At 32.0% G+C, this 72,089-nt stretch overlaps 1 protein-coding gene across 1 annotated transcript; it reads right to left on the reverse strand.

Moving 5' to 3' along the window:
• Positions 1–28,439: 28,439 nt before the first annotated feature.
• On the reverse strand, positions 28,440–49,869 carry LOC139489122 (uncharacterized). Its single transcript, XM_071275253.1, has 10 exons — positions 49,709–49,869; positions 47,069–47,332; positions 45,446–45,721; positions 42,060–42,329; positions 35,987–36,265; positions 32,380–32,451; positions 31,969–32,028; positions 30,847–30,918; positions 29,790–29,874; positions 28,440–29,145 (listed from the first exon to the last, which is right to left on the reverse strand). The coding sequence occupies exons 1-10, from the start codon at positions 49,773–49,775 to the stop codon at positions 28,500–28,502; spliced, it is 2,091 nt and encodes a 696-aa protein (XP_071131354.1). The 5' UTR covers positions 49,776–49,869; the 3' UTR covers positions 28,440–28,499.
• Positions 49,870–72,089: the final 22,220 nt, after the last annotated feature.

Here is a 72,089-nt window from a genome sequence, read left to right on the forward strand (position 1 = left end):
TACATCATGTGAATACTGGCATACTAATGAGTTACCTTTGTTACGTTTTAACTTTATACAATACAAGTGTGTTATGAGTGTCTGTGGATTCTTCTTTTCCGAACAAGTAACATGAGTTGCACGTGGTAGATTCTTCATGAAATGATATATAGAAACATTCAATGTCTACCAAACATGCATGAGCACACTGACTGATAGAACAGCGGGTGACTCCTTTCAGGAAAACTTGGGCCAACGTTGTTTTGTCCATCCGAGTCAAATATATACGATTGCTTCCTCTTTCCGCTGTAACAAACAACACTATTTTAGATATCGTATGCAAAAATTAAAAATAGTTTTGAAAACTTATACACTCAATGCATTTGGTTGAGTGTGAGCGAATATGCCTGAAAGCAAATCATCAAGAACATTATGCTTTAATACTACAAATTTAGAACTAGTATTTTCATTAAGAAGTAGAAGATTACCGTGAACAAGTTACATTTGTACAACGTTTTGTACTTTTGTAAAAAAAAATAAGGTCTTTGATGAAGGTACTTGTGCTTGTTTTTTATTTTTTATCTAAAAACAAAAGTATAATTTACCAGTATTTAGCTACTTTCTTTTTATGGAGCACTTGCCTTGGACGTAAATGACGACGAGACCAGATATCAGTGTGTGTTTCGTGATTAAAACGTTAACTTACGCATCCAAGCCGTTTCAGTGCACACATCTTTAACAACATTCTCAGAGGCATCCCTAGTATTCAAATGAAAGCCAACACACGTAATTCTTCCCTTAACGTTTGCATGTGCCTCCCCAAAATCTCCACCAATTCTCAATGTACCTGGCATTTCTTTGCTCTTACGGTTGCTAAGCATTCCATAGACATCTTTTACGCCATCAATACGTACGGATAGGAAACCTTCTATACCTACACCAAGTGCAATATAGTACCATCTATATTTCCAAATTTGCTGACTTCCTGTGAAAGATTTCACATCGGATTTTACTTTTCTGTAAAGTTTAAATTTCATATTATTAGTCCAAACGATTGTTTCCGAGATTCCCTTACTGTCTCTGTAATGAAACAAGGAAGAAGGAGTGTCAGAGGTAAAGAAGAACCATCCTTGAACACTGTAATGTTTTATGTTAGTAGTTGAAACATCCACATCGACATCAATAAAAGAAGAACCATCGAACACCATAGCATTAAAAGGGAAATCTTGTGGCTGATTTCCAAATGTGTTATTGCACTCGCCATATACGTAAGTCGTTGTTAATACTTCTGATGAACATGTTTGGCTCTCCAACGGCCATAGTCTCGTAAGTATTCCTGTATATGCCAGTGTTGCTACAAAACGAAATTAAGTAAATGATTTATGAACTGAAGGGGTTTTAATTAAAATCAATATTTTTTTGTAATAATATGTCAAAAAGACGTTTTTATCACGTAATTGAGGATTTCTGCCCTACTATCCTTATTTTGCAAAGTTAAAAAAAAACTTTACACATTTGTTTGTGTCTTTATAGCTGTAAATATGATAAAACACATTAAGTTGATATCTTACCATTTAAAGTATTGCAGATGAATAACATCACGTACGTACTATTCTTAAAATTTTAACATTTCAATAAAGATCTTGACCAATTGTTATCTGCTACTTCATGGAGGAAGACACCCAAACCACCTTAGTCGCATACACTGTACTACACAATAACAAAACAAACTCTGTGATAGAATGGCGATTTATAATACACAATCACAACAAATGATTGGTGAAGAAATCAATTGATATGTAATGTCTTGTTTTAATTCTTAATCGACCTGAATAAGCATAAAATATTTGCCATTGGGGTTACACAAACATCAATGAATCTGATTTCTTTTTTAAATTTGATGATTTGTTAAAATATTATTAATCTATTTAGCCATGGCGTTGTCAGTTTATTTTTTATCTATGTGTTTGACTGTCCCTCTAGTATCTTTAGCTCCTCTTTCGTAATCAAATGCATTTGGATCATATGTTCAAACGCGTACACCACAGTGCTGTGATTGGTTTAAAAAGTTTTTAACAATGATTTTTAAACCAATTACGTTACTTTTATTTGGTGTACAAATAGAGAGATTACCAAAGTTCTCCAGATTCTGAATAGGCGAATAACACAAAAAACTATTTTTTACAACACATAATTGAGTCATTCATATCAACACCTTATTCACTAGAAAAAAAAATTGAATCACTCTTTTCAACATAGCAAACTTTAGTTTTCATTTTTTAGTGTAATGTTCAAATGATGTAATAAAAATTTTCTTAATTATAATATATACTTACAACTGGGCATAAAATGCAGAAACACAATAATAACAGGTAGTAGATGCATTTTTTTTTTCTGTTGTTAATTTCTACCTTCCTTAGTCGAATCGAAATGTCCGAGTAAAAAAACATCAAACATTCTTATATTCATAAATCATTAAGTAATTATTATGGTTGACGAGTTGAACTGTTCCAGTTAATAAATTATCTAAATTTAAGTGTATAAATAGACAATAGACATAACTTTGACACCTTAATTGAACCATTACCCAAGAGGGCATTATTTAATAATTTAGACTCAGATCAGTGATTGTGTATCGAGTAATACTTTATAGGTTATTGTTTTGGTTGTTTTGAATACGTTTATAATTTTTCCTACGGATTTTCGCATTTTTACAATTTTCAGAGCAGTTTAATGCCTTTTTTTTATAATATAAATCTACAAAATATTAAAGGCGTTGATATATTACTATTAGAATAAAAGAGTTAAAAAATAAACTAAACAGGGGGGAAATATTGAGTATAATTATTCAATCGATGATTTAGAAAAAAAGTTATTATTGGCATCAATTTATTTGTGTTCTTACTATTTTGCTTGGAAATGTAATAGCTAAGTAAATGCATTTATCTATTCAATTTGAAAGAAAACTTTTCATTTGATTTTTCTGTTTTTGTTTAATTTTTAAACTTTTAAAAATATGTTCGTCTACTGATTGATAGGATGAAGTTAAAAATACCCTCACCTTTTTAAGACTATCACAACATAGGTATGGTAAAGTAAACATACCTAACATGATAACAGCTGCTTCGGAATGCAGATCAAGTTCCAAACGTAGCACCCTTCGTGTTGTTCGTGCATATTTGAATATGGCTATAAGTTAAAAGTGGTATTTCACTCTTAAGGAAAAATGAACGGGACTGTGATACAGTAACAACCAACGAAACATATACGTAGTCATCAGTGAAACAGACATCACTTCAAATTTTTTTAATACAAAGTTTTTTTTACCTCAGGAATTGGTTATACTAGCTGTGTTTGGCTTTTATGAATTTTTGGTCCTCAATGCTATTCAACTTCGTATTTTATTTGGTCTTTTTCACATGTTTTATTCGAGAGTCACTGATGAGGCTTTTGTAGACGACACACACGTCAGGCGCAAGTATGAAATGTCAATCCTTGTTTCTATGATGAGTTTATTTAATGCCAACCTGTGGTCGGTATAATTCGTTTCGGGAGAGATAAAATTACAAATTATAGAGACAATATTGTTCTTGGTAAGACACATTGCAGGACTGTTTTGTTCTAACTCTCCTGTACCATAAACGTGGAGTATATTTCCATTGTATTAAAGAGGGTTTAAGTTACAAAAGTACCGAACACCGAGGAAAATTCGAAACGAAAAGCCCCTAAGGAAATGGCAAAATAAAAAGCTCAAACAAATCAAACGAATGGAAACAAATGCATATTCCAGACTGGGCACATGTATTTTCTTATGTAGAAAATGATGTCGTTCTAACAAAAGATTCCTGCATGCTGATACAAAAATACAAGGGTCCGTCTCTTTTGTTAGAACGATATCATTGTTTTCAAAGATGAATATATCCCAACTGGAATGCATAAATATCTATAATACTAAAATAACGAGGTCCATTTTGTCAGCCGTCATGGGGTAAAACGACAAATCATAAAATTCAATTTTATATATAGCTAATATAGGATAATGGTGTAGATTAAAAGTTACACCACTTCAGACCCTTTTGTTTTCCACATAATTAAAATTGCCAATAATTAACAAGTTCCGGGTCGAATCCGATACCGATACCAATAGTATATTCACCTGTTACATATTACCTTCTATGTACGCTCCGCATCTGACAGGCGCACCACCAAAACGGTGTATTTAGAATTTTACTATATACACGGGTCATAATCACAGGGTTGACACTACTAAATTCAATCATGTTTTTCAAATTGTTCCCTATTGTAGTATTTTAATCAGTAAGACTTTTTAAGAGAACAATACGAATACAAAAAATTGGACTTAAATAAGGCGTATAGGTACAGTTTTCAATTTGTTAGCGGGCATGACATAAAGAGAGAATCAAAGAATTCAACTTTATTTATAACTAATATAGGACACTGATGTTGATTAAAACATACTCTATTCCAGGACCTTTTGTTTTCCAGATAATTAATATTACCAATAATTGATAAGTTCCAGGTCGACGGGTTCAAACAGAAAGATTTGAAAGCAGAGAAAACTGTGTATCTTATAATCGACATGACTTTATCAGATGACAATATCAATACTAAAATAAGGCTTACGCATAGTTATATACTTTATTTCAGTCACGGACCCGCGATATCACGGGTGTGTTCTTGTATTTTGTTAAATAGCCATTCATATCGACTTTGGGCATCAGATCAGTATATTTTATCAATCTATATTTTACATACGAAGCTCGTGTTTAATGAACAGACAAACAGTGATCAAAGCTTCTGTTATTCTTATTAAAACATCGATATAGCAAATCTGTTTACGAGAAGAAAAAAAAACATTATGAAAACAAAAAGAAACAACTTTTCAACGCTTTAATTCTGTTTCAATTTATGTTGAAAAACTATTTAGACGACTTATATCTTAGTTGATATGGCGTTTTTTGAATAGATTGTAAAAGCTGTATACTCGAGGGAAAGTTTGATTCAAACTCATCTTATCGAGCAAATATTCATCTTATCCTAGTTATACATTATATATATCATTAAAGATTGCATATTTTGGCGTTAATATTGATTCACTTGTAGGGTCTTTGTATCGGAACACATTTATTCAAAAACCAGTTGTTGGCATGACAGGGGTTATATTCTTCTCATATATGTTATGATGGTATAATACTACACCCCCAACGGGAAGGATTGTGTCTGATGTTCATATGATGAAATCATAATCTTTCAGTCAGTTTAATTGAAGTCTTGAGCTGGCATGTCAGTTAACTGCTAGCAGTCTGTTGTTATTTATGTATTAATGTCATTTTTTATTTTTTTTGGTTACATCTTCTGACATCAGACTCGGACTTCTCTTGAACTGAATTTTAATGTGCGTATTGTTATGCGTTTACTTTTCTACATTGGCTAGAGGTATAGGGGGAGGGTTGAGATCTAACAAACATGTTTAACCCCGCCGCATTTTTGCGCCTGTCCCAAGTCAGGAGCCTCTGGCCTTTGTTAGTCTTGTATTATTTTAATTTTAGTTTCTTCTGAACAATTTGGAAATTAGTATGGCGTTCATTATCACTGAACTAGTATATATTTGTTTAGAGGCCAGTTGAAGGACGCCTCCGGGTGCGGGAATTTCTCGCTACATTGAAGACCTGTTGGTGACCTTCTGCTGTTGTTTTTTTTCTATGGTCGGGTTGTTGTCTCTTTGGCACATTCCCCATTTCCATTCTCAATTTTATACTGTTTTTATTCCAACTTAATTTTCGTTGGCAACGTCGTGGAAAAACTGAAACATGTTAATTCTTTATGAAGCAGAAATCTTAAAATCAAATTGGATAATTACAAGGGTATAAATAACACTACACCCTCGTTCATACTGGGGGATACATTACAAATACATGATTTTTTTTACAAAAATATTTTTGCCAAAATTTAAAAAAAACACATTTTAATTACAAAAAAAGAGAAAAAAAAGAAAGATGTCTACGAAAATTAAAAGACCAGATTCCAAATTTGAATTGACTCTTCTCACATAAACCCCTCCAACACTGCACTGCAACATTATTTCATCGTTCAAGGAACCAATTAACATTGATTTCATTACATGTGCATTGTATGTGCTATGTTTTTTTTTGTCTTGGTTATAAGAGAGTCGAAAGACATTTAAGTGATATTCAAACTATTTTGTCGAGAAAAAAAACTGACAATGTCATCGCAAAACATAACAAAAGTAAAAACGACAAAACACAATATTCAAGACTAAAAACTGAGCCACACGAACATCAGCCAAAACTGGAGATGATCTCAGCTTTCATGATATGCAATTATGTACTGCTCCACATATTATACCTGTCATGACTAAGTGATATTACTATGAAAAAACAAAGACATATCTAAATCATTTGTGTATAAAACATATTACCTCTACTGAACCCTAACCCATTCATGTATTACTAACTCCTCTTTTTTTTTTCTTTCAATATTATCATGTGTATTCCAGAATTTATTATTGTTTCACTTTCAATTAGTACCTTGTTTAAAATATTCTTAAAAAGTTTTTCTTTTCTTTTATTTTTAGAAGAACACTATTGAAGACAAATACAAAGATTGCAGAAGCTGAAAAACTACCACCTAAAAGAAAAAGGGTAGGTATAACTGTATATAAAATAGTGTTATACAATTTATAAAATGTCTCATAAACTTGGCTTTTTAGCTCACCGGGCCCAAAGTGCCAAGTGAGGTTTTCTCATCACTTGGCGTCCGGAGTCCGTCGTCTTCGTAGTCTGTCGTCTTTAACTTTAACAAAAATCTTCTTTTCTGAAACTACTAGGCAAAATTTAACCAAACTTGACTACAATCATCATTGGAGTATCTAGTTAAAAAAATGTGTCCGGTGACCCGGCCAACCAACCAATATGGCCACCATGGCTAAAAATAGAACAAAGAGGTAAATTGCAAATTTTGTCTTGTATCTCTGAAATCAAAGCATTTAGAACAAATCTGACATCGGGGTAAAATTGTTTGTCAGGTCAAGATCTATCAGACAACCTGTTGTTCGGTTGCTGCCCCTGTATTGGCAATTTTAAGGAAATTTTGCCGTTTTTTGGTTATTATCTAGAAGATTATTATAGATAGAGATTATCTGTAAACAACTTTAATTTACAGCAAAGTAAGTCCTAAAAAAAGTTAACATGATGAGAATGGTCAATTGACCCCTAAAGGAGTTATTGTCATTTACAGTCAATTTTTAACAATTTTCATAAATTTGGTAAATTTTTACAAAATATTTTCAACTGTAACTACTGGGCCAAGTTCATTATAGATAGAGATCATAGTAAGCAGAAAGAATGTTCAGTAAATTAAGATCTACAAACACACATCACTATCACCAAAGAACAATTTGTCTGCATGCATCCATCCGTGTCCTTTGTCTAATATGCACATAGACCAATGTGAGCAACATAGGCCCTTTAGAGCCTCTAGTTAAGATATCTTGTATGACATATTTTATATTGTTCATAAACTTTATAAAGTACATGTATCTCATAAACTTCATAAGATAAAAGATTTTCAAGATATCCAATTAGGAGATAACTGTATTGAATTTTAAAGATTTGGAGCCATCAATCATGGATTTGATGGTTACAAATTGAGATAACTGGCAACAGGTTAGCAGAGCCAGTAAACAGATATTTGCGACTATCAAATCAAAAAGCAGGGATATCACTAGTGAGCGATGGCTCACACCACATCTTGTTTTATATTGTTTCTATCAGAACTCATTCAGTATCAAATCTTTTGTAGGCACTTGATAAAGTAGCAGGGAAACCTTACAGGGTGAAGGTTGTTGACAAAATCCTTGATTTAGATGTAACCAATAATAAAGATACAATCACAAATATTACAACTTTAGATTTGAGAGTAATCATTTGAGGATGTGGCAGGCATACAATATTGGTGAAGGTATTACATTTATATTCAACATAAAGAAAAAAACAGAAGTCAGATTACTAATAACATATAGTTTTATACATAACACAACCACTGAAAATACAGGGTATGGCTTATACATATTGAACACGGCTGGGTAAAAAAGTCAATAATACTCAACCCTCATCCTAAATCCTGGTCAGTGGTTAAAAATATATAAAGACAATTAAAAGTAATACCGTACTAAATTTAATAAGTCCAGCACGTCAACATAAAACATATAAAATTAAATTATCTTAATAAAATAGTGGCATAAAAACTAAGAATGGCCACCATTAACTGACAGCCAATTAATAAATAGAGCCTATTGATTAAAAGACAACAAACTCCTTTATAAGAATGTATGCTATACAAATTCACATAGTTTTATATCATAGCATTTTAAAAAATCAAGTTTAGGATCTTGAAGTTGGTTATTTTTTATTATTCTTTCATATTGATCAATTAAACAAACAGTAAAATGTATACAATAGATATAGGAAGATGTGGTATGAGTGTCAATGATTTTTTAATTTAAACAAGTTCTTTAATTTCAATTTTCGTTTCAGGAAAGCTTTTGACTTTCAAATCAACAAAAATTATGTGCAGTTAAAAGTACTCCATGACTGGAAAAAGATGTCTTTTAATGACCTCATTACTGGAGGTAATCTTATAATTATTTCATTTATCAACTGTCATGTACCAAACTTTTAAATTAAAATTGAGAATGGAAGCATACTTGCAAGACAATGACCATTATTTTATTATTAGAAATAATACAAAATTCAATAAACATTGTTATGCATCATTTAAATCCCTGCTTGTTGGTTATAGGATTATGGATATAGACAGAATCTTGTTATAGATAATCAGTTTGTCCAATGTTGACAGAGAAATTTTTACATGTAGTATTGTTGTCTTTTTTAAGTCAAAAATCTTCTGTTGCGACTGGGCCAATTGGAACAAAACTACATGTATATATAGTAAATTTGTATTTCACTGAACTTTTATTTTATTTATTTATTTTAAGGAACAGAACAGGCTCCGATATTTAAATGTAAACAACCTAACGCAACGAACACGTCGTATCTACCGTCTAAAATGTCAACAGTGAGTTTAGCGTCATTGTCACCTGAAAAACTGTACATGTACCTAATGATATGTCCCTGGATACAAAATGTCATATAGACAAACATACAATAAAAACATCCTCAGACACAATTTATAACATTAAATATTTAGACCTAAGAAAAGGACAAGGTTCACGAAGGGTTGAAAATGGCCCTGTCTCAGAAAACAAAAAATTCGACATGAAATTGAAGTTTAGGACCTACATCACACAAAAACACATTTAAAATGTATTTTATGCTGATATTTGATGTTTTGGGGTCAAAAAGAAAAAAAAATTATCCATTTTTTTTTTTAATTGAAACGATTGTTTTGGTTAAATAGTTCACTGTAAAGAAACTTAATAGAAAAATACTAAAACAGAATATACAATTAGGCTTGGAGTTAGACTTTGGTGTTAAAAAAAACGTAAAAAAACCCCAGAAATTCATAGAATTTTGGGAGTATTTTTGAAATATTTTGTTTGTTTTTAAAACACAAAAGAAAATGTTTTTTTGCATGTCAATATAAAGGCTATAATAGATTATTTGTATCATGTTCATGAAGGCTCATTTGTCATGTATATGTATTTATTTTATTTAAATAAAGGTACATGTATAAATAGAAATCAAGAATTTCTGTTTTGGAAAAAAATAAATATTTGTCCAATTTGAAAATAATTAAAATGATGATTTAACAAAGACTTAATTTGACTACTGTTACATTTGTTACATGAATATACAAAATCATTCTGGTGTATTACTTCTTTTAATTTAATCCAGTGAAATGATAGTATAGAGAACTAGTTGATACTTTCAAAGCATAATACAAATTGTAGCCTGCATTCATATTAAGTAGTATATGTTTCAGATGCATTTTTATAAGAAAATGACTTATTTGACACTGTTTGTCACTGTTCATTTTCTGCTATATCAGTGTTACAACATCTTATTCATCATCATCTATTGATTCGACAACAGCAGCATCATCACTAACTCTAGCACCCCAATTTCTGACTCCAAATTAACTGAGGTTTTGATGTTTGGCAAAACCTAAATACCACATATCTTCAAGACTATTACCTGGAAAGATATTCATAAATGAAGTAAAAGTGCATGTGTGGAAGAGGCTGTCCAATGCATAAAACACAATTTCCAGTTGGAAATGTTGCTAAAAAGGAAGAAAATGTTTCATTACTTTTTGTATTTCAACATTGTTTTGAATTATTTGAAGTTGCATTTTTTAATGCCAGGCATGAATTGTTTTACATTGTCTTATCGGAGACTTTTATAGCTGATTATGCGGTATGGGCTTTGCTCATTGTTGAAGGCCGTACGGTGACCTATAGTTGTTGATGTCTGTGTCATTTTGGTCTTTTGTGGATAGTTTTCTCATTGGCAATCATACCACATCTTCTTTTTTATATGGTTGTATTTGCTAAAAGTCAGAGGTGGTGTAATATTTGAGACTGGACAAACTTAGATATAGGAAGATGTGGTATGAGTGCCAATGAGACAACGCTCCATCCAAATTAAGATTGTTTCTGAATAATTACATTAGATGTATATTCATTATTATACTTTATTTTGTTTGACTAACATCAAACTCGCGTCATTCTGCATTTTAAAATGAATTGCATGAATTGTAAATACAGGATAAATATTGAATGCTACTTTCACTGATTTCATAGTAGAGTTAAAGCGTTGATCGTGTGTACATTTTTAGAATGATGCGCTTCCGCACTTCATACAAAAATGTACGGTCAACGCTTTTACTCTTCAATTCATTTACAAAAATGAGTATACAATTCTTAAATGAGCTGCAAACTTGTCAAATTATAGAAACATGCTATTTTGTTGAACGGAAGGATTGACCAGTCTGAGAAACAATTAAATTATGCCTTTGACATACAGGTTTTGTTTTTCTTGATCAGACGTAGGTGAAGAATAACGCCATGAATATTATCTAGATAGCCTTCCATTTCGTATTCTTACAAAGCTTGAGTGAAGTTGCATAAGTAGTTTGAGAGTAAATACAAAAATGCGCAATTTTAATTTTGAATGTATATGTCAAGCCTTGAACCAAGTATTGCTATATGAATGATATACCTGTTGACAATGGCGATGAAAACTTGTTTGAAATAGCACACACAATGCACACATATTCCCCAATATAGGGTAGTTGGTTGGTTGGTAGGACATTGTCTAAATCTCTCCACTGCTTTATCCTTGCGTTAGCTGATTCGACAACCCATCTTACCTAAAAGTAGAATACGTAATGTATTTATAAACAATCACCTTTAATGTTTATTTTATTAACTTAAAACAAATTATTTACTTGAGGGAAGAAACAAAATTTCCTTTTTTATCATACATCACACTTAGTTCCTAAATGATCAATCAACTTAGTGTTTCCTTATTGTTTGGTAAATAAAAATTGAAAGCAAAACTTTTAATAATGTCATACGTCCGAAGCGCTGGTCACCAACTTCACTAATCTAATGCATGATTCGTTAAAAATAAATATGTATAACAATGCATCAGGTTTCACACTTTATTTGGTTTTACTAAAATCTTATTTTTCTACAAATTTTATTTTAAGGATGCTACTATAAATACCTTGGTGACTAATCTACTGTCATTTGCATCCTCAGTTGCCATCTGTTTTTCGAATTTCTTCATGAAGTGGGACATTTCTGCTTGGATGCCAAGCTCTTCTAGGGCCTCAATTGAGTCACGAAACGTCTATCTATCACAAATACATCATCTTTTTCAACCCATGCTTTGATGTCCTCTATGTTTGATTTAAGCATATGTTTTAAAATCGAAGCATCGTTATTTTTGGCATCAGCAAAATAAGGTCCACAAATTGACAAGAAGTATCCATCTGTAGTGACAACCACCATCAGCTTCCTACACCAGCGGTCTTCCTTTATGCATGCTATACGACCTCCTTTGAAAGCTAAACTTATTACTCTTTTGGATGTATATATATGTACAATCGAGAACAAGAATAACTCGATGTCCAGTATTGTTCCCAAGCAATGATTGGACTACAGGCCTAGTGTGGTCTTTAATTACATCTTGACGTGATATATGTTTTGCTACCAATATATTCAGGTATAAAGTTTGTATACAGTGCCTTTCTTACCGATGCTATTGCTCTTCGAATACTGGATTTTGTAATGTTGAATACAGTTGACAAGATTTTATTCGGCAGGCTGGACTTCATTTTAATCAGAAAAATTCCTAATGACGTTCTTATTGTTCGAGCTGGTGTGTTGTGGACAGAATCATGTATATATTCAAACAAGGAATCAAATTCTGTACAATGTAAACCGGTTAGATTAATATAATTCTCATCTTGAAGAGTTTTACCATCAAAATCAATGCGTTTAGCATCGCTATTTAACGCATACTGCCGGACACGCGTGAGTAAGTCTAAGATATCACTTCTGTTCATGTAGGTGAGATCTGTTGTTTGTATTTTAGCGAAAGATTTTTCTGTTAAGTAACTTTTCCTTATATGTGCAGGGCAGCAGCGGTTACCTTCAGGAATTAGACATAAATGCAGAGAATCTGGCAGAAGGTGGGACAACTACTAATTTTGGTCCTGTTTTTTTACACAAGCAACAATAAGCATGACTCTTAGATGTACTTTTGATGTTTAACTACACTGATGCTGGACTCGATAATGTCTTAGATGTGTTTGTTACTGTCAGTGACTTTGGGCAAAACTGATATGTAGTGGCTTCAACATGTGTGGTAGATTTTGTTTTCTCTTTATCATCATAATGATGATGACGACACTTATTACACAAAATGTCACTCGGTGATGCGTCTAGCCTGAATTTCCTCTTATAATTTTCCTTACTTCTGATGATGTGCATTTTTTTCTGTCATTTGGTTTTGCTTTCTTTCGGCATAAACAACAATGATACGCTTTTGGTCCAATGCCCGGCATTCTAAAACAACAAAATAACCAACATGACTACAAGAAATTATATACAAGATCTAAAAACATTGGAAGGGAACAGAAGCAAAATAACTATATATAAATACACTGACAAACTGACAGACAGACGTGATTATATTTGATTAGGTTTCCACGATAAGTTTGCGTGCCGATTGAATATATTATATTGTCATCGGACATATTGATTTCGTTAAGTCTTTGTTTTTGGTCAGGAACCCCCCCCCCCCCCCCCCTAATCACTGTGATCAATAATGTAAAACAGGTTTACAACTGACATTTTACCCTATAAAATTTCTGTCAAGTTGTTCTGTTGATAAGTTAGAACTTAAATCATTTAAAATCAAAAAAATTATCTGATGAAAAACGCAAAAAAAAGGTTTGTGGTGGGATTCGAACCAGTCTGTCACAAATAGCTCACACGTAGAGCGAAGCTCTAACGGTTAAAGCTATGAAGACAACGTTGTTCGATGTGTTTTTTATATAAGAGATGTATTTAAAAAATCGATAATGCTGCAACGTAAGATGCGACGAGTGTATTTACTTATTTATGATGAATCGAAATTTTCTATTTTAATATTACACATCAAAGTTTGCTATTCCGGCATTTTCAACAGTACTCATGAGCTACATGACTGTACGGATATAATTTTTTCCTGTTTTTCTTTTCTCCGGACGTGGGAGACCACCCTCCTCCGGAGGGCTGCAATTTTAATGAAATGAATCTAAAATTGGTTTAAAGTACCACTTTGAAACTATACTCATATTTGTTCAATTTGAAATTTGAAAGTAACTCATTCCCGTTTAACGCTGTATTCCTTGGATGTTACAGCGTAAGCGATGTCTGCCAGGAGAGCTGGTGAAATCGGCCCGGTGGAGTTTACTTAGAGGCGACTGTCATATCTAGACATCTCTGATATAAACTGTAGTTATTCTTTTTATCATGATTATATTTCCAACATATTTACTTACTTCAGAATTCTTTTCCTTCTTTGTCTCTTGCAATAATATACATAATCACAGCGGCTGACTGTTGTATTTACATTCTGACTGGTCGTCTGCAACTTGATTTCATTTTGACTTTTTTGTACTAGCGTCAAAACATTTTTTTTCCAAACAGTTTTAAGGTTTTTTATTAACCTCTTTAATTTCAATTTCAATTTATAGATATACAGAATACTATACATGCGATCAAATTATTTATTTATTGCACTTTCCGGATTATGGATACATTTCCTGTGAACCCAATTTTCACTTTGGCAACCACGTACGATCTAAAATGTCTTTTTGTTTTTAATTAGACAAATAAATGAAGAGAAATAAAAATTTTTTAAAATGTGGATCCTGAGTGGCGGCCAAAGTGAAAATTACAGAGTTTTGCATGAAAATCCACAAAAAAACGGCGTTTTCCGTAACCGGACCCGATTTTAGACACTTATTTCGACATACAAGAATTGCAATAAAACGGAAAAAAATATCATATCGATAAAAGACATGTATCCAACTATCTTTCGGCGAGAAATGGAAACCCATCGTTGAATTTTAAAAATTGGCATATAACAGGGCCGTATTTGATGCTTCGTGAACCTTGTCCTTTTACAGAATTCCTTTTACACTTTCATTTCACAAGCTGGTAGCAGTCAGGGGCGTTACTTAAACAAGTTATTTTTTTTAATTACTTATGTAAGTAATTTTTTATTTTAAATACAATAAAATTACTTAATAGAGTTATTTTAATTTTCAATAGAAACATAGACTTAATGTAGTTTTCATGATTTTAAACTACATTTTATATCATAAAATAAAGAATTTATCAAATTTGAGAGGAGTATAGAGATGAAGGGTTACTTTGAAAATAATAACAAAAATATTACTTGAATCAGTTATTTTAAACATTTTTGTAAAAAATAGCAATAACACTTATCTAAGGCACATATGTAATTGATTTAGGTTACAAATTATAAATAACTTCAGGTCTTAATTAATTCACAAGTATCTATCTATTTATATCAGTCTACCTTCAAGATTTTAGAGGAAAATGATAATTTAATAGTCCCAAGAGACCAATCTTTGACCCAGAAGCGTCGGTATGAAAGATAAGTGCGTCGGAAAGTTAATTAGTGTTTCTGAATAATTAGTTTTTATATATCAAGGGAAAAATAACCAGATAACTGTGCAAATTATTTAAAGCTAGTAAAATCTGTATTCTTGGACACCTATAAAAATAATATTCAGAAAAATAACTTATATAAGTTATATTTAAATAATCCTCGTTTTCAACATTACTTGTATAGGTAATTTTAATTGTTACTTGTTTAAGTAATGCCCCTGACTGGGTAGTGTCTCAAACATGCTAAATCTAGATTTGAAAATATATCAGATTTAAAAGTTGACTTCTGTAAAACGTAATTTATGGCAACACTTTATTAATTTACACATTATTGTCTATCATATGAATACGTTTCTATATTTGAACTTAATTTTTGAGTAATTAAATATTCAATTTTAAAAGTAAATTTTATTTCAATCATATGATATAGATATTATCAAAATGTCTTATTGTATGTATTCATCCAAAGTTTTATGCAGTTTAAAGAATAATCTTAAATGGTAACTACCATAACATTTGAATTATGATAGAATTTAATATTATTCGTTAAACATGTTAAACACAATACATTACTGGTATATAAAACCATTCATGAAAATGTAGTTTATTGAGATCGAAAATCAACAAATTTAACATTGTTTTTTTATGACAATACTTTAAATCTTGGCATTCTGTCTTTATAGAGTTATTTCTAATTTGATTGCCCGTCTTTATCAATTTTTAAATGCGATAAACACGTAAATTAGAAAATAATATAAAATCGATGTACTGATCATGCTGATATCTCCATCAGACAAATATGAATATTGAAATCACTTAAAGCAACTCAAATTGTATTTGCAGATCCTTGAACCTAAACATTTAAAACCTTATAAGACGTAGAAAATAATGTACTTTATGTTTTGGTAAAAAATCTGACCTAATTATTGAAAAGATCAATATGTGAACCATCTACACTCATTCATCAATTCTAATCACACTGATAGTATTATTCAGACGCCTTTTAAATATCAACATGTCACTTTCAGACCGTTTTTTTCTTCTTCAATTCCCTGCTATATGCGACGACGTGTCCATACGGCTAAAATAATGTGAATTTGATTTTGAAACAGACAGGGAGAGAATTTTGACAGAGATTTTAAAATACAGTATATTGGTATCTAGATTATAATAATCAACACGGAATGATGATAATGGGAATATTTCAAGGGAATGAAAATAAATTCAAGATATTATACCCAATTATCTACCTGATTAAAACAACATTTTTATTTACCCCACTAACACATGACTAAGCCGGCAAAACAACCTGTATGATAGGAAATTCTAAAGGAGGACGAGCGTTTATATAAGCTCCTTGTATGAAGAACTTATCATAGTAATATTATCATAACGTTCAACGTTAGTATATCTTCACAAATGGTTGAACATTGGTCTGTCTTTGTGTGTCTTTATAACAAATGGTTAAACATTTATTAATAACGTTTTAAATTTTGACATTGATGACAAATACATTAAATTTGTTTTCATGAGACAAAGAATGTGAGATAAAGAAATGCACAGTCTCATCTAATGAAATAGGAACTGCACATGGAAGCTTAAACATTACGAAATGTGATGATGTGATGTAGTTACTCGTTGGTTCATATCTAATATTATGATAGTATAACTACTGTATATGGTCTTGCTTTACAAAGGTCTAACAAGTGGGAGATTAAGCTAGGCATTCCGTACACAATTTGCTGTATAAGGGAATGTGTGTTTCTCGTTTGTTATGTTTTGATTTGTAGGACTTCCGTATTTTTGTTATTTTAAAGTTTTCAATATACATGCCGAATGAAAGCAAATAATATTCAAATGATTCTATTGTGTAGATCACGATCTTTATCCGGGTACATGCATAACGGGAAATATAAAGTAACACTATACAAAAAGTGTTTACACAAATATCGAGCTCATTGCTAAATGAAACCAGTCCCTTATATAAAATTAAACGTTATGATATAGGGCAACATCCCTAATGCGCCTCAAAATGAGGAACTCAAAAGTCACGTGTAAAGAAAAAATCTCTGTGTAGTGATATTGGACAAGTTTCTATTTTTTACAAATGACTGAACTTAACCATTTGTGGTGATCCGGAAAGTAGAGGAACATAGAATAAGTATGTAAAAACTCTGGAGCTATTAAATGTGTTCAAGGTATTAAATTTTCAAAGAACTTATTGTGTTAAAAAGGGGATATTTTACCACAAGGAGCCGCATCACAAAAGGATGTTCGGGGTATGCTAATTTACGGGAAAAGTAATCTCACTTCGTACCCCGAGAATTTAACCACATATGTGAAAATGTCACAGCTTCGAAACGAGCTATCATACATATCCAAGTTTACGACATGAACTGAGCTACAGGAAAAAACGTTACCATTACCGCCTATGTAAAAACAATTAAAGATATTGGCCCATATAACAACAAACACATGAAACAGAACGAATTGGACAAATACTGTCGGAATCCTAATTTTGGTTCAGGAAAAATGGTTGTTTTAACCTTGCTTAAGAGATAGCTAAATCCCCTACATGAAATATTTGTCGACTTAAAATACGACCTATATTCACATAATACAGCATTTATAGCACAATAAGTGCCTGTCACTTTTCCATTAACATTTCAATATATATAATAACGGTAATTTCTATTTTTGTTTCATTTCAAATGATAAAATGAATCTAAATTAAAACAATGAGAGTGATGCCATCCGCCTATAAATCGGTCAGACGTTCTTAATCATACATATTGGTAATAGAAAAAATCGTATACAAAAAAAAACATATGATATATGTGCGTCATCAATTTTTGTTTATCTTGTACAATTATGAATACCGATCTTGTTATTTTCTACTGCAAAAAAGGATATTACAGTGGTAAAAAAACAATCGTGCAAAGAATTCACAAGACAATAAGTTTGATAAGTATACACTCAGGTCATTTAACATTTACCTAGTCTTGATCATTTGGAGGTAAATAGTTACAAAAATGGATTTATGAACTTTGGAAGTCCCTCTGGTATGTTTTGCCTATCTTTTGAGACATTAAAAGACTTAACCCTTCAGAAAAAAAATAATAACGATTGTTTAAAAAAATTAGGAAATAGAAACAATTTAATTTAGTACATTCAATAAATGATGTTAGTTGTTTAATAATTACTTTAAAACAAACCCTTTCAAAATTGCACGAAAGAGGGACGAAAATACCATTGGGACAATCAAACTCATAGATTGAATATTAACTGACAACGCCATGGCTTAAAATAAAAAGACAAACGGACAAATAATAGTACAGAAGACACAACATAGAAAACTAAAAAAAGCAACATGAACCCCAACAAAACCTGGGGGTGATCTCAAGTGCTCCGGAAGGATTAGCAGATCCTGCTCCAAATGTGGCACACGCTTACAAGAGAAGGTTTAGCTAGCTTGAACACCAACGTATATCAAAGTAAGTATCACACGATTTTATGATTCTGATGTATTTATTGGATAAATATTGTACCGCTGAACTTTTTATCCTTGTATATCAGTATCTTTCTCTCCGTTAAAAATATCGTGTCTTTTTTCCTTACGTGTGACTACCAAAATGCAACGTTTGACTTTTCTTTTTATGTTCATATATTTTTAATAAACGGCGTGAATTGAGAACCAATAAGACAACTCTCTATCAACGTCACTATGTATAAAAAAAAATGATAATTATAGGTCACAGTGCTGTCGTCAATACGGAGCCTTGTCTCGTCCCGTACACTAAAATATAAATACCCCATAAAATGTTGTTAAATCAGTGCTTTGTTTAGTATGTCCATTATACTATTATTTAGAGGAATTCGATTATTGTATTTGTTTATATAATATCGTAGTTACTTTCTAGACGTAATTATTTGCACGCAACTACGTTTCATGTTATGAGCTATATTGTTATTATTAAAACTGGAAACTCGGACATACCATTAGTATCAGAGCTATGGCATTGCTTCTGTTTAATTTAAATATAGAATTATTACATGGAAGCGTTTCTCAGCCTGTATGGTTATCTTTCTAAAGAGAACAGTTAAGAGTTCAGTAAATGATTATTGAATATAATTATATAAGAAGTATATTAGCCTTGTTTACTACAAATCGGTCTTATTGTATCTTAGAATTGTCCAATTCTAAATTAGAAAATCCCACTGTTCTTAATGAAGTCAAATCCAGCTACTGAGACGAATGAAATTTATAAAGTGTTGTGTTCAACATTTACTAATAAGATAAAGATGACAAAAGAAAGTGTTTCTTTTTTCCAATCAGTTTGAACTGCAATAGAATTTGTGCAAAATTTTGACCGTTTTGACCGTTTAACATATTTGAAGTGGTTTACTTTAGTATAAGGCAATTCAAAGTCTTAAGGTAGAATTGTTTGATCTATTTTGAACATCTATATGGCAGCTAAGTACATGTTTAACAGTTCTTGCCTGTCAGCACATAAGGCCTCAACCAGTACTCGCAACATTTGCCTGTCTTTTGCCTTCTTCTCAATCTCTTTCCAGGTTTCCCAAAGATATTTCATCTCAGATTCTACCATTCTGCGCCAGGTCTCTTTTTGCCTCCCTCTTTTTCTTCTACCATCAAGTATCCATCGCAAGGCAATCTGGGTAATATACACATGGAAAAAAGTATTGCAACACCAGATTGAAATTGAAATTAAAGACACTCTTTATTTTTTTGTGATATAATTTGTTAAAATAGAACTAGTTAAACATGATTTAAATATCACCTGAGTTTAATCAATACATATCGACTCGATAAGTTCTTATCTGCACATGCAGCTACTGTACACTTAAACAGCAAAACAGATGTTTTTATCCTCATTGTTTTCAATACTTTAAATAACCAAGTTTATAAGGTTATGTGATGGACACCTTGTAATGGGTCCTCCACAACTCTTAACTGCAGCAAGATGGCAGATTATCAGCTTCAGAAAAGCAGGTATGTCGCTGTGACAATAGCACGTATTGTTGGTCATCACCATTCCACTATAAGTCGTTTTGAGAATGAAAATCATGCAATAAACGATGTTAAAGACCTTTCGAGACCAAGAAGACCCCCTATACCATCTGCTAGGGAAAATCAAGCATAATGAAGGTTGGTCAGAAGGAAACCAATTGAATACACTACAATCATAAAAAGAGAGTGGTGGCCATACAGGAGCCTTTTAACAAGAACTGTTCGAGATCGACTCGTCGCTACTGGTTATCGTAAGATAAGACCATTTCGGGGACTCTTGCTTACGAACAGAGACACAGTTGTCCGTATCCAATGTAGTGCAGAGCTCGCCAAAGTGGGAAATTAGCATCGTGGAGGAAGATCCATTGTTCCAGTGGAATTCGCTTCATCTTATTTGGCCCGATCGTAGCCCGGATTCGAACCATATCGAGCATATATGAGACACTATTGGGCGTAAAGTGCGCAAAAGGACACTCCAGTTCAAACACGTCATAAAATAAACAATGCCCTTCATCAGAAATTATCGTTGCTCCCTTAGCAACAAATTAGTCGATTTATGGCAGGAATCAGAAGACGTTAAGAGACGGTTATCCGTTTGAATGGTGGCTGCGCACAAAGTACTAATTCTTTGGCGTATAACGATCAACCATGATGTGAACAATCATCTTAAGATTGAATTTGAAATGTCTGACATTGTAAAGTTTTACTACAGTCAAAGTTGTAAAATGCATTTTTTTTGTACAAAAAACACTTCATTTTGTTATTAAAATTGTGGATAGATAAATCATTTTTTTTCATACATTTTTCTTTTTATCGTTTGAATGCCAATGTTATCATAAACTATGTTTCAATATTATTTTACAAATATTTTATCATATTCCTTCCAAAATAGGAGGCTAATTTTTCAAGTTTTAAAAAAATCAAGGTGTTGCAAAACTTTTTTCCATGTGTATTTCTTCATTTCCTTTCCTTAATACATGGCCAATCCAACGCCAGCTCTTCCTTTTAATATCTGTCTCAATACAACACTGATTGGTTTTCAACTGAAAAAGACATGGCAAATAAATATAAAATATTGAACAAATAATAACGCTAAATGAGGAGTACGTTAATATGATTAAATGTTTTGATAGTAATGATGATAGTGTATTCAAATCTATTCACCTTAATGAACTAGTAATATGTGTAAAACTGGTACATGTATACTTAAGAATGATTTGTCTTTGTTTATTCATTTTCAATTTCTTTTAAGTAGTTCTTAAACAGTATAATATCTCTTCTAAACATGTGTGATGTAAAACAGTTTGGTATGGTACTTGAACTCAAATGTGTATTCTTGTGATTGTGGTGTGTTGTTGGGTGTCTAAGTTTTTCTCGTACACGGAACGACAAATGTCAAGTTTACTCTTTAACAGGGTTAGCCTTGAAATCTACTGGTAGCGTGATTAAGGGAATCCAGGTCACATAAATAAATAAATAATGATCCTGGTGTAGTCTAAACGAAGTCTTGTAAGTGAACATAAACACGACGTCGAATACAAGTTCAATACTGTATTATTAAAATCACACGACTATAACAAAGTTACAAGTATAACACAATGTACATCTAACATCAGGCTCAACAATACGGCTCTCCTCTCTACTAAATAAACGTTACTCTCCTCTCCTCACTATCAAATATCTCTCATTACCTTACGCTCTTTCTCTCTTTAATATGACTCCTACAAGCCCATATACAAATATAGACTACTAGGGGAACCGGGCTCCGTGTAGTCCGTGCTCCTGAAATCCGGATGCTCCGGTGATCCGAGCTCCTAGTGTTCCGTGCTCCTTACATAAATTACTAGGGCACCATGTGCAAATCATTAGTGCCTACTAGTCAACCAAAGAAATCTAAATATAACTCTTAATTAATGTAATCTCTGATGATCTCTAATTGTATTAAATGGCTACATTGTATGTGTGAAAATACAGATGTATGTAAACCTGATACAATCAGATTACACACTTGACCTAACATATAAAAATGTTACATATGTAACATAATATTTACAAAACTCAATCAATCTCATCACCAACACAGTTAATCAATGGTATACATATCAAGACTTGTTTTCTTCTGTTAATATTAACGGGTCATATTGCACTTTCTATAATAAATTACTGTATTTAAGTCATCGCAGCAAAAATCAAATATTTTTTTTACAAAGTCAATATATCTTGTTATGTACTTTCGAAAGAAACATTTCATTAACATACAAGCTTTTTTTTCTGATTCTAATAATGACTATTTTTAATCTGATATCAAAGTCTTTTCTGTAAAGATGTCAAGATGATCCCTCAGATTCTGAAGCATGAGTTATCAATTTTTTCCTGATGACTTGATGAAATATTTTAATAACAGATAACGAGATCAAACTAAACAGACACAAATGTCATATTTCATGATTTCAATGGGATTAGTTTTCCGCACTTACATAAAGTACTATACCATACCGAGGTTAATGTCAAGAAAACTCAATAGATAAATACTTCAGAGGTTAGATATATTTAAACGTGTCAGAGGTACATTGAAACTTTTATAAGTGTTAATGTCAATGTGTCGGTCAAGCTAAATCACAACTAAATCATACAAAGTGCCCCGAAAAAAAATGAACATGTTAACTAATTATACATTGCATGTATGTATACATTATCAATGCAATGGAACTTTATGCGACTGTCATACAAGTGAAAGATTTAACTTAGTCTTGCTATTATAGAAGGCTCGATTCTCCAATTCGACATCAGAAAAATGTCTGTAGAAAGTCAGAAACATGACAATTATTCTTCATTCGTTTGATATGTTTCAACTTTTGATTTTGCCATTTGCATGATTTGTTTTGACACTTTTCAATTTCGATATCCCTTTGGAGTGCGGTATCAAATTAAAAGGTTGATAACGATAATGTGCAATGCTTTTAAAGCATGCAATGCTACAGTCAAGAACCATCTGACAAAGTTCTAATACAGTGATTGTCCTTGAGGGTATTGGAATGAAAATAAGGATTTTGTGTTTTAAAAGTTTGATATAACAAATTTGTTTGATATTTCTTTATTAAATAATAAGGAATATATCATGTATATCTTCAACATACAAAGCTCTTATTCCTTGTCCTGCTTTTGGCTATACTTTTGTGTCCTTTATAATTAATACCTATACATCATTTTAATAAGATTTGTATTTTCAAAAATGTTGCCCTCGAGCATCACTGAAGAGAAAATAATTGACGAGATACGCATCTGGTGCTGCAAGATTGATACCGCTAAATATGTTAGTATAGGATATATATATATATATAAATAGCACACACGCCATACCTTTTAAGATAACTTTGATCTTTCCTATGCCCATGAAACCAAAATATTAATGCCAATCATAGTGTGACCTGAATCGCTAAGAAATAAGTTCTGTTGAACCCATTACAAAGTACGTGTCTTTTTCTTCTGTTGTTTGTTTGTGGAATTTAAACAGCATTTTTAAAATTATCGAATATCGAAAGCAGGAATAATTCAAAAAACGTAAAATTTCAATATTGTTATTCTAACAGAAAGATACATGAGATACCCAGCTCTATAAATAGTAAAATCATTTCCAGAACAAGCAATGTATCGTCTCAAAACGACATTTATTGGTTTTCGCATGTCTTATTTTAGTTGTAACATATGTAATATCGATCTTATAAGTAGCATTTTAAAGTTGCAAAGTTCATCGTGCGCTCCTTATTACACACACAACATGCTATTGTAGAATGTTTTAATTGCAAAGTCAATACCCAGACTGGGATTATATCGTGTACTATAGTACCTACATGTACGGCTTTCGTACTTTTTCGTTACTATTTATGAAAAAGTCGTTTGTTATCTTTTAATGTTGTGATCGTTCTATCTCCAACACGAATAGACACATCAATGTAACTATAAATAGTGCTAACCAATAAGTGTGATTACTGAGTTTACTTTCCCGATGGAAATCACCCATGACAGAATCGCTAAAGCAAATTATGAAACTTTACAATCCCAAGACAGTAGATGACGTTATATATCTACTGTTTGTAGTGCAAAGTAATACGACATTCTTCAAGAAGTTGTAGCAATTTCAATGATTGACATGGTTGTCTTGGTCGTAGACATATTAGTAAAAAAGTTGTCAGGATGTTTGTAGATTATTATCCTGTATCTCTCCTTAAGTATACAAAATGAGACCTCCTGCGTTAAAAAATGAGGCATGTCTCGTTGAGTCATAATAATTGTTTATCTTTTTCCAAGAAACCGAATAGCAGGTACGGCATCTAAATAAACAATCACAACAATAAAGGAGTATGGGCATTAAAGCCTAGTTTTGCGCAAGAAAATAAAATGTTTGATAACCATTTCAAATTGGCAAATAATGTTTAGAAATGCATCGGGTGAAAAAATATAAATGAAAAACATAAAGATTTTTATCTGATGACGTCACAATTACGTCATAATGTGTACTGTTTTCACAAAAACGATGTAAAAATACAGAATTTATGCAGTTTTCTATCTTTATTTCCGTTGTGGAAACATCCTGCTCAGCCAAGAAACAACAAAAATAATTTAACAGAAGCTTTATTATAACTATTGGCATAATATCACCAAATATAAAGTTGTTTCTTGGCTGCGCACATACTTTTTCAATCTAAAATATACTAAAAATTTGATGAAAAAAAAAGAAAATCACGAAATTTAACATAATATGCCAATAAAGTCATTATTTGTTGCCATGGTAACTTGTTTGATGTAAAATTTGTTTTGTTTTTCTTAGTACCTTATACCTTAGTCTAGTTTTTCAGTTATTTAAGAACATGTATGATAACTTTTAAATTTGCAGTAATTTTTGGGCCAAATAAGGGCCTTATTGCCCCTATAAAACATTTCGATTGAAGTAAAAATGTTCATTTCTAAAAGTTAAATTTACAGGAAACCATTTATCATAAAATGTCATTATATTCGGCGCATTGAAATATTTGAAAAAGATGACAAATAGAAAAATCGTATATATTAAATTTAAAGCTCGCCAAAACTTTAGATTGATTGTTTTATTTGACAAATGTTTAGGTTATTTACATTGATAGTCGTTGTCACAGATGAACCGGATGATATCTCAGTAGCAGTTGTTATGTCCTTGTGACTTGTAACAAACGACCACCTATCACTAATATCACCAATCTCATCAGAGCAATTAATTAGTATAAATCATGGACCACGTGACAGGTCTTAAAAATTGAACATATTATCGTAGGACTCTTCACAGGCAACCTAAAAATTGTTGATCACAATAATGCTGATTATGAATGTGTCATGCACATGCACAACACACTCAATCATATCCGTGTGTCTTATGTTTGAATTGGAATTACTTCAGGAAGATAACACGTTAACTACATAGAATTAACACACATTGTTGGATAATTTCGTAAACAATCTATTTTTGGAACGATGGACTGAATATTGTTTCGACCGTATTATAACATTTAGTTATGTAGGAATAAAGGGAATATCTTAATTGCTTTCATCAGGATTTGTAAGCTTTCACGGAAATAGTTTTTGCTGAGATTTGTCTACATTTCTGAAATTCCATAAGAGTCTGTTAGTTTTTACGCATTTAGTATTAAGAGGAATTTACATTTAAATTGCTCGTTGATAAAAAAAAATTGCAATAGCACAAATGGGATTAAAAACGTATCAATACTTCTTTACTGTTTAGCTGTAGATAAATCTGGGTATATCTAGTAAAGGTCAAAATCTGACGTGCTACATTTTATAAATATATCACTTGGAAAACTTTAAATTGCGTAGAAGGATTGGAAGTAATTCGAATACGTCCTGCAATATGCAATTTTTTGTATTGAAATATGGATAGCAGAATGACAAAACAATATAAACGATTTCGAAAGTCGTGGCTTAAATTTCAGTAAAATGTGCATGCAATGCTTAACTTGGAAACATCATACATACTTCATTATGACTGTTTAGTATGTATCGGGAAGATTTAATTGATAAGTTGACATAAAATGTATTTTCACATAGAAAAAAGTAAAATCACAAAAATACTTAACTCCGAGGAAAACCTAAAACGGAAAGTCCCCAACCAACTGACAAAAGCAAATGATAGAACACATCAAACGAATGTACATGAATGTATCTTTAACAATACATACAACGAGACACATTGAAAAAATATCTTGGACAAGAAACATACCATGCCGTTAAATTGCCTGTATATATATACAATGATTGACAACTAACTACTAGTATATAAAACCAATGTAAGTTACCTTTGCAAAAAACGACTGTTTTGACATTTAAAAGCCTACACAGTTAAATAACAGTGGATGACCACTCACTTAAACAAATAATTCAAAACAGAACATTAGTATATACATTATTAAGATAAAAATGTGCTCATTTTTTTATGAAAGTAGTCCAGGTATTTTGTGTTTTTTATGAGTTTGGTATGCAACACCACAGAAACATGAATAACAAACAGTGTCAAAATATTGTCTGCACATATTATTTCCAACAAAAAACTTGCATTATTGCATAAACTTCTTAAAAGACATAAGAAATGTGTCGTTTTGTTGACTTAACACTTATTGTAACAAAAGAGAGACAATCAAAAATTATTGTTCATCAACGAAAAAATGAACCAGTTAAGATTACAAAAACATTGACGATATGATAAACATCGTGTGTGGTTAAAACAAATAGAAAATAAAAATACATACAGAAGAAGTAAAATACCGAAAATACCGAAGTCCTTAGAAAATTCCAAACGGAAATATCTTTATCCAACGACAAAATCAAAAGCTCAAACACATAAAACGAACAAACAAATGAAGAATGTAACATTAAACTTGCTGGCATGTCAGTTAACTGCTAGTAGTCTGTTGTTCTTATGTAATGTTGTCATTTTGTTTTTTTTTTCTTTGGTTACATCTTCTGACATCAGACTCGGACTTCTGTTGAACTGCATTTTAATGTGCGTATTGTTATGAGTTTACTTTTCTACTTTGGCTAGAGATAAAGGGGAGGGTTGAGGTCTCATAAACATGTTTAACCGCGCTGCATTTTTGCGCCTGTCCCAAGTCAGGAGCCTCTAGCCTTTATTAGTCTTTTATTATCTTTATTTTAGTTTCTTGTGTACAATTTGGAGTTTAGTATGGCGTTCATTTTTACTGAACTAGTATATATATTTGTTTAGGGGTCAGTTGGACGCCTCCGAGTGCGGGAATTGCTCGCTGCATTGGTGGAGACCTGTTGTTCACCTTCTGCTGTTGCCTGTTCTATGGTTAGGTTGTTATAAAGTACAGGTATTGACCGCCGTGAACATAACTCAAAGTATGAACATTTGAAAAATCTATGGGTTTTCAAAAGATTTTATCAATCAATCAAGAAAATTAAACTTATCACATCTTCCTTATCTATTAACTGAAAAAAAACAGGAATCTACGGAATGTCAAACTCTTGAATGTGAAACAATTGTTATAATTACAGACTTGAGGAATATTCTTTATTGTCGTATCTTTAGATCTAAGATAGAAGTAACCTCTCTCTAGTGAGTTGAGATATTGTACTGGTCACCGAATAATGGTAAAGGACCAATCAAACTCGTTCGAAAAAAAAACTGACAACGCCATAGCTTAAAACGACCAAATGGACTAGCTCAAATGTACAAAACTAAACATAGAAAACATAGGACTCGGTACGACAGAAGGTAATCCGGAAGCATAAGTAGATCCTGTTCAACACGTGACACCAAACGTAATACATATTTACAATACACTTTCAAGTTATTATTGTTATAATCAGATAAACATAAATGAAAAGTCATACATTTATATCATGATAACAAATAATGTTCACAAAACAACGGCAAACGTACCTTGTATTTGTAATGTATAAAACATTGTAGAAAAATTATTAATTTGAAACACAAATTCTCAACTTAACATAAACAATTATAATGTATTCCGCAGTAGCGAATGGATATAATACAATAGAAAGGGGAAGATACAAGAAAGGTCTAGATTCACGGCACTGTAAACTTTTTGTACATTGAAACATCTTCTTTTTGTTTCTTATGTAAATAAATCAATGATCAATAATTAAGATCAGATTTTTGCCATATTTAAAATATAAATCAGAAGGTACAAAACATAATCCGAATTGTCAATAATCTTGTTATTTTTTATTAACGAAATGTTAAGACCAATTCTCATATGTGGTTTAGTTTACACCATACGTATCATCACCGACAACTTGGTTATGTGTTATTACTAGATCGTAGTTGTCATTAGTCTTTGGTCCAGTGAAGTGATCATATGCAATATCATCATTTTCGGTTCGTCGCTTTGTACAATGATTAGCTGTATCATAAGTACCATCAGTAGCTCTGGCATACACATCAACGTCGTTCATGTTTCTTCTGGTTTTTGCTTGGTCATATACCTCCTCAGTTGAATCCTGGTAGTCGTTACTGGCGATAAAATCTGAATTACTTTGAATGCAATTTTCGCCGTCTTTGTCTTCTTTTGAAATTCGTTTTGCCATACTGTAACCGCAATCAGATGTTGTTATTTCTAGCTGTATATTTGATGACTGTAGTTTATTTGGGATTGGCTTTGCCAATGTGTATTCGCTTGCACATTTGGCGCTGTCAATTTTCCTTTCTTTTCTCTTGAAATTCTCTTTCTGGTCGATTACGTATCTAGTTTGAGAGTTATCGGAAATGTCCCTTGTGAGATGTTTGTCTCCTTCACCTGGATAGGCTACCATCTGAATGCCAGTATAATCTTTTAATGAGCTCTGTCGTTTTAGAGATCCAACCATGCATTCTGATTGTCCATTAGTTTTCTGTTTCATGATATGAACCCTTCGAGTACAAGATAACAGTTTGATTAAAGCTCATTTTCTATCTTAAAGTTTTCCATGACTGTACAACGTTGAATAAACTACATGTAACATTGTAAAATCTTGCAATGACACTACATCTTCCTATTAAGTTATAAAACCAACATTTTTCATGCAGTTGTAATCTCTTTAATATTATACCAAGTCATACTTAGCAATTTGAACAGTGTATGATGTAAGATGTTAGTTACACAAGTGCACGTTTTTAAATTAATTGTAAATATATATGAAAAAGCCAAAAATTGAAAACTATGGACCAAACATTCAAAATTATTACCGCCAGTAATTTAAGTGGTGATATGCTAATTTATGTATTATTAAGTCTATATTAATTTCTAACAATTGTATCATATAACAAAAGTTTTGAATTACAACTTCAGAAATATTACTCGAAAATATTATACTATTACACATCAAGCTTACTTTTTACACATTGTGATTTAGATGATGAATTGTTTCATTTGCACTCACACATCATCTTCTTATATTTTCACAATTATTGAGGTTCGTTACTCTAATCTCGTGATGTGCGCATGTGTTTATGACATTGACATAATTTACCATTGAAAAGACAGCTTTTAGAAAATACTTTTGTGTTTTACGTACCTTTTAAAAAATACTGCCAATACCACGAAGATTGCAACAAAAGCAATGAAACCTACGATGCCACCAACTATGGGTCCTTTAGAAGCTAAAAGCACAACAAGTAATTAATATTTTGTGTATTAGCATAAACAAAGTTCTCGGAAATTTGTAGTAACAACGCCATTGTAAGACATTCAAGTTCAACTATAAAAAAACAAAAACTGTATATTCATTGAGGCAGAAATTAATAGCTTTGTCATTGCATGTAAATTATAAACAAAGGGTTAAAGAATAAATATAACAGACCATTCGGTCGTGTTTCCGATGAAAGATAATAGTCCAAAAAGAATTGAGCACGTAACCTATGCACATGCAAATCATTCATTTATACCCAAAATGATCTAAGAAAATCAAAACGTAATTTTCAGTTGTGTTCACATACCATTCAACTTTTTAAAACAACTTATTTTATGATAACCAAAATTACCTGGTATGTGTATATATATAAAAGAGGATGTGGTATGTCTGTCAATGAGACGCTTCCCAATTATAAACTTTCAATTTTTAGATAGAAACATTCCAGAAGCCAACATATTTGGAATATATTGATCCTTTTTAAAAGTGAAATCCCCAAAATACTGAACTCTGAGGAAAATTCAAAACAAAACGGAAAGTCCCTTATCAAATATTTATTGATCCTAGTTAAAAGGATGATTATGAAGTTGCATTTCTCATATGCTGTCTCGATATGAGGTGTCTGCTTACATGAAAGATATTGAACCAAGAGTGTTAAGTAGTGAAGTTGAAATCATCCCTTCGAAAATTTTACGGATAACATCACGAGTTGGTTGACCGTTGTAGTGTTTCTGTTATTTCTGAACCAAAAATGAAGGATACTCTTAATCTTGTGTAACCACAAAACAACCACAGTTCTGTATTTCGACAAATATGAGTTTCAAACTAAGACTTATTACCGGGTTTGCCAGTACAAGACAAACAAGACGGTTGCCTTAAATGAAGAAGGATCTGTTTAACCTTTCGAAGCAGCATGGTTTTTGGAAGGGTTTTATATAAATACCTTGTTCTGCTTTTTGTATCTCGTCTCTCGATGTAGTTGAACTGTCACTCAACATAATGGTTGTTGTCAAATCTATATTTAATGGAGACAAAAGTCGCAAAGAGGTGTGATGGATTTTAATCATACATATATTAATTGGTTTCTGTAGAAAGATTTAACACGGTTTTTTGTCCGGTTATGCATACATTTTAAAATGTAGGTTATCGAAATGCATGAATTTCAAAATTGCAATACTACATATACGATGGAGACAACATATAACATTGGTCTAAAGAAAGTAAACTTCAATGAATAATTGTGCGTTTAAAATTTCCACTAATGCGTTGTAAATTTCAAATTCCAATGGTGTTTTATTTTAATTTTAGCTGTAATATTTTATTGATTTTGTAATCTCCATCTATAGACAGGTGTTTTGGGATAAACTCATCAATGAAGTGTCCGGTTATGGTCGTATATCCGGTTCAAATATGTAAACAAGTCAAAAAGAATAATACAATAGCTGGTACTTTAAAATACTCAGCTTTAGCACATTTAATACTATCAATCTTGAATTATTCTATTCGTCCCATATCGTACACTCAGTTCTTGTGAATATCTGTTTGGTGACACTGATAGTCGATTAAAAATCAGTAATAATAATTTTAACGGCTTTCATCCTTATCACACACATCTTCGAATAGACTGTCCTTATGCAAATTGAAACGTAGGCTCCGCCCGATCAGTTGAAATAAACATTTGTAATACATCTTAGAAAACCATTACAGGACACAGAGTCAAAAAGGATTATGATACACTTCAAATTAAAATACAATTAAGTCTATGGAAGAAATACAACAAAAGTTAAAAAATAATAGCTATTACCTATTTATGAAGTTTCTATTATCTATTCGGTGCCACATGTAGAGCAGATATGCCTACCCTATCCAGAGCACCTGCGATCACCCCAGTTTTTGGTGGGGTTCGTGTTTTCAGTCTTTAGTTTTTTATGTTGTTTCTTGTGTACTATTATTTGTATGAATGTCTGTTTCATTTTTAGCCATGGCGTTGTCAGTTTATTTTCGATTATGAGGTTGACTGTTCCTCTGGTATTTTCGCCGCTTTTTCCTTGAAAATTATAAATACCTGGTATTCTGGTTGTTGCCATTTCTGTTGAAGGAAGCACTTGGATGACCTTAGTAGTTCCTAATAGTAGAAATATTGATTTTTTTTTTATATAAATTTACCAATAATGAACTTAATATTCATGTTTTTATTGCATTCATTCTTTATAGAATATATGAGCTGTTGAAACGCACTGACAACATGATTTCACCATGTACGATTAATATTATAATCTAAATAAACTGATTTCGCTAGACAATAAAAATACATTTCAATTTAAAACATGTTATAGAATAGGTCAGTAAAAAATATATAAATATCTAAGCGACATCTTATGAAACAACAATACTACACAAGCAAAAAAAAAGGTGAAACGACCTAATGATCAAGGTATACAAAAACTATGAACTTCTGATGTTCTAAAATACGTACCTCTGTGAGGTTTGATGGTAAACATGTGTGAAAGAGTTACTTCTCCTTTGCTCATGTTGCTATACAACGGGTCTGTTGAATATAAACAGAAGGAAGGACAAATAAATCAGTTTAAAATGAACATAAAAAAATGAACACCTTGTATTGTCATAATGGCACATTTATGTGGGCATCGTCGACTTAATATGTAATTATAGTAAAAAGTAAAATAACATGTACCAGTAAACCATTTTTGTACCTAAAAGTAAATCTGTTATCTGAACAGATCTAACATGACTAAACTTTAAATCATCAAGGGATATTCAGTCAAATAAGACTTTCCACTACCTTTAAAGGTATATTCTGACAAAATGATTTTTTTAAACAATATACTGCAAGACAAACGGCTGGAAGGTATTTACAACAAAAGACTAAATAGAAATTAATTTGAACTATAATTAGTTATCAAAGGTACCAGGATTATAATTTAGTTCGCCAGACACGCGTTTCGTCGACATAACACTCATCAGTGACGCTCATATCAAAATAATTATAAACATATAAAGCCAAACAAGTACAAATTTGAAGAGCATTGCGTATTGAAAATTTCAAAATGTTGTGCCAAATACGGCTAAGGTAATCTATACCTGGGATAAAAAAAAAATCCTTAGTTTTTCGAAAAAATCAATGTTTTGTAAACAGGGAATTTATAAAAATGACCATAATATTGATATTCATGTAGCACCGAATCAACAAGTTTTTTTTTATATGTTGTTGATTTCAAATTGACTTTTTGAAAATAAAATATATGTACTGATCTATCCATACGCAATCTATAAGTAATCGATAAATGTAAAACCACAAACGACACTTTCGGATTTTGACAAAGATGCTATCTACAACACAAGAATTGTACACATTAGTTTTCAAAGTTCACATACTAACTGATTTAGTGTTTAAAAAAACAAAGAACTTAAGAACTTTTAATATTCCACTATATTTTAAATTAAATGTATTTATTTCCCAAGCATGTCATACAGTTATGCCGTATCTACAGCTTCACTGTGATTTATATATACAAATCTGAGATGAGTCATGTAAAAGAAAAGGGAAAAAGCAAATATTTATTACATCACTTTGTTTGAAAACAAAGTCATACCAGACAGGAATATTTTATTTATTATACAGATTTACGAAAACACGTCATCAGCATATTCTTATAGAAGGATTTCTATACTATTTCTGCTCGTAAAAGCATTTTAGTCTGAAACAGTCCTTTGGATCCGAACAGCTCCAAAATACTGAACTGTAAAGTAGTTTATAGTTTTTGATTGTAGTAATTTAAATACTGTTCAGACCAGTTGACAACTACTGAACACCGTATTTCTGAATTAGGGCAGTTGCAAACACATGCAGCGGGTTTACCCAACCACCACCCTTATCTGAAACAACAGTATAACATCACAACATAAAAAAATAGTAAAATTATTCGTTACTACGTGCTGAAATTTAAATAGGGTCCTTCTCTTAAAAATATAGTAAAAGTGTTCACGAACAGACAGGGAGAATCAGGAAAACATAACTTTTTGACAACAGAAAACAATATTCCCTAATGTATAAACCTTGTATATTTTGGCTCGGTTATTCAGCTCGTTGACTAACACTAGTGTAACATGTATTCTATTCTTACTAAATACATGCTAGAAATATAGTTGTTGGTCTTTGTTCAACGACATTGTTACGTGATAATAGCAGGCGTAAGGCGTTCAATGTTTGACAACAGTATAGAGGTAACTGTCATTACCCATACTGCTTTAGTTTGTAAATAATATATTTTACATAGCAGGGTCATGACAGTCAAAAGGAGATCTGACGGTGTTTTATAAAACACCAAGATTGAAAATGAGACACCAAATTGATTAAAAATGTTGTTTTGGGCAAGATCTGATTTCTAGTAAGTACTACTATTATGACTGTTGCACCCTGATGAACAAAATACTACATAAAAACTTTTTTTTCAAGTTAGGCGGGAAGACGTAGTGGTCCACATTTAGTTGAGTTGGGTCATAACCCTTAGAAAAATCCAAGCTTCCATCAAATGGTATACGGCAGTATGATAAGTGATTATGATCGTAAATGGAATTGATAGGAAGTTTATGGATTCAGTCGAGGATTATAGACGTAGACACTTTTTCCGAATTGAGGCAGTTAGGTCGTTGATACAAATCAGAATTAAGAAACTGAATGGATCTATCAATGCCCATGCAACGTCAATCTTTAAAGACCCTAATGTTGCAAAACACTTATCCTACCTTCATGACAATTATGTTGTTGTCCCCGCAGATAAAGCCCCAAATAATAAGTATCTTGTCTTAGGAAGCGATTCATCCTACTTTGTAAAGGATCATTCTGATTCAAACAAAAGCATCTCTGAAACTGACATTATCAAGATGCATGATTTCTTAATTGACAACATATTTGTTACGTTCGGAGGACGTGTTTTTCAACAGAATATCGGCATTCCAATTGGAACGAATTGTGCCCCTCTTCTTGCAGACTTGTTTCCTTATTATTATGAGGCTGACTTCATACAGGAACTTCTTAGGAAGATAAGAAGTTAGCAATATCCTTTAACTCTACATTTAATATTCAAAATTTGGTGACTATGTCAAATGCATCTATCCCATTGAACTAGAGATAAAGGATACAACAGATACAATTCAATCGGCCTCACATCATGACTAACATTTAGAAATTGACAACGAGGGTCGATTGAAAACAAAACTTTACGACAAAAGAGATGATTTCAGCTTTCTGATTGTGAACTTTCCATTTCTAAGTAGCAACATTCCAGCAGCACCTGCATACGGTGTATATATCTCCCAATTTATACGATATTCCCGTGCTTGCATTACCTATCATGATTTTCTTGATAGAGGGTTGTTACTCACGAGGAAGCTATTAAATCAAGAGTTCCAAATGGTGAAGTTGAAATCATCTCTTTGTAAATTTTACGGAGTTGGTTGACCGTTATTGAATAACTGTTCAACAAATGATATCGGATATGTTCGTTACGTTCCTTACGTTGTAACTACATTCCCCTTCCCTTTTATAAATATGAACTACCGAATTATACCATTTACCGGGTTTGTTATCTCATAAGCAACACGACGGGTGCCACATGTGGAGCAAGATCTGTTTACCCTTTCGGAGCACCTGAGATCACCCCTAGGTTTTGGTGGGGTTCGTGTTGTTTATTCTTAAGTTTTCTATGTTGGGTTATGTGTACTGTTGTTTGTCTGTTTGTTCTTTTCATTTTTAGCCATGACGTTGTCAGTTTATTGTCGATTTATGATTTTAACTGTCCCTCTGGTATCTTTCGTACCTCTTTTAAAGTCTAAGTAAATTGGCGATTATTATTTCATCCATCCAAGTGTTTCATACATGCTGCATGTGTTTGTCCTACAAAAGTCTCAACCATTAGACTGGGAAAAAAAATTAAAGGCTAAATCAAATTAGACATTGAAGAGAATAGGAACCACATATGTTGAAAGGTTTTGCCAACTACATGTTTACAGCATGTTAAATAATCTATTCCGTGGGTATCTGCTTTAAAATCTAACATTACCATAAATACAGCTGTGATTTATGTGAATTGTATGTGTATTGACATACAGACATGGGTGGTCTGTTAGACCGTTTTCAATCAAATTGATTTCACATTCTTTTCCCCGACTGCACACACCATACGGAAAAGTAAAGTTGATATTGTTTTGTTGTAGACAGTCAGCGACATCAGATGGTTGAAATTGAATTAAAAGTTGCTGAGGTTCTAGTTGACCAGTGTTACATTTTATTGTTATAGTTTCGTTGATTTTGTGACAGCTAGTTTCTTGCATTGCATGTACTACAAAAAAAAAATACAGTATAACATTGATGGATTGAAACCTCTTCCAATCAAATGAGGTCATTAAGAAAAGAAACAGAAGGACACAATAAAAAAGCAAAATAGAACGTCATGTTTTTAGCTAAGCAATAATGGGTACCGAGAGACATCATGCCCCACTCATACTGTACCTATGCATGTGTACACTATTTAGTCCTGGAAGAATCCGAATCAAAATCGTAATTAATTTAAACTATTGTCATTTAAATGTAAATAGTACGGTGACCAGACACAATATTTTTTAGATTTAATCGTCAAACATACTATATGGCTATATTATATATCATTGGATTCGGGAAAACAAGTACTTTTGAAATATCGATGTCGTCAAAAAGAAATTTGGTAACAGTTATTGCATAAAATAAGGCCAAAGATCAAATTCTGTTATTATTTTTTTCTTCCATATTTCAAAATTTGAAGATATATACAACAATTTTAGTTTGAATTTCAGATACAGACTTTTTTTCAAATTAATTAGCAAAAAATTATCTCAAAAATTCAAAAAAAAATAATAATTAAGAAATCGAATTATTTTGAAAATTGGCGCGTTTCAAACTTTTGTTCTATTATACAAGATCAACACATATTCTGTTAAATTTACAGTAGTTACCTTGCCGGCTGACATACAACCTCAGAAATAAATGAGAAATATTATGTTTACCAAAATCCTTCCATCATAAAGGAGTATTAGCATAAGTTTATTCATGCAATTCATTAAAACTAAAAACCACTTAATACCTCGAAAACAGTTACAATTTCAAAAAAATCTAATCAAAGAGATCCAGAGAATAGAATTAAGCCAATAGTATCTTCTGGTTCATCTGTGTAGCAACATGATTGTAAATGTCTACATAATGCTCACCCTTTACAGGAGCAAAACTCCAAACATGTAAGGTTTTGTTGTGAACAAACATGCATTTTTACATGGATATTATACCTTACACGAAAACACAAGATACTGCAAGAATTTGCTGACATATGCCCTTTAAAATACACGGGGTGTAATGAATCATTTTACTCTCGACAACTGTATTGTAAAGATGACGAAATAAGAGGTTAGCAATGTGTAATGCGGTCCAAATTTCAGTTTGAAACAAAGTACATATATAAAACATGTTGTTTCAGTGCAGCTTCACAGGGAGGTTACCTGACTAAATTTACATCTTTACTGGTGGTAAATTTGTAGGCAGTTTGCTAACCAACCCCAAACAGAGACGAAGTTGTGTCGCATCAAGTAATAGCATGTACAGCTGGAAATACTTTACATATTGTTGGGGAAAGACATGCACATAGTTGGTGAATGGGTTAAAATCTTCGCCCATCCTTTACACTGCTAATGTTCCCAATCTTCACCAACACCTTGCTTGTATTTGTCATATGCTTGTAGTAGTGAACACTTAGAACAATCACCTTCGTATTAGAGGTCCGTATGATTGTTCTTCCGTTTTTCCATTTCTCTAAACTTTCTGTCAAAGTTTAATGCATACGAGAATCGGCCTCCTCTTGAGAGCTTTTAATTAAGTCACGACAGTCATTAATAGTGTTGATATTTTAAAACTTTGACAATTTCGGGATTTACAAACTTTCAGACTGAGAAATATGGAAATAAAGGAGAACCTGTTTGTTTTCTATAAAAGAAAAAAATCTTTCAGTCAGGAATTCTTTTCCCCTAAATAATCTGATACACTTTGGTGGAAGCTCTTTGTTCGGTTTTCCCTTTCAGCAGACTTTACAGAGTTGTTCATGTCGTAGCGGTCAAAAACATCTTCCACTATGTGCGCTATAGAAATTTATTGGGACATATGTTTTTAATAGTCAGCTACAAGGTCATCATTTTTTTTTACTTCCCTTAACATCACTACATTGAACTAATTCCATACCATCTCTGGTGTAAGTTGTGAGTGATGGTACACAGAAAGGTAGGGAAAGTGCACAAGAGACTTCAGATTACAATTGCTTCACCAAATCAGACTTTCTCATGGTGCTGTCATCGTAAAAAAGGGAAATTGGAATGGGAACTAGGGTGCGATAGCATATTTTCTATTACAACATCATCTTTTGCCAAAATCAGTGCACGTCAAAATAAAAATTGTGGATTTATGTGACCTGAAATTATTTTCCCCGATTTACATTTAAGGTTTGTTTTTGTGGTCATGTTTTCTAACGTTTTTAGTTTTGAATTTGATATTGAACTATAGAAACTCATTGACTGACCAAACGAAAGATTACTAGTGATGAAATATCTGGACATGTTCAAGCTTCCTCGACAGCTGTGAGCAAATAGCCTTGAACATGTCTTGTAGCATGTATTCCAGACGAGATATTGATAAGACATGGAGGATAAGTTCCACATCAAAGGAATCAGTCATGATACATTTAGATCATCACAATGGCAATAACATGTTCTTCATCTCTTTTCATTGAAGTTGGTTTTGTTTCCTCGTGTGAATTTGCATTATTTGCAGCAATTTTAGCCCTTTCCAGCATTACACGACTAATGGACTCTGGGAAATGTCTAAATAGGGGCCGATCTAACAAGCGCAGACTTTTGATTTGCTATGCCTATACAGTGACCCTTAATCCCTTATGCCTTTTAACAGTCTTTTCTGTTGCCATGTAGGTCCATATACCGTTAACATTTCAGGAGTCTGTCTAATAGCAAGTTCGTCATCTATAAAAGGAGATCCAATATTCTCAGAAAGTTGAAGCATATTGAATATGTAAACAGGCATCTACATGTACCTTCATTAATTGGTACGGTTTGAAACAAAAATAAGGTTATATTTGAGATGACGATCTCAAAGAAGGTACAAATTACCCATTCGTTTTGCTTTAACATTTGACATCAAAATTTCTACTACTTCAAAAAATATCCAAGAATTTCAATGTAAGTGATTCAGAACATCCCATGGCCATTGCTTGTGTGTATCTATAAAAGGCTTAGCGTTAGGACTTGTGTTCTGGCTTGAATTTCTGAATTAATGCTTCTGAGATAAATGAATTGGATATTATTGATTAATAAAGGTATGAAATATCATATGAATGTTGATTATTTTACATTTTGCGTAAAAACAAATGATAAAATTGAATTGAAACTTACTCTTTCGCATGCAAAATATATGTAGTGTTAATATTTTGAAAAAACTCTTTAATAACGGATTTATTTTGTAAAATAAGGTGTAACAACAATGTATATAATACAGAAATCATATCATGGATGTTTTTTTACAATTTAGACCTCAAAACTGGTCAAAGTCAATTTTTCTATCAAGTAAACTAACGTACTTCAAAGCCCATTTCACAAAAATTGCACAGTACGATTTTTTGACAAGTCAAAATGTTAAGTTTAACCTTTGAACTACAAATACTGTGATTTTTAGCCATATAGTCCGAATGACAATTAAACTCCTTAAATAAGCGACTTTTTCTTACTCGGTCACCGTACTTAAACTTGCATTTCATACTCCATTGTGTAAATAGTTAACTTATTTGACCACAATGTCGTAGAAAACCAACTGAGCTGTGAGCATGGTGCGGTTCAATATCATATACATGATATAGGCTATATCTTCATAGGTCCAATCTGATAAACATAGAGATAGCTACATATGTCAAACCCAGGTGCACTGGCTTACCTCAATGAAAAAACACTTCGAATTTTTGTCAGAACAGCACTGTTCTAAATTAACATTACAATTTGATTATGATAGCTAATTCAGAGAAAAATACTTTTATAAAACTGTCTGAACATGAAAAAGAGGACGTGTCAAAGAAACAACAATCTGACCAAAATTCAGAAAACATTCCAATGTCACCCCCTTGCGTCTTCAAAGCAGCGAGAATATCTCGCATCCCGTGAAGGGCTTCAATTGCTCCCAAAACACAAATTAGTACTTGTTTAGTGAAGATGTCACGCTAAACTCCGAAACAGATCAAATGTAGTATGCTGGTGTTTTTCAACTGGTTTATTTTTTATAGTAATAATACATGTAATAGTATAATTTGGTAAGTCACAAACAACTTCAAGTTGTTTATTTTCTGCTTCCTTCTGCTAAAAATCGACATTAGCACTATTATTACCTACTGAACACATGTTGTCAATGACGTATTCCTAACTTTTATATAATCCCCGTGTTTGTTTGGTATGGATTCGTTATGAGTGGATTTAATAGATTTGTTTTTACAAGAGTGTATTTTCTCTATACATGTACTACGACATCCATAAAACCTAATTTAAAAGTATAAAATTCCGAACTTATACATGTTATATACAGTCTTCTACTGAACAGTACAAGATAATTGAAAACACTTTTACTTCAAGTTGTTTGTGACCTACCAAATTATACTATTTTACTGGGTTTATAATATCATGAGCAACACGGTTAATGATACATGTGGATCTGCTTACCCACCTGAGTTCAACCCAAGTTTTTGACGGGGTTAGTGTTGCTTAGTCTTTAGTTTTCTATGTTGTGTCTTTTGCACATATATATATGTTCCGACCCATATGAGTATTTGGACCATACGCGTATGTCATGACCATATGCGTATACTCATATGGTAGGACCATATGAGTATAATACTCGTTTGGTTACTAACGGGCCGGACCATATGAGTTTTTGGACCATGTAGGTATATTTTTCTTTTAAATTTCATTATAAAAGTTTCAATAATAGAAAAACTTTAACTAAAAAACAATGATGGTTACATGACAATGTATTATTTTATAATTCAAATACTACGTACAATTTAGACATTGATGCCAAAGTTAGATTTCATCGCTGATTACATTCTTGCATGAAGGCTTGGTAACATTTACTTCCACACGGTACCATAGCTTTTTTGCATTTGCAAGTCTTGGTTGTGTACGATCCTTATCATTTACACCTTAAGTGTGCGAGTGAAAAGCTAACCTTTGTGTAGCTGTGAACAGTGATACCGAGGTCTTTGGTCATTCCGATATGTCTACAGTGTTTTCAAGAAGCTCTAAGTCTCAAATATCGTAACATAACTGCAATACACCATATTACCGAGACAACTTAAATAAACTGTGTTACTTTCCACTAACTTCTTCACTTGTGTAACAGTTCATTTAGAAATTTTTGGATTTTTTTTTAAGTCGACATATTGCTATTCACGCGTAATAACAAATAGGTAATAACCATCGGTAATGACCATCGGAATAAAATGTCTTTTTATTATAGTTTTGACAAGTAAGTAAAATTAACTATGTAAAAATTCTAATTTTTATTTAGCTTATCTTTTTATTATAATATAATAATAAAATCTCCTATATGAAAGCGTCCTTTTAACCAACGGTCATACCATATGAAGAGTTTAGAAGTATTAAAAGCAAACTGTAACAGAGTGTAAATTACCCCGACCATATGAGTATATACCCATATGGTCATGACCATACGCGTATGGTCAAAATACTCATATGGTTCGGAACATATATATCTATTTGTCTTGTTATTTTTTTTTGCCATGGCGTTGACAGTTTATTTTTTATCTATGAGTTTGACGACTTTTGTGTCATTCGCTCCTTTTTCTGGAAAAGCTCAGAATCAACACTCACCTAATTCTTATGTTATCGTTTAAAAAAAGATAAAAAAAAAAAAAAAAGGATAAAGTCATTACAATTATTTTTGACTTTTTTAAACATCCATGATATGCATGTACTTTTGTCTACCGTTGGTCGTCGGTTCATTAATCTTCACAAAGACAAAAAGTGTTTTGAATAATATATACTTACCTTTCTTATGTGAGCACTTGTAAGACACATTGTAATATGCATACTCTGTTATGTAAAGACATTTTGAGTTAAGTTTAAACGGCTTAGTGCAATTCCTTTGGTTGTGGCATGCATTATTAATCAGTGTTTTGTCTTCGTTGGAAATAAAACACTGCTTTTGAGTTCTAGAACAGGATTGCCTTTTTTGTTGTATAGAAATATCCTCGATACCAATCAGATGTTTGTTTCCACAGTCAATATAAATCAGAACTTCTTTGTTTTCTACATTCACTGGAATAAATTAGTATTGAAGAAAAATACGGGTGCATTAGCTACATTTAACAAATTTTAACAAGTGAAGGACGTTATGTTCAATAATGATGAAGATTTCCCTTAATGTATTATGTATGTGTTAATGTTTTTTGCAACAATCTTTGGTATGTCAAACATCTCTGCTAATAGCCGGTTGGACCCAATGGTATTTGAAGCTAATATTGTATGTTTTGGGAATAACGTTTACCGACAGGATATATGTATTCCTATTAGCACTAATTGTGCCTATTGAATACGAGAATAGTTCATGTACTGCTTTCGATAACAATTTATGGCCAAACTCAGTATATATATGTCTAAACTCCATTTTATTATAAGTATAAATATAGACATTTTAATTTTACATTATAAACTCTTCACGGAGATTTACGACAAAAAAGGTTGAGTTTAAATTTCTAATTTTCAAAATATGATGCAGAATTTACATTTGTTGCGAATGAAGAAATACTTGGCATGAGTAAAGTTTTTATTCTATCCAATACTATAATGGATAACATGTCACTAATATTTCATTGCATATCAGTAGATAATCATATCAAATTGTTCCTTTTTTGTATCTGTATACAAGGTTAAGAAACCATGAAACACAGATTGCCAGGAATGATGCCAGATCGTAAGCGGTACCTGATCTGGCGTCACATCCGTGAATGTTTGACCTAGACATTAGCTGTATTAGGCAAAATGTTTAGAAATTTTTGGTCCTCAATGCTCTTATACTTCGTATTTTATTTTGCCTTTTTAACGTTTTTTTATTCGAGCGTCACTGACGAGTTTTATGTAGATGAAACGCGCGTTTGGTGCACATATAAAATTTTAATCCTAATTTCTATGGTCAGTTAATCTTCAATCTATGAATTTTTCTATTTTGGCATTTCAAAAGGTCTTTGACTGTCAATATCTAGTAATGACGTCTGTACATTAAATGCAATGAACGCTTGATGTAAACTGATTGATATTTTAGTCTAATAAACCATAATTTTTGAGTTGGTTGTTGCCATCTGTCATATATGAATTAGCTTTCAGTAACTGCGAGTACTTTATGGTTCATATTCTGTGGTTTTTTCGTAATAGGGTTTATTTATTTATTCCAGAGGGGGCGTGAATCAGATGTGGATACTTAAAAATTCCAAAGATCTTTTAGAATACATACAATCTAACACCCTTTCATCTTGTAACAGTATTAAAACATTTGACTTTTCTACTCTGTACACTAGTATTCCACATTCCAAACTAAAAGACAAATTGAAAGAGTTGGTATTGCTTTGCTTCGTAAAAAAGAATGGCCAACGTAGATACAAGTATCTTGTCTTAGGGAGGGATAAATCCTACTTTGTAAAGGATTACTCTGATTTGAACAAAAAATTCTCTGAAACTGATATTATCAAGATGCTTGATTTCTTGATTGACAAAATATTTGTTACGTTCGGGGGACGTGTTTTTCAAGAGACGGTCGGCATTCCAATGAGAACAAACTGTGCCCCTCTACTTGCCGACTTGTTTCTTTATCATTATGAGGCTGACTTCATGCAGGAACTTTTTGAAAGAAAGATAAGAAGTTAGCAATATCCTTTAACTCTACTTTTCGCTATATAGATGATGTTCTTTCACTAAATAATTCAAAATTTGGTGACTATGTGGAACGCATCTATCAAATCGAGCTAGAGATAAAGGATACTACAGATACAGTTAAGTCGGCCTCATATCTTGATTTACATCTAGAAATTGACAATGAGGGTCGGTTGAAAACAAGACTATACGACAAAAGAGATGATTTTCGCTTTCCAATTGGGAACTTTCCATTTCTAAGTAGCAATATTCCATCAGCTCCTGCATACGGGGTATATATCTCCCAATTGATACGATATTCCCGTGCTTGCATTTCCTATCATGACTTTCTTGATAGAGGGTTGCTGCTTACAAGGAAGCTATTAAACCACGAGTTCCAAATGGTGAAGTTGAAATCATCCCTTCGTAAATTTTACGGACGCCATCACGAGTTGGTTGACCGTTATGGAATAACCGTTTCACAAATGATATCGGATATGTTCCTTACGTCGTAACTACAATCCCCTTCCCTTTCATGAATGTGACCTACCGAATTAGAATAGTTACCGGATTAGTTATCACATAAGCAACACGACGGGTGCCGCATGTGGAGCAGGATCTGCTTACCCTTCCGGAGCACCTGAGATCACCCCTAGTTTTTTGGTGGGGTTCGTGTTGTTGATTCTTTAGTTTTCTATGTTGTGTCGTGTGTGCTGTTGTTTGTTTGTCTTTTTAATTTTAAGCCATGGCGTTGTCAGTTTGTTTTAGATTTATGAGTTTGACTGTCCCTTTGGTATCTTTCGTCCCTCTTTTAAGAGAGTTAGCTTCTCAGTTTCAAGCTTCTCAGTTTCAAAATAAATGACTTTTCAAAACACTAGTTTATTTCGATAGAGAATTAATAAAGGAATCTAAAGAGCCCAAAAACATATATAGGTCACCGTGCTTGTTGTCGATATATAAGCCATTGGAATTTTGGCGGGAAAACATTCTCTCTTGACTTTTCATAGCTTTATCATTGACAAGTTGAAGTTCTCAAAAACTTTTAATAAATAATTTATATTTTATTAGACTTTTACAGATGGCTTATCATTATACATGTAAAAGATTTACAAAAAGGAAAATGGGGGTCATCGCGCCAATTTTTTCAAGGCATTTAAATGGATAAAAGTAGAGGATGCCGAAAATCTGACAAAAAATCAAAAAAATGACAAGCCAGCTTCCTGAAATCAATAAAGATAAATATGTCGTGACAAAAACTTCTCATTCTATTGAAACATTGTAAAAAGAGATACAAAACCTATAGAAGCGATCTGTTGCATTGTATTATGATTTTTCACATTAAACTAGATCTCTAAAACTACAGTAATAATGTAATAGTTAAAAATACATATGCATATACACCCGTTATTATTTTTAAATATCACAAAAAAAACCTAGATAACAGCACTTGCGAAATCAAATTTAAGATGAAAAATAAAATATCTGCACACACTTTGGAAATTATTTAAAAGTTGTTCTTAATTACTTACTTGAATCTTGTTCGCATTCGTAAGATAGTCTCACATATTTCTGTATAAGACATTTAGGACTAATTTCCCGTACACAAATTGTATTAATGGAGCACATTTTTCCATCGCATCTCACAGAACAATTTGTCATAACCGTTTTGGAAATGTCTTCACAAACTGACCAATATATATCACTTGACTGGTTAAGAATTTTTAATTCCTGAAGAACTGGTTCGTCGCAGTAATCCGTTACATTGTATGTAATATTATCATATGGATATGAAGCAAGGAATGTTTCTTAAAAGAGAAAACACAGTTTTATTATAATAAATCTTCAAATGTCATTACAAGTCGGACAGTGTTTGAATATCTGTAAATTCCATATTGGGCGAAAGTAAGCAATGCATATTAAGATTTGAATGTTCTTTTTGTACATATATTGGGGGGTATAACAACCCTATAAAATTCCAAAGAGGCATTCCATATTTAAAATTACAGTTTTGTCAAAGGATATAAAAAAAACACGATTTTTAAAAGTTTTTATCAAGTTTTTCAAGGACTGCTGTTACATGTGTCGTTGTTCTCCTCTTATATTTGATGCGTTTCCCTCAGTTTTAGTTTGTAACCCGGATTTGTTTTTTTTTTCTCTTTCGCTTTATGAGTTTCGAACAGCGGTAGATTTTGCATTGGTACTATGTCTGTACCAAAAATCTGTAATACTGGAAATCTTCTTTTCATATTTAGTACTATTTTGTCACTCTAAAATTATTGTTATATTTAGGTACCTGTATTTTACAGTGCTTAATTTGTACATGAAAATTTAAGTACTACATATTTTTGGTTACAACGTTACATTTTCAGCATTTTGACAGTATGTCTATTCCAAATCGCTTAAAATTATGATTTTCAAACACATGGAATATTGTGATCGCTTTTGGTATTATTTCTGTACCAAAATTTTAAGTACTGTAAAATACAGGTACGTAAAAAGCACAATAATTTTAGAGTAAAGAAAAAGTACTAAATATCAAAAGTTAATTTTCAGTATTACAGATTTTAAGTACAAAAATAGTACCTCTGCGAATTGGATGTGTACTACTGGTGCCTTTATTTAGCAAACCTATTTGGGAGATGTTTCCGCCCCTGACTATATCTAGCAATGTTAGCTCCAAACAAAATGTTAAATTACACAAATGATATCGGATACGTTCCTTACGTCTAAACTACAATCCCTTTCCCTTTCATAAATGTGACCTACCGAATTAGACTATTTACTGGATTTGTTATCTCATATGTCACACGACGGGTGCCACATGTGGAGCAAAATCTGCTTACCCTTCCGGAGCACCTGAGATCACCCCTAGTATTTGGTGGGGTTCGAGTTGTTTATTCTTCAGTTTTCTATGTTGTGTCGTGTTTACTATTGTTTGTCTGCTTGTCCTTTTCATTCTTAGCCATGCCGTCGTGAGTTAATTTTCGATTTATGAGTTTGACTGTCCCTCTGGTATCATTTGACCCTTTGTTAAAGTTTCATTGATAAATATCAACTCTGTCAAATTAGACAGTGTTGTTTCTCTCGATTATTTCATTTACTTTTTTTATGACAAAACCTGAGACTTTTGTAAAAAAAAAATACAAACATACCTTGTTGCTGATCACTGTTATTACAAGAAAAGTGAAATTCGATATTGATGAATACATCACTTAAACACGTCTGTAATAAGGATTTATTGGTCGTTCCTGTGTTATCTGAGATAATACATACGATCTCAAATTGTCCAGATGTCTCATTTTTTTCAGCAATTTGTCGAGTAACGTTTCTTTCGGAATAAGTTTCATTACACAGTTTAGGAATTATCGTACTGTGCAAAGGCAAAAAATCAGTGACTACATGATAAGTTTCCAGGTCTAAAATAACAATAGAGATATTTTACCACATTTATTTTAAATATTAAAAAAGCTGAAATAAGTGCGTCTAATTGGGTTAAAGACCATCTCAAAATGAGATGCACTTTATAGCTCTATGTTTTTTTTAACCCAGTTATCCAATATTTAAAAATGGTGTTCTTTCAAAGTGAACAAATCCTGGATAAATATATAAGTGGTACTAAGCGCACAATTATCATAGGTTTTCGATTACACTTACACATAGGTTGTCAAAACTAGTATGATTTGTTGTATGCATTGTCAAGTCGATAACACGTGTAATTCGCATGATCAATCAAACGATAAACGATAGACTTCTTGTACTTAACCGGCACGAACTGTTCTGTCTGCGGTATTACTCTAACGTACAAGGCAGTAAAACGAGTTAAACACTAAGCCGACCATCAAGTTCTTTCTACAGAAAATAAATGCATAAACATCTGTTTTTTTTTTGTTTAAGTTCAAACAGACCTTCGAATGTATTTGCATATTCTTTTGACATTGGTCTTTCACTGTTTATTTTCATATCCATCTTATTTTAGTCTTTGTACAATTTGTGTCTTCTTTTCTTGGCGTTATGTCTTCATTTTGATCTCAGATGGATCTTATGCGGACGTGCACTTGGATTTAGCTAAACTATGCGTTCTTGAGAAAAGCCCATCGAGATAATGTAATATAAACAATTTGGAATATAATCATATTTCAATGCCACTTTATTTCTACACATATACTGTATACTGAATACACTTTTATAAACCCAAAGCATGCAAAAGTACACGCATTGTGTATTTTCATTTTACTTTTTTCGAAATAGATGACATAAATGTAAAACCCTTTTGACGTGACTGCAACTGTTTCAAATAACGATATTACTTTCTTTAATTATGGGAAAAGGAAAACAACTATTTCGTTAACTTAATTCCCTTTTTTGTTAAATCTTCATCTCAAATATCTTAAGGTTGCTTTCTCTATAATTATTAGTAAGATTTTACATTCAACTATTATATATTTCCATGAAATCAAAATATTTTTCAGCATTACTAATTGTTGTTTTATTTTTATTGCATTTTCCAGGAATTTTTGCATTAATGTCCATTCTTCGTCCTTCGCTCTTTGCTAGAAAGTTGTCTAAATGGCATTCACACAACATATTCTTTTTTTTTTCTTTATCACAACGATTTAATTTTAGATTCAATTACGCAAATGTAACGTATGTAAACCTTACTTAAATTGATTTTTGAAATACTTAGGCCTTTCTCCCTCAAGATTAGAATACCGTTAAATGTACCGTTGCAAAACTTTAAGGATTTGTTGGTCCTATGCTCTCCACATTCGAATTTTATTTGGCCTTTTCAACTTTTTTTATATTTTAGCGTTACTGATGCGTCTTTTATTAGACGAAACCTTATCGAGCATCTGACGCAAAAACAAAATGTCATACCTGGTATCTATGATGAGGGGAGGATTGAGATCCTTTAAAATGCTTGAACCCACCACATTCTGTATGTATGTGCCGATTCCAAGTAAGGAGCCTGTAATTCAGTTGTCGTTTGTTGATGTGTAAAATATTTGTTTTTCGGGTATTTTTTTTGTACATAAATTAGGCCGTTAGTTTTTTCGTTTGAATTATTTTACGTTTGTAATTTCGGTGCCTTCTACAAAATGTATAGCTAACTTTACGGTTTCGGCTTTGTTGAATGTCGTACGGTGACCTATAGTTCTGTGTCATTTGATCTCATGTTGAGAGTTTTTTCATTGGCAATCACACAACATCTTCTATCTTATAATCAATATTAATAATAGAAGATATAGGGTTGCTATCCATCATATACAATCAGTAAATACCCAAAAAAACAAACAAACAAAAAGCAAAGGACAACTTTTATTGATATTCTTCAAAGTCACAGTAAGGCCTTCAACACAAAGCAACACAAACACTCTGACCTCACTGCACGTTGAAGGTGACCCCTATTACCTGCTTGAGCGTAAATCTGTGCAAAAATAATGTTGGTTGTGGTTACCTATGTGTTGGATAAATGTTCAATGGGGAGGTTGAGCGTACAACTATAATTTATAAACTTCACGTCATGTAGTCTCTGTTAGTTACATTAAATTGTATCAGTGTACATGTATGATTATGAAAGCTCAACATAAACACCCGAAGACTGAAAACTTTCTATAAAACCTCTAGCGTGACATAATTCAGGGGATGTTGTAAATACAAATGTACCTTGATCTTGCATTACGACATCGTATGATGACGCGGAGTTTCAATATAGAAAAGTATTTTGTCATTAAAGCAATAAGTAAATAATAGTGACTCAATATATGCAACTGATTTAATTACATAAAACGTACCTTCGATACCCGTTGTAGTAGTATATCCAACCAAAGCAGTAAACCAAATCAATACGGAAAAAGTCATTGCAAACCTAAGTTCACTTGTATCGTAAACTATTTAGGAAGTTTATGTATTGCAATAGAATAATAAAACACAGTTGATATGCCTGTTATTAAGACAAAATTAGACGATTCTTTCAAAGAGTCACGCATAAATACCCACACATTTAATCGACACTTAAAGTTTACAATACACTTCATAGGCTTTTTAAAAATAAAATATTGCAATGAAAAGAACGCGGAAGTAAACACTTCTTTGTCTTATGGAACAAAAGCTGTACATGTTCTTAAGTTGTTAAAAACTAATCGTATTTGTCATGGACTAAATAAAGATTGAACGTTGTCAAAACATCTTGCCTGCTTTTTTCTGCAACCAAATTTTTCCTACAGTCAAATTGGATTAATGAAATCAATAGTTTAGTATCAAACATTTACCATGTACTAGCCACTTTACCTATTTTTATAAACTGAAAGTCTGACCGATGATTTATGTGAACATGAATTTGTTTGTGCCTAAATATACATAGAGTTATGCCAATTTTTATTGATTGTTGGTATAATTGGTATTTTTAAGTGTGTCTGTTAACTTCTGTCATATTTGCAAAGTGACAAAAGGGAAGTAATTCAATTCTTTAACGTCAATAGCCAATATATAAGGGAGATAACAATGATACAACTTAATATCTATAGTCTATTTTCTTTATTAAAAAAAATGTTCTTCTTATGCATCCTTATCTGAAAGTGAAAAGATACATTTTACAGAGGTATTATTAGATCTTGTATACATAATTATAATGTTGATGCAATATCAAAAAAAAAATGCACCTAGTTTCTTTAAAATGTTCTTATTACAGTTAATGTCATACGTTTGTGTTATGAATATGATTAAATAATACCTTTACTGGATAATCATGATTTATGAAATAAAATATTAACCTGTGAACTGCAGACTACCATTCTTATAATCTGTCACTATTTCTTCTATCTGCATATCATAGCACTCTTTACTACTACTGATTGATATGTCTTTGTTCCAATATTCAATCTGTAATATATTAAGACATAATCATGTGATGATACATAAAGTTATGAATACTAGTACTCAGTATAGCAGAAATTAACTCTTTAACAAAATCATGACTGAAACAAATCTTTCAACATTAATTTATGAAAATGTTCAAGCTGATACCCATTTTGAATTTGTTTTATACAATCTATACTGAATATATTTAGAGCTTAATTCTTTCAAAATAAGATAGTTATCTCCTATATGATTTAAAAGTAACAACTTTAATATATAATATACTTTAACTTAGACAAACATAACAATACATAAGAAAAATGGATGCATCTTTGTCATTATGTCAAACAAAACCTTCACCATAGTGAAAAGAATGCAGATAAGAAGCACCAATAAAAGACATGCTTGGTGGTTGTGTTCAAATATGATCTTAAACTTCTTTACTTCACTGAAATCATGGCTTATGCAACAGCTAGAATCTAGTCAATAAATGTGACAAGTCTATTGTTATATGCTTAAGCTTTCAATGATAGCAAAATGTTTTAATAAATTGAGTTAAATCATGGAAAGTTTTATTCATATTTTAATTTTGGACTGGTTATGTGCTATGTTGAAAAGGATTTGTGATCCACCATTTATAAAAATGTTAGTTTCAGATTATGAACTGTCAATAACCTTAAATGTTCCACTTTCATATGTGAGAATTTTTCCTAGCCAGTTGCAATCCGTCTGTTTTTCATCATCATGCCATACATGTAAAATTTGGTACCCAATAAGTAGCTCTGGTTCTTTAGATAATTTTGCCAAATAAAAATCATTTTCAGATGAATTTTGAGAACTTTGATGTTTTTTTATATCCAAAAGTTGAAGAATATTTTCTACTAATTTCAGTTCACTGTATGGTTTTCCTTTGCAACTGTATAAAAATAAATGTTTCTGTTCACAATTTACTGTAACCAACTCCTTTAACATGTTAAATTGTTGTTTCAAAGCTTTAATTTTTTTAGTTTTGGTTCGACATTTCTCTAGTTCTGTATTTATTTTATTTCTATCTTCCCAAATTTCAATATCTCTCATTTGCTCTAGTGAAGAATTTCTATTTAAATATAAATATGAGTATTTCAGTATTAAAGATTCTTCATTACTTCATAATTATTCATTGTTATATGAATAAAAGGAGATGTGGTATGTACATCAATAAGACAACTAATCAATGACATGCTAATAGATAACAAAATACATTCTTCAATAACTCAAAAGTTTAAATTTCTTATGAAGAGATTGGTTCCTTCTTAAAAAATTTAAATGCTGCATTTGTTTTACAACACAGTTATCTCTTAATCTAAAATATCTAAACAGAAGCTTACCAAGTTCCTTTTATCTTCAGTTATACCAAAGTCCAACTTCAAACTTCAAATACAGATAATGAAAAATAAGCTCCTGAAAATATATCAAACTTGTCTCACTTTAATACATAGATTTAAGAAAATTCAATTTATAGCACTAGTGGAACCCTCAGGTTTCATAACACTTGCAGAGCCTGATTAATGATCCACACGAATGTGTTAAGATCGTTCACCATGCTTACATGTTACAAAGCCAACTAGCATAAAACAGAGGGTGAATAAGGATCAAGAGGTGCATACACTATAAAGTGTGTGTTGTATAAGAGCAAGAGAGAAGAGAACATGCATAAAAACTGAATTCATTTTTTTCCTGTGACATGCAATGGAAGTGTTATAGGTATTAGAGAAGGAACATTAAAATTCAAAGGATGATATGAAAAAAAATATAACCATGATAACAGACCATCACTGACATTGACTTTATTGATATTTAAATGATATTTAAATGAAAAATACTTACTGTGTTGCAAATCATAAATAAGATGAAATCAATGTTTCGTTGTTTTGACTCAGTAACTGAAAAAGAGACATACTTCAGTTTAATGTATTTTATTGATATAAGAGGATGGTAATGAGTTATTTTTTAGCAACGCTGTCGTCCCTTCCAGTGTTATCTTTTATGTCTATTGTGGTAAAGAGTAAGTTTTTGTTCTTGCAATGTTGTTGGGTTTTTCATTTAATTTTGTTAGTGTGTTATATTTCCGGTTTTTCTCATGTTTGATTCCATGTGCTCGCTTCATGTTTACTCTAACTTATATTCCATGTTTTGGGTAAATACTCTTTATTTCTCATAGTTGTAACACATTTGACTAAAAGGCACTAAGTCTGGACTTAACTTATTGAACTTATATATGTTTATTGTTTCTGTTCTCCTTTTGTAATTCTATAGTCTCATGTTATAATTATGTATTTGATAAGGTCCATCATATTAGTACCATTAATTTAATCATGTGCAACTAGTCATTTGCTAGTGAATGCTATAATGTAAATGCAGGGTTGTCATTTCTATTTATCATGACTGCATGATCTCTAAGAACGACTGAGTAATTCTTAGTAGTACCTTTTACTTTAATATTTACAATTTTATTTCATGTGCAGCTTCTTTTTTTCAGGTTTTATTTCACTCACAGTGCTTTTATGTTCAGAACCCCCTACCCCTACCCTTTTATCACGGGGGCTCTTAAATGATAATATGTCAATAAAATTATTTAAATAATGAACAATATTGAATAACTTTATTGTTATTGTCATTTTGATTGCTTTATTTCCATGATGAGAGAAAAAATATTTTATCGTTCATTATCAGTGATTATATGTGTTCTCTGATATAGAATATAGTATTAGGGGCACAACTCTGACGGGAAATTTAATACCGGCAGAGGAAGAATCATATAGAGTTAAAAGCACTGGAGTGACGTTTTTGAAATTTTCACACTAAATTGTCCATATTAATGGCTCATTAGACATCCATGATAAGGATAGCTATAACACCTTTTTATATTAAACAAAAAATATATTTCAGTGAAGGATCGCTTTTGCTATGTTGAATATTTACTCAAAATAAATAAATGCATGGTTCTTTTAATAAATAGATTTCATAATAATTCATATTTGGTATGTACGCTTTTATTCCTACCAATCTCTTAATGTCTTCTTTATTACAAAACGTACTATAGCAGCACCACTTGTCAATTTTTCCTTGGTATCGTGCAGCACACAACCGAATCACACTTCCGGTATACATAAGAGTTATCTTTTCCTTTCCCGCAATCGTCAAGTAGAAACGCTACATGTACATGTATATATAATGGGGCTGGGGGGAAATTATATGTTACTTCTGCATATTTAAAGTTGACAATACATACTTTAACCATGGCGTTGGCTATATACATGAAGCATACGGCTTCCTCATGTGTATGTCATATAACTGAACATCCTTGTATCCACATTCTTTTTACCATACGGGATGATTTAATTCACTAGCAAAACATAGTTGTTTCTGAAAACATTAAAATAATCTTTCCACTTGTTTTTGCAGTTATTTCCCTTGACAAGTTCATTTTGACTCTTCTTGGTCGAAAGTAGCAGATTCATTTTTTGTCCATTGTATATTATTTGCACTTCAATGAATACTTATGTTGGTGTACTTTACGAGTTTTTAAATCATGTGTCTAGAGTAAGGGGGAAAGTGCGGCGAGGTTTAACAAGAATGCATTAGACTGTAAGAATGGTTAAAAACGCATTAAGAATGCAATGTGACGTAATAATTTGTATAAAGCATATTACGAAGTCATGTGACGTACGAACATAAAAATAGTTAACAACAGGAACATAATTGTTAAACTCGATAAATAAAACCCTTATACAGAATCGGGTATACTTCTTCCCTATGTATACCTACAATCCATTGTTGATTTTTGTTTGAATCATGTCAATAAAGTACCCTTTAAATGTTATTTTTAAAGGGCAATAATTCTCAAAATAATTAAGTTACAGAGTTCTACAGAAAAAAAAAACAGTCGATGCCTGTCTGTGTGCTGTCTACTATGTTTTGTTTACGTCAAAAATGTTCAACAATAATTATGTTGATATCAGATTTATTGGCATTGCATACTTTCTTTTGATGTATTATTTTAAATATATGAAATCTGACAAATTGATATGATAACATTTTGCTAAATAATGAATTTGTTGAACAAAAAGTTTGCTTCAACTTTACTTTATCGATTGCATTGATTAATCGTGTCATACAGTATGCTTGGTTCAATCAATGAAATATTATTTTTTGTCGAGTATATATTATTTGTATTTCAATGAATAATTATGTTGGTGTTATTTGAAAGGCTTTTCTAATTTTGATAAATTATACTTTCATCAGTACAATATGTTCAGATATAGATCTCTAATAGAACACTTTTCTAAAATATTTGATTCAAAGTTCTCGACCAACTTCTGTGACTGTGTATACAATAATGATACATATGAGTAAACTAGTACGCTATCACATATCATAAATTATTGGTATATAAATAAGATACTTTGTCATTCACCCGGACAAAGTGTTAACATGTTTAAAGCACCACCAACATTTTACCCTTAAATTTTCAATCATAATATTATGAAACAATAAGACGTCGCATCTGAAAGTTTTGAACAAAAATCAATACAAGTAAGTTGTCTACTAAATCGATTTTATTGTACAAAACGGACTTTTAACGTGATGATATATGGACTGTTATACGCAAGCTGCATAGTATCCGTCGGATTCATCTACAAATAAAACTATCAAATATTTACTCAGGGCATCTTCCAAACGAAAGTAGCGTTGTGTGTTTAAAAAAACAACAATGGCATATTCGTGAATAGGAGATACATTCATTGGTCATATTAGATTTTCTGTTATTATGAAAGAGATGTAAAAGATAACAACAGCATACAATAACTCGTCAGTTGAAATAAAACTGGCAGTACACTGACAGACAACAGTACACAAACAAACACAAACAAGTACCGACTGACAAACATGAACACTCCACAAAATACGTTGGTGATATACGATACTCCGGAAAGGAAATTGTATACACCGCCTGCAATGAGTCAATAGCTATAGACCACTTTCCTTCTGGACTTAACAAAAAGTGCAACTTTTAGTGGTCTGGTGTTACTAGTGTCAGTACAATCTAGAAATGTCTCACAGTACATAATATTAGTAAATTGTACCGACGCCATCACCAGTTGGTAGACCGTTATGGAATAACCGTTTCAGAAATGATAACGGACATGTTCCTTACGTCGTCTTACAATCCCCTTTCCTTTCACGAATGTGACCTATCAAATAAGACTTTTTACCGGATTTGTTATATCATGAGCAACACGACGGGTGCAATGTGTAGATCAGGATATGCTTACCCTTCCGGAGCACCTGTGATCACCCCTTGTTTTGGTGGGGTTCGTTTTGCTTATTCTTTAGTTTTCTACGTTGTCATGTCTGTTTGTCTGTTTGTCTTTTTCATTTTTAGCCATGGCGTGGTAAGTTTATTTTCGATTTATGAGTTTGACTGTCCTTTTGGAATTTTTCGTCTCTCCATTAGACATTATGAATTGATTGCAAATAAGATACAGATTTATAATAATAAATTATTTAAAAGCTAATCCCTCATGACTTTTCAAGGACATGAACTAATTTTAAACTTTAATCATAAAGTTCCATAATCAATAGAAGTTGACATTATGGTAGAATAATACACAAAATTTATACTACCCATTACATATCATACATGCATGGCTGATTACAAGCTTGCTTTGTTTTGCATATATGTATTTATTCAGATATCGCAGATCAAATTTATTCGTTCATTGTTTAATCATACGTTTTTTGATTGAGTTAAGTCTGCCAATTGATATTTTATCGTATGTTTTTCTTTGTTGTGATGTTATGCTATTGTTTCAGAAAAAGGGAGAAGGTTTGGATCCATTAAAACGTTTAATCCCGCTGCAAATGTTTGCACCTGTCCTAAGTCAGGAATCTGATGTACAGTAGTTGTCGTTTGTTTATGTAATATATACGTGTTTCTCGTTTCTCGTTTTGTTTATATAGATTAGACCGTTGGTTTCCCCCCCGTTTGAATGGTTTTACACTAGTAATTTTGGGGCCCTTTATAGCTTGTTGTTCGGTGTGAGCTAAGGCTCCGTGTTGAAGGCCGTACTTTAACCTATAATGGTTTACTTTTTAAATTGTTATTTGTATGGAGAGTTGTCTCATTGGCACTCACACCACATCTTCCTATATCTATTTGTCTTATTTTGAGTTTGTTTTCCTTTGAATGTGTACAACAGTTGATTGCATATTTATTACAAATGCTGTCTTATAAACGTGAACCTTTTAACTCCATATTCTCATTCAATTATATTTTGAATCAAAACATATCTATTTGAGGTCTTTTCGTGCTTGAATTGATAAATATATTCAGAAGTAGTATATTAAGCTTAACATATTTGTTTTGATAATGGCAATTTTTTTTTTTACCCAAAGCGTTTTAACTCTGATGCGTAGTTTGTACTGTCAACTATATATATTGCCTCAACGCACACAAGAACAATATAACACATCACGTCACAAATGTGTTGTCAAGATACTAAAATGTACTCTTTCAATAAATATTCGTGCTATAAATTTTAATTCATAGTCACTTCAAAAACATTATGTAGTATGAATTCAAAAAGATTCAAACTTTCATACACTTAAATGCAATGTGAATCTTATATAAATTGTTATTCTTACCTATGTCTTTGATTGCGCCCTAGTTGCCCTATAATGAATCTTTTAGTTTATGATATCGAAAACCGTGATGTAATAATTTTAACAATTATAATTCATGACATTCTTTCGCTAAAATCTAATACATTGTTACATACTCGAGCGAATCGTACAAGTTGAGATAAATAAACACCATAAGATGGTGACAAGGGTACGTCACCATCTAAAAATTGATAATTAAAGATAGAAAATGAAAAATCATCTCTTTTATCATATTTTTTTTATATTAAGCTTTCCGTTAACGATATAGATATCACGATCGAGGAAAGAGCAGTGGTCATTGATAGTATTAGCTTTATTTAAAGTAAGTTCAACAGGATAAATTTCTTTAGTATACATACTGAAGTCGTCATTACTGGTATATATCATCCAAATATCTAAAAGTATTGTTAACTTTTTGTATCAAATGTTGTTTTGATGGATCTTTGCTAATTTTAGTCATAAATTGTAACTCATAACAATACAAAAACAAGTCCGCAATAAGTGGTGCACAGTTAGTCCCCATTGGAATTCAAATAACTTTAGCATACCGCATTTGACTTATACCCGGGTTTGTATTTACATAAACAACACAGCGGCCGCCACACGTAGAGGATCTGCTAACCATCTGGGGCCTTTGACATGATTCCTAGTTTTTATTAGGTTTATGTGGCTATGTCATGTTAGTCTTAAGCTTTCTACTCTTTCTTGCATGTACTGTTATTTGCATGTTTTTTTTTCTAATTTTGCAATTATGGCAATATAAGTTTTTTTCGCCTGATGAATATGACTTTTCATTTTACATCATTCGCCTCTCATTTAGTTGCTTAATTTGGTAGATATTGAACATGCGAGTTGTTATATTCCATCTATTTATTTAGTCAGAAAATAAAAGTTTTAAAGAAGTCAATGATTTTGAATGAAAACTTTTAACTCTCTTTACTATTTATTACAGAATGAACTATCTACACTTGATAACTTTCTATATAATGTATTTCGCTGTGAAAGTCGTACGGTTATAACATGCTGCTTAAATATTCTGTTTGTTTTGTTTTTTCCAAACCAGGTTAACAGTAAGGATACATTGATTTGTATGAGTAAATATTTATTTAGTTTCAATTAAAAAAAACAACCGTTACAATAGGAAACACATGATAGTAGGATTTGAATGACGTCTTTGATTTCTACTTATTGACACAAATGCGAGTAGAACTAAATGAGAAATTGTTTGAACATGTCATATAAAAGTACATGCACATCATGCAAATACTGAAGCACTAATGAATTATCAAATTTATTAAAAAAAATCGATACGGTAAGTAAGTACACCATTCGAATCGTACTAGTGAAATACTTTTGCTATGTTCTAACTTTATACAAAGAAAGTGTGCTATGATTGCCTGTAGTATCTTCCTTTTTGAACAGGTAACACGAGTTACATTTGGCAGATTCTCCATCAAAAGATATATAGAAGCATTCAATGTCTTCCAAACATGAGTGGGCACACTCACTGATCGAACAGTGGGTGACTTCTTTCAGAAAGACAGGGACCAACGCCGTTGTGTCCAACCGCTTCAAATATATACTGTTGCTTCCTCTTTCCGCTGTAAATAAACAAAAATAATAGTTTTAAATACTTTTATCTTACCTCCTATACATTTTTCGGAATATGTAATCGTCCGCGTGGAGACCGTGTATATTCGATTTAATGTAAGTAGGGGGCAGGGTTATTCGATACACAGTTAGTACTTGAGTTGTCGATATTAAATTGTTATTGTTGACACTATTTTTTTTTTTTTTTTTGCAAACTTGACTCTGACGTAAATGACGAAAAGGGCAGCTATCCGTGTGTGTAATGCCTAGAATGTCGAAAATATCAACCAAATACTTATGATTTTCAATAAAAGACAAGAATAAGCACAGGCATAACTAATATAATCTGCCTTTGGTAGAACAATTTAAACAAGAAAACCAATAGCCTAAATAATGTATAACACAATAAACGAAAACACATATGAATTAGAGACACCTGATTTTTGGTGGACCCGCACAGAAGAAAACAGAGAATTTATGATAGCTGCGTCCGTCTGTCCTCTTAAAAGCATTCATAGCAGTGCACCTCAAAAAAAATTAATACAAAAAAATATACAGACAACATACGTCAACCAGAAGCAAAGAAACTACTTTTGCATTCTGCATATATGTTTAAACGTGTACTTACGCATCCAAGCTGTTTCAGTGCACACATCTTTTACAACATCCTCAGAGGCATCCCTAGTACTCAAATGAAAGCCAACACATGTAATTCGTCCATTAACGTTTGCATGTACCTCCCCGAAATCCCCACCAATTCTTAATGTACCTGGCAATTCTGTGCTCTTACGGTTGGAGAGCATTCCATAGACATCCTTCACGCCATCAATACGTAATGATGCGTACCCTTCTTTACCTACATCAAGTGCAATATAGTACCATTTGTTTTTCCAAAATTGCTGAGTTCCAGTAAAAGTATTCAAAACAGAATTTACTTTTCTATAAAGTTTTAATTTCATGTCATTGGTCCAAACGATTGTTTCCGAGATTCCCTGACTGTCTCTGTAATGAAACAAGGACGAAGGAGTGTCAGATGTAAATAAGAACCACCCTTGAAAACTGTAATGTTTTATGTTAGTAGTTCAAACATCCACATCGACATCAATAAAAGAAGAACCGTCGAACCCCATAGCATTAAAAGGGAAATCTTGTGGCTGGTCATTAAAAGTGTTATTACACTCGCCATATACGTAAGTAGTTCTTAACACTTCAGATGAACATGTTTGGCTATCCAACGGCCAAAGTCGCGTGAGAACTCCGGTATATACTTGTGTTGCTACAAATAAGAATGTGGAGAAAGATTTAGAGAATTAATTATATATACTCTCATGAATGTTTTACACAATAAACAAAACCAAAGGTGGTAATGTGGGAATTTATGACACACAATTACACCCTATTACACAATACATAGTGAGGTGATAGTATGTGATTCATGACACATTATCACAACATATTAGACAAAGTTTGTCTTAGATCGATGTGACTTCTGTGTGCAGATCATGTGTGCCCCTATAGCTTTCCTTTTTTTTGGTGACTGCACAATAAGCATTCGCTTTTTCTATATTGGCCAGAGGTAAAGGGGAGGATTGAGTTTTAAAAAAAAAAATTTTTAACCTCGCCGCAGTTTCGCAATTGTCCCAAGTCAGGAGTCTCTGGCCTTTGTCAGTCTTGTACCATTTTTGATTTGAGTTTATTTTATATAGTTTGTATTTAGATAACATCCATATTCACTGACCTAGTACGCATTTTTGTTGAGGGGCAAGCTGAACAACGCCTCCGGGTTCGAGATTTTCTCGCTGTATTGAAGACCTCTGAGTGTACTTCGGCGCTAGGTCGGGTGTTGTCTCTTTCACAAATTCAACATTTCCAGTCTCTACCTAATAGGCTTTTGAATGTTGAAGTGTCGCGCTTTATGCATACTAAACTAAAAGATTGTATCTTATTAAACAATTATTTAAGGACTCAATATGTGACGGTGAATACGCAATTCATGTCTTCCGTCAAACTGACACATAAAACAAATAAGATTGTAAAAACTAAAATCACAAAAATACTGTATTCCTAGGAAAATTAAAACACATCAAACGAGGGATACCAAATGTCATATTCCCCTGATTTGGTGCAGAATTTCCTTGTGTAGATCGATAATGGTGGATTAAACCTGGTTTTATAACTAACTAAACTAAATGACAGCCGCAACAAATCTCCGTTTCAAAATATAATGCATAAAGAGTAATATGTCCAAATACGTAAACATAACATTGTGATTGGTTTAGAACGTACAATCCTATTTCATCCCATGACATTTCATTACTTTGATTTTGGTGTACAGACGGTGAGACTACTTATATTACGTCATATTCTGACAAGGCGACCTACTAACCAAAACTATTTTGATATAAACTGAGTCACTTTTCTCAACAACTGGTCATTTGTTTTCCTTTTTCATCATCCTTTTCAAAATAGTAAATATTAGTATCTTTTTTTCAATGTAACATTTTAATAATAAAATAGTAATTTCAATAGACTTAATTAAGGAAAGAGGGACGAAAGATACCAAAGGGACAGTCAAACTCATAAATCTAAAACAAACCGACAACGCCATGGCTAAAAATAAAAAAGACAAACAGAAAAACAACAGCACACACGACACAACACAGAAAACTAAAGAATAAACAACACGAACCCCACCAAAAACTAGGGGTGATTAAACTTACAACTAATCTTCAAATGCAGAAACACAATAACTACGTGAAACAAAAGATTCATATTAATTAAATTTCTTTTATTTCTTTCCCCTTCGCTATGCAAACATTCCAAGGTAAAAACATTGAAAAAATCTCATATTTGATAATAATGCTTAAATATACAAATACTGATGATAATATTGTTGATGAGTTTAACTGTTCTAGTTAATAAATTATGATCGACCCTTTTAAAATTGATAAATTTCTAAGATTAATTTCTATCAAATCACACCTTAGAGAATTTGTAATTTCTATCTAAACACATTTGAGATCAACCCCAGTTTATGGTTATGTTCATGTTGCTTAGTCTTTAGTTTCAATATTGTTTCTTGTGTTTTATTATTTGTCTGTTTGTCTTTTTATATTTAAGTAATGACGTTCTATCTATGAATTTGAATGTCTCCTGGTATCTTTCGCTACTCTTTCTTACACAAACAGTTAGCATTATCCAAAAGAGGACTCAGATCGTTGATAAATGGTTCTTCAACACATCAACAAAAACTGCGCAATGTGTACTTGTTCTGTAAAGAAGGACGTCACACTTAAGTCCAAAACATATATTGAATGAAATGAAATACATTTAGAAAAAAACACATATAAGACTAGCAAAGGCCAAAAGCTCATGATTTAGGGGAGGAGGAAAACTGTGGCTTTGTTAAAACAGAATACATAAGAATACAAGAATGCATTGTGACTTCACAATTTCTATTGAAAATGAATACATACTACGCAGTCAGGTGACGAACGAAAAAGGAGCGAAAAATACCAGACGTGCAGAGGGAGATTCAAACTCATAGCTCGGAAATAAACTGATAATACCATGGCAAAAATTCTGCTCCACATGTGTCATCTTTCGTGTTGCTCATGTTATTAGAAATCCGGTAAATAGTATATTGTACTTGTACTTTTTTTCGCGGGTACTTATATTCGCGAATTGTGTATTTCAAACACGTTCGCGGGTATTTGTTTTCGCGATTTTATAATTATTGCCTTTCAGTTGAAAGGTTTGATTTGGATTCGCGTGTATTTATTATCGCGATAATAAAACAACCGCGAAATTCGTGAAAATAAATACGCCACGAAAATATGTACAATTACAGTAATTCGTGAAAGGAAAGGGGATTGTAGGTTACGACATAATGAGAATATCCGATATCATCTTTGAAAAGGTTATTCCATCACTGTCAACCAACTCGTGATGGCGTCCGTAAAATTTACGAGGGTTGATTTCAACTTCTCCGTTTGGAACCGTATGCAGGTGCTCCTGTTTTGTTGCTATATAGACATGGAAATATTACAATTGGGAAGCTTAAATCATTTTGTCGTAAAAGTTTTGTTTTCAGCCGTCCACGATTGTCAATTTCTAGATGTGAGTCAAGATATGAGGCAAACTTAACTGTACTTGTTGTATCATTTATCTCTAAGTCAATGGGATATTGAGATCATACCAACAGGCACGTAATATCAGCTAATGATTAGAGACACCCACATACAGAACCTGGCCTAGTTGTAGTGTTCAATACACACACTCCACAATAGCAACTTAAGGTAACGTAATAATGTAATGTTAAAAGGACAATAATTCTCAAAATACCTACGTTTCAAAATCTATGGAAAGTCATCTGACAAACCAATGCAATACTATTTTTTGTCGATTGTATATTATTTGCACGTCAATGAATAATTATGTTGGTGTCATGTGGGGCAGGATCTGCTTACCTTTCCGGAGCACCTGAGATCATCCCTAGTTTTTTGGTGGTTGTTCTTTAGTTTTCTATGTTGTGTCATGTGTGCTGTTGTTTGTTTGTATTTTTCATTTTTAGCCATGGTGTTGTCAGTTTCTTTTAGATTTATGAGTTTGACTGTCCCTTTGGTATCTCTCGTCCCTCTTTTGAAATGGTTTTCTTATTTTGATTATAATATATTGAGTTGCGTGTACTGTTCTTTGGTTATTGGTATTTGTTGTAATTACATGGCGTTGTTAGGTTGGGTTTTTTCGCCTAATGAGTATGAATAACATATAAATCGAGTCACTCATCTCAACATTTGCTCATATTTTCACTTAACTTTCCTTAGAAATATCATATTCATTATAGTAAACATAATCCATTAACACAGTAATAATTCTGAATAACTTAATTATACTTAATTATAATACTGTTTTAGTACGATTTATGATATTGATGTTTTGGTCGGGTAGGGATAAAACTAAGTCATGTAAATGTTGGTTTTTTTCTGGTGTTTTTACTTCCTTACATGTAGTTTCCACCTTCGGAATCATCTACAAATACAACTATCAAATATTTACTGTACGAAATCGTCAAAACGAATGCAGCGTTGTTTAGTTTAAAAAACAGAAATGGCATATTCATAAATAGGAGAAATGAAATATTCATTGGATATATGAGATTTTTTTTTTTTTTTTTTTTTTAACAACATTATATATTTATTCATCAAATATGCTTGTTACATTGTTACACCAAGAAACCAAGCTTTTCTTGATGCATCCTGTAATATTCCACCGATTGCCCAGGTTAGCAATCAACTGCTGGTATATATGTATATATTATAATAATATGTATAAATTTCTTGAAATACAATTATACAACATTTCAATACATTATGTTTATTCTATCAATCGTCTAAACTTCTTTTTAGTGACTTTAGTAAGGGATTAAGTTTCATTATTTTGTTTTCGTTGTATCTTTTTGTGTATTCTCGAACAAAATTTGATAAACATTTACTTTTGTCAATTTCTGATTAGATACATAATATGATTTGTATATGGAAAAACCTAAGATTGTTAGGAAAAAATTCAGACCATAATAATTTTTGTCAAAAATTTTATATCCAAAGACTAATTGCTTTAATGATACTCTAAAATTTAAATTTGATTTTATCATTAACTCATGAATACTTTTCCAAATTTTTTCTAAAAATCGACAAGAAATAAAAAAGTGGTTATAATCTTCTTCTTCGTTACATACATTACATAGATTGTCAATCGTCTCTTTTCATTTAAACAATAATTGTTTTGTTGGTAATATGAATTGTAAAAGTTTCCTATCTATATATTTTTAACTTATTTTCTTCTTAATAATGAAACATGAAAACATATAGTTGGTTAATACTAAGGTTCTCATAAATTTGTAAAATACGCATCCATTTGCTAACACCAATTGATGGTTCAGTTTTATCTTTACAAATTGACTTATATAATATAGTTGTTGAAAAATTTGAAGCCTCAATGGAATTACCTTTCCAGATTAGTTTCTGTCTAGGAATATTTACAATACTTTTAATAGAACTTTCAGACTGTAACCTCTGAAGCCAGTCTTTTGGAATGACTTTTTTTTAAATATTTATTTCTGCATTCCAATTAATCTTGCATTCTAATTTATCCAGAATAAAATGTTGAGATATATTACCAGTGTCGTCTATAATATCATTGACAAATATCAAGTTACTCTTAATCCAATTTTCAAAAATAATAGTTTTATTTTTAAAATTAATCTGTTTGTTCGCCCAAATTACCTGTTTCCTTACTTCTGTGAAGTTGATAGGTTTTTTTGTTTGTCCAGTTTGAAATATCATTACTAATGAGTTTCCTTACCCAAGATGCTTTTAGAGACATAAAATAACTTTGTATGTCGATCATTTGTAACCCCCCTTCTTCGTTTGACTTGATCATGGTATTTCTTTTAACCTTAGCTGGTTTACCATCCCAGATGTATTTATAACATTTACTTTCTATTTCTTTTCTGAATTTCTCCGGAACTGTACAGACACTTGCCAAAAATGTAAAAAGTGGTAAAACTTCTGTTTTTATAATAATGAATTTTCCCGATTAAAGTTAAATTACGTTTCCCCCATAAATGAAATAGTTTATTTATTTTCTCAATTTTATTCTCCCAGTTTAATTTTTTACATTCTTCTCTGTTATGACCAAAATATATTCCCAATGCTTTGACTGAGATTTTATTCTTACTACGAAAGAGAGAAAAAATATAACAGAGGGATACTTGAAATCATCAGTTGAAATCAAACTGACAATGCCATGACAGACAACAGAAAAACGACAGTAAACATTCAAACACAAAAAAGTAAAAACTGACAAACACGATTCCATAAAAAAGACGTTAGAAACATAAGATGGTCTGGAAAGGGAATTATATACTGCCCTACATGTGGCACCGATCTTGTTACTCATAAAGAGTATGTCGATACATTATATCTAGTGAATAAGCGTGATAAGCACCACTCAATAGTGCATTGCGATACGAATTAGTTTTCCAAAGACTGAGCCTTTACCATTTTGTTAAAATATACACTTTTTGGTCTTTTAGAAGATTTTGTTTTGCTATATTATAACAACTCTACCAAGACATTTGTATTGCATGCACATGTATAAAATTGAGGATTGTATTCATCAGTCACAGGTTTATACGTTCTTTACAAGTTCGCCGTCAGGTAAATGAGGAACGAAAGATACCAGAGGGACAGTGTAACTCATAAATCGAAAATAAACTGACAACACCATGGCTAAAAATGAAAAGGACAAACAGTCAAACAATAGTAATAATGACACAACATAGAAAAACTAAAAAATAAACAACACAAAGCCCACCACAAAATAGGGGTGCTCCGGAAGGGTAGGCAGATCCTTCTCCACATATGGTACCCGTCGTGCTGTTTATGAGATAACAAATCCGGAAAATAGTATAATTCAGTAGGTCTCATTCATGAAAGGGAAAGGGATTGTAGTACAACGTAAGCAAAATATCCAATATAATATGGGAAACGGTTATTCAATAACGGTCAACCAACCCGTAAAATTTACGAAGAGATGATTTCAACTTCACCATTTGGAATTTTGATTTAATAGCTTCCCTCTATCAAGAAAACCATGATAGGAAATGCAAGCACAGGAATTTCGTATTAATTGGGAGATATATACGCCGTATGCAGGTGCTGCTGGAATTTTGCTACTTAGAAATAGAAAGTTCACAATTGGAAAGCTGAAATCATCTCTTTTGTCGTAAAGTTTTGTTTTCAATCGACCCTCATTGTCAATTTCTAGATATAAGTCAAGATATGAGGCCGACTTAACTGTATCTGTTGTATCCTTTATCTTTAGTTCGTGGGGATAGATGCATTCGACATAGTCACCAAATTTTGAATTATTTAGGGAAAGAACATCCTCTTTATGGCGGAAAATAAAGTTAAAGTATATTGTTAACTTCTTATCTTTCTTCCTAAGAAGTTCCTGCATGAAGTCAGCCTCATATGTTGTCAATCAAGAAATCAAGCATCTTGATAATGTCAGTTTCGAAGAATTTTTTGTTTGAATCAGAGTGATCCTTTACAAAGTAGGATTTATCCATTCCTAAGACAAGATACTCGTTTCTTCGTTGGCTACCTTTTTTGTATGAAACAAAGCAATACCAACTCTTTCAATTTGTCTTTTAGTTTGGAATGTGGAATACTTGTATAAAGTGTGGAAAAGTCAAATGTTTTAATACTATTACAAGATGAAAGAGAGTTAGATTGTATGTACTCTAAAAGATCTTTGGAATTTTTTTTGAGTATCCACATCTGATTCACGCCACCTCTAGAATAGGCAGTTTCACAATAACTTTGAAGCCCATCTTTCATTGCTGATAAAATAGATGTTAATAATTTAAAAAGGGGTTTCTTGGAGCACTTGGAAGACCCAGCAATATACCGTTGTTTGTAAGGACACTTATGCAGTTTAGGTATCCAATACAGTGATGGCAGATCCAGTTCATCATCCTTGGTTGAAATTCTAAAGGAACATAGAACAGACCTATGATTATCCAGGATTTCCTCTTTGGTAAGTATCGTGAGGGTACATGTTGCATTTCCAAGTGAATTGCCACATACCTAATTCGTTTACCAAGCAGTTAATGTAATGAGTTTTACACACAAAAACGATGTTGCTTGGAGCTTTATCTGCAGGGACAACAACATATTTGTCATGAAGGTAGGATAAGTGTTTGCAACATTGCAACATTATGGTCTTTAAAGATTGACGTAGCATTGGCATTGATAGACCCATTCGGTTTCTTAATTTTGATTTGTATCAACGACCTAACTGCCTTAAAGAGTGTCTACGTCTTCCTTCTCACGCTTAGCCCATTGCCTGGCTTAATTCTCCACTGAATCCATCAAAATAATTGACACCGTGTTTTTGTCGGAATTTAAACTACCAACCGCATTCGTTTGAGATGACAATTTTCAATTAGCAGAATCAAACTTGTTTTCCAAAATACGTGTACTGTCCTATCTTTTGTATGATTGCACTGTGTAATCCTGACCTTCAAAGATAAATTCTATTGCAAATCCGCCATCATTGCTTGTATGAGGATGCTTTATTTGCATAACACTCGTTATTCTCTGGATACATCCATATCATTGATGTCATAAGGTTTCCCGCTCTTTTTATATATAACCAATTATAATGATAAAAAGATCCGAGTGACCTGATAAAATAAACAGAACGTGAAACTACAGGGCAACATTTTTGGTAATAACAATGCCGGATTCCACTATTGAAAATAATCTTGGATTATGTGAAGGTCGAATTATACAGTGCAAACACAATAAAAGGCTGACAGGAGTGTTTTTATTTGAAATTATTTTTGATTCCACTGATTGAAAAAAAAGTCATCTCGAGTGAACGCGGCTGGTATTTTAAATAAATTCGACAAAATGTACAGTGCATATTTTACAAACGGCGACTATATACTTGTTTAGATTTATTTCGATTGTGCGTGTATAATATTTGTCTTCGGGTTTGTAAAATACGTTCATCCTATAACAACTCTTTAAAATTCAAGAGTCTACCCTAAATTGAGTCAAATCATATGGCTTTCCAAATACCGTTTCGATTGCTAACATCATTGAAGAAACATTAATTTTCCAAATCCGGATATTGTGTACCATTGTGTGCATATCGTGTCTATGGTTACATTTTTCTCTGCAAGTAAATTATTTTCGGATTAATATTAAAGTAATAATTAAGATTCATTTCGGATGATCCGTATATTTGGCAATTGCAATGGTAGTCAGAAGTGTGTTTATATCATCCGTTGTTCGACCTGCTAGTCAAATACATTTTGTTAAAATATACCTTTTCATATATAACTAGAATAATACTATGAAACGCCACAGCTGTCTAAATGGGAACTCTGATATTACTTTATGTTGTTTTATTATTACTTAATGATATTTTGTCTTTACTTAATATGGTTTTGACATTACGTAATGATGTTTTAATATAACTCAATATGGAATAGTCATTACTTAATAATATTTCAATATTGCACGATATGGTTTCGTAATGACTTGATATAGTTTTGTCATTACTCAATATGCTTTTGTCATTACTTGATATGGTTTCACCATTATTTAATATGGTTGTAGCATTAGTCAAAGTGGTTTTAACATTACTTGATGAGTATGTGACTTAACGTAATGTAATTGTTTCATTACATGATGTGGTTTTGTTATTTCGTAATGATGATTTGTCTATTCTTTATATGGTTTTAATACATCTAAACAAGTGACAACTCTATGTTTGACCCATCCATCGGATCAATAGTGCAGGCGAGACACGGTTGAAAACACATTATTATATTCATAATTTCGCTAAATATAAGCACACTTAATTCAAATCTATAAATTTGCAGAAGCTAAGTTGTCTTTTTCCCTCGCCAGATTTCGAACTGATGCTATTTGATTTCTTGCGAACACCGCCTACAGTGAGTCAATAGCTCTAGACCACCTGGCCACCTAGACTGAAATAAACTGAATTTTCGGTGATCTAGTTTCACCTTTCCTCGTCAGTAGAATATAGAGATGTCACATAGTACATGATATATTAGGCATGAAGATGGAATAGATAGCAGATAAAATACAACTATATAATACATTGTTATAATAAATTATTTAAAAGCTAAGCGATATCCCTAATGTCTTTTCAAGGACATGAACTAATTGTGAACTTTAATTTTTAAAATTCCATTATCAATAGAAGGTGAAACTATCTAATATACAAAAGATAAACTACACTTTACATTTTGTACATGCATTGGTTATTAAAAGCTTGCATGCATGTATTTGTCCACTTTTGAGTTTGTTTTCTTTTGAATGTGTAACACAGTTTATTGTGTATTGATTACAAATGCTGTCTTATAAACTTATAACCTTTGTCTCCATATTCATATCCAATTACATTTTTTTTACTCTAAATCAGAGACCACAACATGTAGAACACATACAGAAAGTAACAGAGAAAAAATGTTAGTGGTGCCTGATTCTTCCCATCAACTTGGATAGCTGTGGAACCCAACTTGCAAGAACAATCCGTACAAACAAAGCAACAATAGCAAAAAAACCTATTTGTGCATTCCGTATACATACTAAAACGTCAACTGACGCATCCAAGCCGTTTCAGTGCATACATCTTTTACAACATTTGCAGAGGCGTCCCTGGTATTTAAATGAAAGCCAACACATATAATACGTCCCTTAACGTTTGCAAGTGCCTCCCAAAAATCTCCACCGATTCTCAATGTGTACCTGGTAATTATTTGCTCTTACGGTTGGTTAGCACTCCATATACATCATTCACACCATCAATACGTACGGATAGGTAACCTTCTATACCTACACCAAGTGCATTATAGTACCATCTATATTTCAAAATTTTCAGACTTCCTGTGAAAGATTTCACATCGGATTTTACTTTTCTGTAAAGTTTAAATTTCATATTATTGGTCCACACAATTGTTTCCGAGATTCCTTTACTGTCTCTGTAATGAAACAAGGACGAAAGATCGTCAGAGGTAAAGAAGAACCACCCTTGAAAACTGTAATGTTTTATGTTAGTAGTTGAAACATCCACATCGACATCAATAAAAACAAAAAGAACCGTCGAACGCCATAGCATTAAAAGGGAATTCTTGTGGCTGATTTTCAAATGTGTTATTGCACTCGCCATATACGTAAGTAGTTGTTAATACTTCTGATGAACATGTTTGACTATCCAACGGCCATAGTCTCGTAAGTATTCCAGTATATTCTAGTGTTGCTACAAATCGAAATTAAGTAAATGATTTATGGACTGAAGGGTCTTAATTAAAATCCATACATTTTTTTAATGATATGTTAAAAGGACGTTTTAATCACGTAATTGAGGATTTCTGCCCTACAAACCATATTTTGCAAAGTTAAAAAAAAACTTAATAGCAGTAAATATGATAAAACACAATAAGGTTATATCTTATCATTTAAAGTGTTGCAGATGAATAACACCACGTACGAACTACTCTCAAAGTTTCAATAAAGATCTTGACCAATTGTTATTTGCTACTTCAAAATCCTAGATGGGGGAAGACACCGAAACCACCTTAATCGTATACACTGTACTACACAAAAACAAACAAAAAACAAAAATTGTTATGCAATAGCGATTTATAATACACAATCACAACACATGATTGGTGAAGAAACTAATTGATATGCAATGTCTTGTTTTTTAATTCATAATCCACCTGAATATGCATAAAATATTTGCCAGTGGGATTACGCAAACATCAATGAATCTGATTTCTTTTTTGAATTTGATGATTTGTTAAAATATTATTAATTAATTATTGACAACAGAAATTTATATTCATAATATTTAGTGTTTTTTTTTCTAAAGAAGTAGGTTCAGTAAGACCCCTTTTTGGCCCCAAAATATAGCAGTTTTACAAAATTGTTAAAATGTAAACCTTTAGTTATTTATTGGACAGTAGAATGCTTCTGCTACATAAATATGGGCTGTTTTTGACAATACAATATGCATATATATCCGGTACTAGCACCATTAAGTCATGCTAAATTACTGAAATCCTCATAATTCTAGCATTTTAGTTAAATTTTAGACGGTTTTCGTGTAAAACGATAGTGGCCGCATTCGTGTTCATCCTTAATATTGAAATGTAAGTTGTATTTTATGATAATACATAACATATATAAAGGTTGAGGATGAACACGGATGCGGCCACTTTAATTTTTACCAAAAACCATCTGAAAAGTGACATTTTTCGGCATGTTAGGTAGATTTTTCATATTTGAGCTTGAATCGGATCGTTTTTAATGACTTAATCTGTTAAAATCTTTCACATAAACTAATTAATTTAAATAAAATAGACACTTAAGTGTTTAAAAAGTGGTCAAATTTTTTCGTCAGATGAACCTGAAA

Source organism: Mytilus edulis, chromosome 9 (genome assembly GCF_963676685.1).
Source record: "Mytilus edulis chromosome 9, xbMytEdul2.2, whole genome shotgun sequence".
Taxonomy (NCBI): domain Eukaryota; kingdom Metazoa; phylum Mollusca; class Bivalvia; order Mytilida; family Mytilidae; genus Mytilus; species Mytilus edulis.

Bases quoted from the DNA above. Each gene is read 5' to 3' on its own strand.
- LOC139489122 (XM_071275253.1), bottom strand. From the start codon at position 49,775: ATGACTTTTTCCGTATTGATTTGGTTTACTGCTTTGGTTGGATATACT. The intron at 45,722-47,068 runs GTATGTTTGTAT...TTCTCTTTTAAG, and splicing joins TAACAGTGATCAGCAACAAG to AAACATTCCTTGCTTCATAT. The intron at 29,146-29,789 runs GTACGTAAAACA...TTGTACTCGAAG, and splicing joins TTGGCAGTATTTTTTAAAAG to GGTTCATATCATGAAACAGA.